Source organism: Micrasema longulum, unplaced genomic scaffold (genome assembly GCF_059751315.1).
Source record: "Micrasema longulum isolate JH-2025_06_02 unplaced genomic scaffold, ASM5975131v1 h1tg000112l, whole genome shotgun sequence".
Classification (NCBI taxonomy): Eukaryota; Metazoa; Arthropoda; class Insecta; order Trichoptera; family Brachycentridae; genus Micrasema; species Micrasema longulum.
The window spans coordinates 102006-162953 of NW_028277318.1; the positions used below are offsets into that span (position 1 = coordinate 102006).

At 30.7% G+C, this 60948-nt stretch overlaps 4 protein-coding genes across 10 annotated transcripts; 3 read left to right on the forward strand and 1 right to left on the reverse strand.

Moving 5' to 3' along the window:
- Nucleotides 1-1784: 1784 nt before the first annotated feature.
- Faa (fumarylacetoacetate hydrolase) lies at nt 1785-4813 on the forward strand. 2 transcript variants are annotated; one of them, XM_088238540.1, is made up of 9 exons: nt 1785-1962; nt 2591-2698; nt 2839-2963; nt 3061-3201; nt 3372-3469; nt 3644-3799; nt 3921-4127; nt 4194-4339; nt 4419-4813. In XM_088238540.1, exons 1-9 carry the CDS (start codon nt 1879-1881, stop codon nt 4617-4619), a joined length of 1266 nt encoding a protein of 421 aa, XP_088094666.1. In that variant the 5' UTR covers nt 1785-1878; the 3' UTR covers nt 4620-4813. The 2 variants fall into 2 exon arrangements, with proteins under 2 accessions (XP_088094666.1, XP_088094672.1); XM_088238546.1 differs by lacking the exon at nt 1785-1962 and adding an exon at nt 2110-2388.
- A 462-nt stretch (nt 4814-5275) lies between these two features.
- Nucleotides 5276-11573, forward strand: LOC148284534 (uncharacterized). The gene is made up of 5 exons (XM_088238528.1): nt 5276-6152; nt 7596-7771; nt 9892-9998; nt 10149-10285; nt 10370-11573. The coding sequence occupies exons 1-5, from the start codon at nt 5608-5610 to the stop codon at nt 10983-10985; spliced, it is 1581 nt and encodes a 526-aa protein (XP_088094654.1). The 5' UTR covers nt 5276-5607; the 3' UTR covers nt 10986-11573.
- An 11310-nt stretch (nt 11574-22883) lies between these two features.
- Nucleotides 22884-45801, reverse strand: LOC148284535 (uncharacterized). Of its 4 annotated transcripts, XM_088238559.1 has the most exons (9): nt 45290-45801; nt 43993-44911; nt 38426-38491; nt 35980-36108; nt 33839-33980; nt 31054-31137; nt 28405-28537; nt 25656-26028; nt 22884-24718 (listed from the first exon to the last, which is right to left on the reverse strand). In XM_088238559.1, the coding sequence occupies exons 2-9, from the start codon at nt 44909-44911 to the stop codon at nt 24057-24059; spliced, it is 2508 nt and encodes an 835-aa protein (XP_088094685.1). In that variant the 5' UTR covers nt 45290-45801; the 3' UTR covers nt 22884-24056. The 4 variants fall into 4 exon arrangements, with proteins under 4 accessions (XP_088094685.1, XP_088094690.1, XP_088094697.1 ...); XM_088238564.1 differs by lacking the exon at nt 38426-38491; XM_088238571.1 differs by lacking the exon at nt 31054-31137.
- A 1373-nt stretch (nt 45802-47174) lies between these two features.
- LOC148284536 (PAT complex subunit CCDC47) lies at nt 47175-58464 on the forward strand. 3 transcript variants are annotated; one of them, XM_088238640.1, is made up of 10 exons: nt 47175-47305; nt 48129-48361; nt 51023-51130; nt 51776-51950; nt 52260-52375; nt 53358-53516; nt 54420-54610; nt 55905-56073; nt 57182-57316; nt 57771-58464. In XM_088238640.1, exons 2-10 carry the CDS (start codon nt 48155-48157, stop codon nt 57873-57875), a joined length of 1365 nt encoding a protein of 454 aa, XP_088094766.1. In that variant the 5' UTR covers nt 47175-47305; nt 48129-48154; the 3' UTR covers nt 57876-58464. The 3 variants fall into 3 exon arrangements, with proteins under 3 accessions (XP_088094766.1, XP_088094759.1, XP_088094774.1); XM_088238633.1 differs by having other exon boundaries at nt 48143-48361; XM_088238648.1 differs by having other exon boundaries at nt 47175-47217; nt 48143-48361.
- Nucleotides 58465-60948: the final 2484 nt, after the last annotated feature.

Here is a 60948-nt window from a genome sequence, read left to right on the forward strand (position 1 = left end):
ACGTACTTATTATTATTTTTCAAAGATATTACAAATACGAGTAGGTTTGTTTTCGGACACTTTACATGACTGCAAAAACCAGGTTTAGATCCATTGGGTGGTTGTCGAGATTTTTTAGAAGTTTGGGACGTTCAAGGTCATTCGGTATGTACTTTTTTCACTTTTTTTTATAAAAAGGGTTATTATGTTTTGAAACTTAACAGGATCGGTGGACATAGGGTCCTTAGTAAAACCTTAAGTTTGTGATCTTGAACGACTACCGCTCATGCCACGATTTTGAAAAAATAATGCTTCAAATCAGTTTTTTGTGTATATTTACGTCCCTGAAGGTTTTATAGAAAAAAAATATACGAAAGTCTGAGAAAATAAAATTTACTTGAGTGCATCTAAAAAAAAAGTACCGTCGGTGGTTTTTAAAAAGAGTTTTTTTCTCGCAGTCACGTATTCTAATAAAATAATCGAAATTTGCAAATATATAGGCGGTAGGTATTACAAATACTTTAAACAGTGTACATTATAATATAAAAATAATTTAATATTACATAATGCTACTTCAGGTTAGCCTGCTTAACGAGGCATCAAGTTCTCGACGTCTTAGACCTCCACTGCTAATTTAGTTGGTAGTTCATGTCACAACTACGAGGTGCAAACCTAACTTGTGAGGATGCACAGGAGCTGGCATCCGACCGAGATGCCTGGAAGATCTTTGTGAACACCATATGCTCCAACTAGGTAGTGGACATGGAACGATGATGATGATGATGACTTTTGGTAGGTCAACTATCAAATAATTAGTAAAAAGTTAGTGCTAATAGCGCTTTTCCGCTATTTTGATAAAATGTATTTGATGTTCAAACGTGTATCTTGGAAAGTATAGATCCTACGAAAAAAAAAAATATCACGATTTTTAAGTAAATTTTATTTTCTCAGACTTTCGTATATTTATTTCTATAAAACCTTCAGGGACGTAATTATACACAAAAAACTGATTTTAAGCATTATTTTTTCAAAATCGTGGCATGAGCGGTAGTCGTTCAAGGTCACAAACTTACCTATGTCTACCGATCCTGTTAAGTTTCAAAACATAATAACCTTTTTTATAAAAAAAGTGAAAAAAGTACATACTGAATGACCATGAACGTCCCATACTTTTAATAAATCTCGACAACCACCAGATGGATCTAAACCTGGTTTTTGCAGTCATGTAAAGTGTTTTAAAACAAAGCCACTTGTATTTGTAATATCTTTGAAAAATACAAATAAGTACGTCAAATTCGTTTCTTAGCGAAAATTACCGTAATTATGGTATTTTATCGCGACTTTTGGTAAAATTGCGTAATTTCACATCCATAGTTGTGATAGAGGTTGAAAGAGCTTGTCAATTACCATCAAGTTTTGCCTTTTATATTATTTTTATAATATTTATTGCAGTATTACTATTATAATCTTGTTATTCTGGAAATATATTTAAAAATCAATGGGTACCTACTCGAAATTTACTTAACTTATGTACACTTTATTACGTAAAAAGGTTTACAATCTCTTTAATGCTTCATCTTCGGGTATGTCCGCCAGCAAATGTTCTGGACAACCTTGAATTATAAGAATTCAACTAAAATGAATAACTAATTAATTTATTCAAATTTACCTCAAAACATTTATTTGTCGCCATAATATTAAACCAGATTCCTTTGAAATCCTATATTTTACACCATAGTAAATAGGTACAACGTACAACCAATATGATTGCCGGCTCTTGGAAACGAGCTAAATGAAAATAATTTACTATAAAGTTATCGAGTCTTTGGCGGAGTTGTGTCGCTGGTTATAACCGTTCAATTTTAATTATTGATAAAAAACATTACAAATTAAGCAACAATGAACAGTTTTATTGAATATTCCCCTAACAGTGATTTTTCAATTCACAATCTTCCATACGGAGTATTTACGTCTCCAAAAAATGTGAGTACCGTGATTAATCATCATTCTCGAATTCAATCTCATATTACAATTCAATGTACCTACATTATAATTCTATGGTAAAACCCTTAAGATATTTGGGTCTTAGGTGGGCAGGTAATTCATAAATTACATTGTGCCTTTTACTACACCTACCTATGTATTTTGTGTCGTGACACGCGCGTTACTTATGTATATTATATTTAATTTATACTTAGTAAAACAATTTTATTTATACCTTGTTAGTAAATATACTAAATATTCAGTTTTTACTCCTCATCACAACCGCCGTATGACGTGTATAACTGTATATCCGAGATCGAGAACGCCTTTTTTGTCCTTGTCCTTGATCGCTTTCCATAATGCTGCAAGATTTCTTATTTCTCTCCATTATATTGGATTTATAAAATTATGCAAAGTTTAAAATGGGTAAAAGTCTAAATTTGAAACATCTGATTTGAATATATCCAACACCGCCAATTGATACATCAGATACATGTGTATTATACATAATATGTAGCTTTATTATTTTATTTATATACCTAATTTAATAACTTTATCTAATCCGCAAAGCATATATGATTTGTTTATGTATCGACTGTAAATTAAAATAGATTTATATTTTCTTTAGGTGGAACCACATATTGGCGTGGCGATCGGTGAATTCATTTTAGATTTGAAAGTGATCTCTCATTACTTTACTGGTTCACTATTGGTCAAAAATCAACATGTTTTTAAGGTGATACAATATTTTTTTACTTAGTATTCACAACCAACTCAATTCATTTAAATTAATGACGAACCGAAAACGTGTTCAGCATTAAAATATTTTTAATATTCTACTAGATTTTTGTACTAAGTTACCTATCTTATTTTAAGGAAAGTACATTGAATTCCTTCATGGCATTGGGAAAAGCTTCGTGGATAGAAGCTCGTGAAACAATTCAAAGTCTTCTGAGCAAAGAAAATCCTCTTTTGCAAAATGATGTTGTTTTGCGACAAAAGTAAGATATTAAGAAGTTTGAAGTTTTTCGAAATAAATTTTGCATTAGGGGGGCATAATTTGATGTACCTAATGTGTTTTTCAAATTTTATTTTAAGAGCTTTTATTCAACAATACGAAGCATCAATGCACGTGCCTGCATCTATCGGAGATTATACAGACTTTTTTTCTTCAAAATATCATGCGACTAACACGGGCACTATGTTTCGGGGTGCTGAGAATCCGTTGTTACCAAACTGGTTGGTAACATTTTGAATTTTGACACAATTTTTAAAAATCTGTTTTTATAGATATATATTTATATAAATAAAATTAAACTTGACGAAAAACTGTTTTAGTGGAAATGTTATTTTGAATATTGTGTTAAATGAATTACCTGCTGTTTTTTCATTGGCTTTCTTGGTTTTAGGAAACATATTCCAGTTGGTTATCATGGACGATCAAGTTCCATTGTAATATCTGGTACACCTATTCGAAGACCATATGGACAAACTTTGCCAGTTGATGGTAGGTTTACTAAAATATTTTTTATTTTTTTTACAGTTCAAAACCCTTTTTACGTCATTCAAATATAAATTTGTAAATAGTATCATGGATTTTCATTATTATTATTGGAAAGACGAAAAATACTATGTACATATTATCTTTTAATTAAAGTAGGTAATAAAATATTTATTTCAGGAGCTGATCCTGTGTTTGGTCCATGTCGTTTGATGGATTTTGAACTTGAAATGGCATTTTTCGTTGGAGGTCCACCAACATCTCTTGGTAGTAGAATAAATGTGAAGGACGCTGACAACCATATCTTTGGAATGGTTCTTATGAATGATTGGAGTGGTATGTTTATTTATTTGAATTAATTTGATGAAAACACACTATTTTTATTTTTCAATTTTCAAATACGTACATATACTTACCTAATTTTACTTACAATGTTATTTCCTGTCGTTTTATTTAGCTCGCGATATTCAAAAATGGGAGTATCAACCTCTCGGACCATTTACTTCAAAGAATCTTGGCACTACAATATCACCGTGGATTGTAACTATGGAAGCCCTCAAAGCTTTTATTGTCCCCAATGTGAAACAAGATCCAATTCCATTTCCTTATCTTCGTCATGATGATGCTTTCAATTTCGACATAAATTTAGAAGTCGAGTTACAAGGTATACATGGTTCATCTCGTTACATTGTTTTATTCAATGCATAATACTAAAATAATATTTTTTTAGCCAAAGATGGTCCTGGTACAATACTAACGCGTGGAAATTTCAGTACTTTGTATTGGACTGTAAAACAACAGTTGGCTCATCACACAGTTACAGGATGTAATGTGAAACCGGGGGACTTGATGGCATCGGGAACTATCAGCGGAGAAGTTAGTTTTTTTTTTTGTATTGTTTTATAACAGTTTTTTACATTACTTACATAACTGTTTTTTTATTGTTTCTTTTTAGTCTTCGGATTCCTTTGGATCAATGCTCGAATTATCGTGGAGAGGAACTAAGCCCGTAGTTCTTAAAAATGGAGAAACACGAAGATTCTTACAAGATGGAGATACTGTTATTTTAAAAGGATTTTGTGAGGATGAAAACGGAAAGAGAATTGGATTTGGAAATTGCGCAGGAAAACTACTTCCCGCTGTTGAATTTGTTTGATTTTTGAACTATTGAGATAAACGTTTTATATACTTAATATAAATCTATTGGCTTATAATAAAAACTTTACCATTTGTTATCGTGATTGATTAAAAAAAATAAAAAATATTCGATTTGTTCGATTTTGTTTCGGACCAAGAGGACCCAATTTCAATGACTGAAAATAAATGCGTATTAAAAAAAAACAAAAGAAATTATTAAGTTCATAATATTTATAATTAGGTGTATTGCATCGCTAGAATGTGCGTCCTCTTGATTATTGGTTTCCTTTTAAAAATTCGGTAAGTAGACCCAGTGCGATTATGAATGCTCTTGCAGAGGTAGAGAAAGCATTGATAGCTATAATTAGTACTTAAATTACGTTCTAATATCGCGTTCTCTACTTTTTTGAGAGCATTCAGAAAACTAGCACTGTTTTAGTATTTGCTTATTTCGAGGGGTTTGGGCTTGATGGGTAAGAAATTGAATTTTGCTCGTCCTTCATATGTTGTGGATTAATTAATGTACCAAAAAAGAATTTTACATAGTAACACTACTAATATCGTTTGACCAAACCGACGAAACTGGAATTACAAGTAAAAATAAAAATCTTTAAATTTAGTACCTACCGCTGTACCAAAGTATCCTACTAGTTAGTTTTTTCTTTGGCAATCTTTGACGTGTCGTTTGTCTTTGACTTTTATCATTTTTCATAGAAAAAATACGTCAAATTTTTGTTCGTGAATTTAATGGGTGTTTCGGTCGCACGTGTTTTTATTTATAATTATTATAAATGCAAAGTAATATAAACATGTTTTAGAATCGAGTATCTTACAAGATTGTGTTTAAGTGTTTTTTTTTACCATTTACCATTATATATGACATTTAACGCAGTTCCCACGTTCATCTTTGAGCCGGGATGTCGTCGAATGAAAATAAATATTCAGTGTAAAATCTCACTCGCAGTTTTTTTAGATCTAAAGATTTATAAGTGTTTGGTTTAACAATCATGGAAACCTCACGAAATAACTCCTCAAAGCCAAATTCTTCGCTTCAACTGCTACAATCGTACGATAGTTCAGATTCATGTGATGACGCAGACGATGCCAATCATAACAATGTCGAACAAATCAACCCAATTCGCCAAAAGGACACTAAGTTAAGTTTAGGAGATGTCATCAAGTCTCAAAGCATCGAATCTGATGCATTATCAACCGCGGAGAGCAATCAATCGTTTTCAATCGATTCTGAAATGGACAACGTAATTGCTAACGACAACGCTCTCGTCGACGATCTAGTACAAAAAAACAATTATAAAAATATTAGCGAACACGGACCCGTGGATGGTGATTCAGTTTCCGAAGAGCAGATGGCGGATTCCGCGTGCAGTGCGGTTCCAGAAGTGAAGAATGACGCGATCGACTGTGATAAAGAAGCTGCCAGGTGGAGTAGTAATGATCACGGATTAAACAGTACTGATGACAGTTCTCAAGAGTCGGAGAGTGACTCCAGCGAGTGGGAGAGCCTGAAGGGTGCTGATGTCACTAGCGATAGGTATTTACTTTACTCATCATTACTTTCAATGTTTTTTTGTGTTATGTTTTTTTCCCTAAGTGAGGTCATATGTACATAACGATGTGGGGTCATATGTTCAAAAATGTGTGTTCATATGCACACCAATCGTGATTTCTTTAAATTTCTTAGATTTTTCACAGCTGTTCTAATGCAAAATGAGTTTTTCTGTGTTTTGCTGTGGGTTGTTTGCACTCTTTTCTGACGTTACGAATTGCATTACAGAGTCCATCATTATCCATACCTCAATGGTGGGTGCTGTAATGCGATCCGAGATGTCTCAGTAAAACTCAATTCATTACTTTTGTAAGTGACTTCTTGCACTAATCCAACAATATAAAATAGCTAACCTAGTACCTACTATGCTACATATGTTTATGAATATAAACATAGTTTTTATTTTCTATTGTTATTGTTGTAAAAGTTATAAACATCGTTCTATAATGTATTTCTTAGAATAAAATTTTTAGTATTTATTTTACAACCTGCAAGTTGGCATATTACAATATATTCAAGTATTTTTAATTCTTGATAAGAGCTTGTGATTGATATATAGATTTATAAAAAATATTGACTTCTATCTTAAATAAATAGCATTAAATTTATGTTCAGTTTCTGTTTTTTTATCATTTTACTCATTAATAAGATGAACTTATCAAGAGAGAGTATTTGTGCAAATTACTTTTCATTATTGTAAGTAATAATTGTTGTTTTGATGAATTAATATAAAGATAACAGGAAGAATTCAATAAAATATTATCTTTACATTTTAGTGTTTCAGACAGTAAGTGTGTATTTGAAATGTGGGATCAGAACTATTAATATTGTTTGAAAGAAAAAACAATAATGAGGAAGTTCTGTGGTTTTTTTTATTTATTTTTTATTTGTTAATAGACTATGAAACTAACCCAATTTTTTTATGTTTCGTATTATCATGACTATGATTTTTTAAAGCTTTGTAATTTTGAAATGACTTCTCCCATGTCATCACGAGTTGGTGTCGGTGAGTTGTGCTGACAGTGTGTAAGAAGACATTTTTTTCGTACAATTTTCCATAGCACTGAACTTCCTCATTAGTAAATTTGAACGCAATAAAAAAAAAACTCCGTTGTTCATTCTCAAGTTGATATTTTATTTTAAATTTACTCAATAATACTACATTTTGTGTAATTGATATTATGACTTTTTTAACTCTGTGTTTTTAGATATAAAATAAGTCATGGTTTCTGCAGCTTCCGAGTTTTGATTCTTGTGAGGTCACATTAATTTATTTTAGTTTCTTAAGCCTGGGTGTACTATAATAATGGGGCCCCTTGGCTTGTATTGCATTTTTTTTTTTTAATGCCACATGCTAACTTTTATACAGTGATGTAAAATATTTGCCTATTGATTTGTGTTTTAATTTTGACTCCTAAATGATTTCAGTGATGAAGCTAATTCTAATACTAAGATGGTCTCATCTGCCAAGAAGTTGGTGGCCCCCAAGGTGAAAGGAGAACTAGATTTAGAAGATTTACCTCTCATACAAGACCTTACCATATCGGTACCTGATAAGGAATGTATTTTAATAGGAACTATTTATGATATTGTGGACCGTCTAGGTATGTATCACGATAATCAATCTATAATGTATCGTCTTTCTACATATTTATATAATTAGTTATTTATTTTTTTAACCATTTTTTATACAATTTAAGAAATATAGCTAGTTTTTCTCTAAGAGAATGGATAAACAAAATCAAACTCAAAACATGCTTAGTCATGTTTCGAAATGTAAGTCTCATTGTGTACTTTTAAACAATACTTTAACTTATTCAAACACAGTTTTTCAAGATCAGTAAAAATACAATCACGATACAGTAAAACCGCGATATAGGGAAAAATGACGTACCGTAAAACGGGGTTAAATTGCACCATCAAGGGTAACATTGCATCAAAAAAAAAAAGTTTTTAGAGACACCTGTTGTCATTGCTACTAACAATAACTCATTGTTTCTCCAAATATTCAATGGATGTCACTTTTCACTCTTACCTAAGGTTATTTTCCATTCAATATGGTACTTTAGTACTGAGCGATTAGCGGTTTGGGTTGGCTGTGCAGTTTTTATGAATAATTTCTATAGGTAATTCTTATCACATCTTCAACAGTGTATATCATTCTAAGGTGAGTAAAGTGGTTTCGTATGTTGAATTTTGTCATGTATTTGATAATACCAGTATTTCTTACTAAATTTACCAAAAAATATTAATATTAATATTTCCATGTCCATGTGGAATCTATTAAGATACTGAAGGAAAAAAAAAGTGATGCAATGTCACCCCGCCCTAGGGCTTACTTTGCATCATTTTTCAAAAAATTATAGCTTGTATATGAAACTACAAAATATACTTATAACCACAAAAAAGTAAAGGAAATATATTATATAACCATGACATTTATTGTCAAAAACACTACTCATCTCCTCGATGAAAAAAATCATTATAGCTGAAAAGTTATTAAAAAGTGATGCAATTTAACCCCGTTTTACGGTATATAAAAAAAAAAATCTAAATTTATTCTCTAAAACCAATATTTCATACAAAAATGCATTTATATAACGAAATTCCGTTAATATGTATAACAAAATCATTTTTGTTCCGTACGAAAAAATGCCAATACATTTACGCAAATTTATAACGAAATATAATATAATGTTAAAATATGAAAATATTATTTCGCACTTTCAAAGCCACGCCCCCGCTACATCTGCCATATGCAAATGGTTTTATGGCCTTTTCGGCGGCGGTCTATCGGCACCCAGAACAGTCAAAGCTTCTTGATGACTAATGGTGGGAATAATCCAATTAAAATAATTGAAATATTCGATAAAACAGTCGAAAGGGTCGAGACATTTCGAAATGTTTACAATTAATTGAGTTCACTCGGACTTAACAAAATATAATCAAGATATCTCGAGTGAATTCATTCCAAATGGTTTGCCGATACAATCGAGATATGAATTTGGACTTGACATTTTGAGAGAATTCATTCATTAATATGAAAAGTTTACTCGGACTAAGTCAATATTTTTACTTTGAATGATTGGAAGGCGCTTTTTGGGAAATACATTTGATGAGTTCTGTCTGACATGACATTTCGAAAGCAATGGTAATTGATTTTAGTGATCTTTCGGAAGTGTAAAATATTGTTCCTGTTCAATAAAATTCAAGTATGTAATGTTAAATACATTGCATAAAAAATAATGATATTGAAGAAAACGGGCTCAGAATGTTTGTATTCCTCCGTAATATAATTACGTATTACATAAAAGTATTAAATGTAAGATATAGTTATTCATTTGCAGCGACGGAAATAAATAGTTTGTAGAAAAATCGGGGATAGAATCACCAATACACAAACGTTTTCCAGTATGTGCGTGTGTATGTATGTAAGCGCGTGTGTGAAGGAAACCCTCCGAACCTCTCCGAATACTGCTGAGTGCGTCAGTCCGTCTGTTTTGTTTTTTGAAGCCGCGCAACATTTTTTTGCGACGGCGCGGAACATATACATACCTAGTATGTTTTTTTTTCATTATATGTGGGAATTCGTTATTACGAATTTTTTTTTTTGGTCCCTTGGATTTCCTTATTTGTATCTTATTTCTAGCGTGTTTGGAAAATCAATGCACTGTTAAGTTAATAAAATCATAGTTAACAAAACATAACTTAATTTCTATTTTAGTAATTGTTGAGGCATTCCCGAATAAACCTGCCCTGGATTTAGACACTGTGTTATTTCTGGACGAAGGAGCTAGAACACTTGGACAAGTTTATGATGTTTTTGGACAGGTGTGAAATTATGAATTATTTTGCTATTTTTAAACCTTGAAATTCTAATAAGATTTATCATAAATAATTATTGATGATTTTTTGTAAAAAAGACAATGTAAATATGTACTTACGACTGATAATTATATTTATTGTTTTTGAAATTTTTAGGTTTTCCAACCATTTTACTGCGTCCGCTTTAATTCTAAGGAACATATAAGTGAAAAAGGAATTGTGTTTGGGATGTGCGTTTATTGTGCGCCCAAAACTGAACACACAAATCTTGTCTTTGTTTCGGAATTGATGAGGTAAAAATGACCACCATCCAAAGTACTTAAGTCATAAATAAGTTGCTGAGTTGAGTCATTCTTTTTATTACTGTTAATTTCTAGGAATAAAGGATCGGATGCATCCTGGAAGGACGATGTGGAACCTCCTCCGCAGTTTTTAGAATTCTCCGATGATGAAGAAGAGAGAAAAGCAAAGCACGCTCTCAAAGAACAGAAGAAGAAGGCTGCAGCGGCCAATGCTGGTGTCGCTGAAGTGGGTGAATCTTCCGAGAGCTGTGCCAATAAACGCCACAAACCTACGCCTTTCGAAGAGAAGATGAATAAGAAGAATCTCCAAAAGACTGCGGAGTTTAATAGAAGGAATCAGCCAATACAAAATGTTAGTGTTGGTTTTGGCCGTGGTCGCGGTCGCGTTCCTCCAAACAACCCTTTCGGGCTGCGGTACGATCCTACCTCCCAGCCCGCTCCATCGGACATCCAGTGGGCACAGAACAATAGTTACTATGTCGGTGGAAATCCGTTTGACTTTGCTCAACCTCGATTTAGGATTGGTGGGCAGCTGGAGGCTCCGAGATTACCTCAGAGGGTTCCTCGTTCTCCGTTTCTAGTCAATAGGGCCCGATTCACATCCTTCCCTCCTCCCGGGCTGTGGTTTGTTAATAGGGCTCCCGGCTCCCCATGGCCCCCTCCACCCCCCCCTGGATTTCCCGGGTCGTAGATCCTTAAGCCATTACTTTAGTATTAATTAGTTTTTCGCAAACATATTTATGCATTCCCATTTGTTGGTTTTGTTTGAAACGTGAATTTAAAATGATCTTAATAAATTGGTAGGTGGTCTCCCTTTAAACATTTATTTATATTTTTATTTAGCTTTCTTAATTATTTATGTTTTCCAAATATTTTGGACCGTCTGTACATATTTCCTTTCTTTTAATATCTACAGGAATCCGTGTAGGCATTTGAAAGCTTTAAATGAATTAATCAACTGGATAACATCTAAACAAGATTGTAATGTGTCTCACTTTGAATATTTTCTATTCTTTATGTTCTCTTTGCTATGAATGTTCATTAACAGAAAGTATACATTATTGTTCATTTTATATATCAATGTATGGCTACTACAAGTTGTCTCCACGGTTTCTTTGTCCTCTCTTGCTTAATCTTTCATTCTTCCAGAGGACCTGTAACCTGAGATCTGCCAAAGGAGGTAGTCATTAAATTATATATAGCATGTATAATATTGGACGACATGTTTGCTGTATAAACCAAAACTTTACCTTATAGGTAGAGAAATGAAAAAACAAAATATTGTTACATTTAAAACCAGTCTATGAATACTTTTACAGTTAGAATTTAGTAGGGACCGCCATCTTTGTTTTTATTTTATCCTATTTTTCTTTGTACTCACATATGTATGTAATGGTGTTATGTATGTTAAATTTGAGAAAATTGATAAAAACTTATTTTTATAACCGCCATTATAGTAATCCTTCATTGTAGATGTTGTCATTATACGTCCTTATGTATATAAGACAAAGTCTTAGTATTTTTCATGCCAGTTAATAGATAGTTTACTCTTATTGCAAAACCGTTCCTCAAGTCCAGGATTTACTAACACTTTATCCGTAGTTAGTGAGGGATTCTACTGAACTATTTTTTAATTCCCCGTACGTATTTTAAAACTTTAAATTTATCCTTTTAATATTCTTACGCTACATATTGTGTCGACATCTATAGAGTTAAAATATTTCTGTTCCTGTATATATTTAAATAGCCTTTCAATCCAAAAATTTGTATAAAAATACATATTTATGATGAGATAAAACATAACTGCACATATTATTTTGACTACATTCATTTTAGTCAACTTACATAAATAATTATTCTTGAATTCAATGGGAAATATGTTTCCGATTAAGTTCAAAAACAATTTTATAACTGTATCATAGAAACTAAATATTTTATAAGTAATTTCTTTCAATATTTTACATATTTAATATTTAGTTTTATGGTTTATTTTCTTTATTGTTGTCTTTCAAATGTTTTATTATAAAACATCCCATGTTTGTGCAAAATTCAATATTAATCTGATTGTTTTATTTATACCAAGACTTATAGGGCCTTACTTAATAACCTGGTATAAAGTTACGCCTAGCCATAGTGGCAGAATAAGGATGGGAATACCATCCTTATCATAGTGGTAAAATAAGGTTGGTATTCCCATGCTAATTTTACCACTATCCCTAGGCGTAATTTTATATCAGGTTTATAAGTAAGGCCCCAAAATGATTAATTAATCACCCAGGTCAATAATGGAATCGGCACCTTTTTTTAAAAATATTTATTTTTATGATTTGTTTTACTAATGTAAGGATATACAATACACCTTATTGTAGGTATCATGCTTATAGTAAAGTTAAGACCCGTCTGCATTATCTATTTAAATACTACATAGTAATGTATTTACATGTACCTAACATTGTTAGTATTTATGGAATTAATCTTTACTAATAGAATGCTATTTAACCTTGTGACACTTTAAATTAAGCAATAGCTAGAATTTATTCATGTAATTCTTTGTATTTTTTTATGCATGCACAAGAAATCTCTAGTAAATGAGTAGTTTTTTAAATATGAAACTATTATATGTTAATATTGTATACCTATAAGTAGCTTTTAAAGTGTACACTTTGTTTTATTAAGATGTTTGTGTTTAATTTACTTGGTGATTAACCGCACAAACACATAAAGATTATGAACAAGATATATAATTTGTTTATGTAAGATGAATGCAAAAATATCTAAAATATTAATTTCCATTTAAAATCAGTGATTTTGAATAAGAAACTTATGATAGTTGCATTAGTCTCTTACATTGATAATGTTTGCTGTTTTCCACTTTACCTACAGAGGTATATAATATTTCGTTGGGTTTCTGGAATAAGTTGGTACTTATAAATTTTCAAAAAGGAGATGTCTTTATAACTGGCATCATATAATCTTAATTTAAAAAGTTTATAAAAATATTTCTTTTTTTTTTAAATACAAAATAAAATATTTTATAATATTCAACTTGCTGTTTTTTTTTTTTTTAACTCTTAAAAGGCTGTTTTACAAAATTGCTTTACACGAGGTAATGTAACGTCATGTTACCTCAAGCAAAAGACAATATTCTGAAGTTCAGACATTTGAAAAAAAAAACATAGAGGCACACTGTTAAATAATTCCTTTTCTATAATTTATAAAAATTGTAATATTATTTAGGCCCATTATTGCAAAATAAATTTAAAATCATAAATACTAATGTAAACTTCCGCTAAATGCCAATAACTGACTGATTGAAGAGAATTAATGAATTTCTTCTCTTGTGTTGTCTCTTTCACATAAACACCGGCCACATAACAGCACCTCTAAACGGTACAGGATATAATGGATGGATGTCAATTTTTATATGTTTTAAAGTAATAATGGCATCGGACAGGAGTTCACATGATCCACATTTCTGTTGAACAAAATTGGACATTAAGGCAGTACTTTCCAAGATACCTGGAGGCTTATTCTGTCACAATTTAGTTTCATAAGTTCGTTCGTTTGTCATATATCCATCTCACCCTAACGCAATCAAAATCATATTTCGCTCTTGTTCCCCCTTACGAATGAATTGACAAAACGAATTAGTTACAGACTAAGGCCACTGAACAAAAAAAAACATACCGGAGATAAAGGATGGATATCACTGGAAGTGAAGCGATAATTTAATATGAATGAAAACCATCATGGGGCTTACGGCTTATTGGCTGGTTTAAGTGGTCACTTTATGCACTGTAACATTCACCATTCTGCCTAAGTTAAAACATCCACATTTCCTCAACTCTTCCATCTGTTGACTTTTAAGAGCTGAAACCTTTATCATGTGGGTGAGATTCATTCGGCTGAACCAATTCAAATTTAGATCCGTATTACTCCCTAGGGAGGAAATCCAGCTTGTCTGCAAACATCTGAACATACTCAAAACATTGTTGAATTAACTAACCGGTAAAAGAAGAAGTATAAAAACTGGAAAATTGTTTTCAGGCATTGCCTAGTGAATTAGTTCAGCTGGATGAATCTCACCCGCACAATAAAGGTTTCAGCTCTTTTTCCGATATTATGTCCGAGAGGTTTGAAAATTTTAAAATGTCAAATCAAAACTTCAATTTTTGACATTCATCCTTTTATATCCTGTACTCTTCATATGTATTATATATTTTGCTTGTGTTGAGTTGTTCCTATGGTTGGTTTTTCATATGTACCATATAAAATATAGAAAGATATTGATTTGGAATTTCACCAGCAGCTGTTTTAACTGTATATAGTGTGTTATCGGATACATATTAGCTTTAATTGTGCCATTTTTAGTTTTCTTGAAATATTATTTTTAAACATTTCGGTATCATTGATATTGGTGACCAAATGCCATTTCAATTACATGATAAATTATTTCGACATTCGTTTAGAAGCATAATTATTATGCTTTACAAAATCAGTTCCTATTATTTCTGAGCATAATGTGAATTTTATAACTTGAGAATTGGGAAATATTACTCTTTTTAAAATTATGACTTAATAAGAGCATATGAAATACCTACAAACAAAAATAAAAAATCTTGTGCTTATTAGTAGTATAAAAAATATTTTTAAATTTATAATTTTGAACTCCCGGAAAAATGCTTCATTGCATCGGCCACGTACCTTTATGTCACAATTCGCATGAAATTTTGACGCTTTGTCATTCCAGTACATACTTTGTATGAAGAGACGTCGTATATTATTTCATCGGCGTTCATTTACATACATTAGTGATTTTACATTTATTTTTGTGTATTATGTTACTAGTTTCCAGATGCACAGCGAATATATAATTCACAATGTCAAAATTCTTCGTAAAACCACGCGACAATAATAGCCCACATAAATAGTGAGAAAAATGCCAAACATTGTTGACGAACATAAATCAAACGAAATTAATTTTATTTTTTAAATTATGGATGAAAACATTCCACAATATCCAAATTGATTTTGAAAACAATTAATTTTTCTAAATACATTTCACATATTTTTATCCGTATTTGTGATATTTCCCTATTGTTTCTTATAACAAAAATTACACAGTCCCTATAGTTGTAAACCTTATTTAGAGTAATAAATATATATAGATGATGTGAGAACTTTGATATAGTACAGTGTGAAGTATTTTTTCAGAATTTGTTATTTTGCCATTGTTGTGACAAAATTGAACTATTTTTCTGTTAATTTCTCATTCATCCCAAATTTATTATTCGATTACATTAAAAAAATAATGTTTTTTTAGTATGTTCAAAAAGTTGTAATTTTTAAAACATTGTGTCAATAAAGTATATGAACATGTAACAACTAATTGAATCAAACTTCAGAACTGTGGAAATTGTGAATTTTGTAATCTTCAAAATTTAGGTTTGTTATCTGTAATCTTCAAAATTTAAGTTTGCATTATTTGAACTTACAAATGATTATACGTGTATATTTTACGCTACAGGCACTCGTTATAGCAAACACTAATACATATTTTGGTGAACTGATTTCTGTAGTTTGTTAAAAAAAGTACCCATTTTTAATGTCATTATTTTTGTTCTCTGACATCTTTCTATTATTTTTATTTAAAACAGCTTGATATAATTGCATTTCAAATTTCCATTGGGTTGAAAAATTTAACACTGTCTTATTTTATAAGTGATCTATATAAGTATTCAATGCCATATTTTGTTAAAATCAAAAACAGTCTACACAGGTTTGGCAAGTGAAATGATCCAAATCACTCATAATGTATTACAAACGTACTTAGTTACAATGAGTAATTTACATAATATTCTAATGTGATTGAATTTTCTTAATAAATATTGCTTGCATTATTTGTAGTATTCCTAATGAATAATAACAGCCACATACACATGTGTAAAATTTAAAGTGTGTAATGGAAAATTTAGTCCAATGTACTACTAACTCAATTTAAAATTAAGTACCTATTATTCTATTTTTTTATTACTTGAAAGCTATAAACTGGAGTTTAAATATCCAAAGTTTATTTACCTTACCAATATTTACATGTAACTTGCCAATATAATATATGTAGGTGTTGTTTATTTGAACTTCAGATACTATAGTAAAATATTATACATATTGACAGTCCCAATACCTATTCAGACAACTCCAAAATTCTATGATTTCTTGAAAAAAATATTTTAGAGGACTTCATTGTTAGAAACAGGTTTGTTATAAGTGTAATATTTGAGATATTTACTAGTACTGTTATGTTTACTATGTATATTGTCGGTTCAAAGGTAAAACTCATTAAGGTTTGTTGCATTGAAAAAAAGTTAAATAATTGTTACATTTTTATAAAAATTAAATGCATGAAAAAAATAATTCAAGCAACCAATATGTAATATTTTTCGGAAAACGCATCTATTATTCAACCTTTTTTTATGCAGCTTTCCCGGTAGCATTTGTTAAAAAATATGAGTTGATATTCCTTTTAAATCTAAATCAAGAAATTATCACTTGGTATTTTTATTAAAAAATAATGGATGTATTTCATAAATAAATTATAAAAACTTTGAATTTAACCATCATTTTCAAACTTAAAATCAAATTGAAACTTAACTGTGAGTGAGTGAGTGAGTTTTACCTATGAACTGATGATATATAAATATATACTCATTAAAACCAAAATGTAATACTTGAAGGTGCCCAGGTGTTTTGTCTACATGGACAGTTTTCTTTCAAATGTAAGTTACTGAACTTAAAATTCTGAACTTTATTAGTATTACATTTTTTTTAGTTTACTTTTGTTATAATTTTAAAAATTTATTTTACCAAAGATGTGTATTCTTCTTATCTTTTGCAAATGCATTAACATCCATTGAGAAGTCGTTAAACATAAAATATAATTATGTAATATTTGAAAAAAAATCCTTTGGCTACAATACACTTCTCTTTAATGGGTATGGAGTAAGTTATTTTATTATTGGTATGTTTGACAATATCTGGAGTATTCTATCTAATAGAAATTACCTTTAACTGTCTTCAAAATATTTTTGCAAATAAATGTTTTTTGGTTGGAAATTGCCTTTTTTCATTTGAATAAAAAAGTAAATATATCTACCAAATCAAATTTATCACCCTGGGTGGAAACCAATATTTGTACAAACCTTTTCCTTTCTTTCATGAAAATGGTTTTATCTATGTAGGAAATCGAATTAGGAAGCGTTTCAATACACCAAGACTCATAACATTGATTCAATATAATTATTATATTTTTGTTTCATGCTTGTAAAAGTTATACAAATTCCAATGATTAAAGTTAGGTTTAAAAATCAAACTTAAAAAGTTCTAGTTATGTACAAGATCGGGTGAAACTGGCTTACATCGACTGTTAAGATAGTGAGAGAATACACTTTTTTGTAAGCAAAAGGTTTAGTTTAACCATGTTCTTATAGATTCATCATCATTCCATGTCCGCTCCCTTCCTTCCGCTCCATGGTATCCACAAAGAGCCTACATGCATCTCTGTCGGCCGCTAACTCTTTTGCGTCCTCCCAAGTCAGGTTCTTGTCCCGAAGTTCTGACATAAACTGTCAGCAGTGGACGTTCAGGACGTCGAGAACCTGATGCCTTGTAAAGTAGGCAAGCGTGGATTAGATTAGAGTGACCCAATATTTTATTAGTCTTGTGAAAAGTAATTAAATATTGCAAATCAACAGAAAAACCAAAGCGCAGGTGGCTAACTGGCAGGAGCGAACCGTGTATAGAAGCGATTATGCACAGCTTACCATTATATTTGACTAACCATAATAATGTTTTATTGTAACATTATTTACAGAAAAACAAATAAATAATTACTATTTATTTTAAATAATTTCCACCGTTTGTATTTTTATCCTAAATATAAATTTTAATAAAGCGCGCCCGGCGCCTGTGGTGAGCCAAGAAACTAGCCGATTATTCCAGCTTATTTTTTCATACAAATAAGTATACTATATTTTTAATGTATTAACCCCAGTGCGGGTTTTTTCTCCTAGATTAAACTTGCAGATTACACAAATTATTTGAAGGTTTTTGATTTGGAAAACAGTATTTCAAACATTTTTTCTTAAGGACTATTTTTCTTTGAGATGGTACTTTTGACATAAAACCATAATTACTTTCATGCGTCATATTGCAGGACATATAGCACTCCACGCGGCCGTTTTTAGCACTAGTAATTACTAGAACAATGCGGCCAGTTGACATTTCAATTGAATACCTAATATCGACTGAATTCATAGTGGTATTTTTTAATGAATTATATATTAAAGTAATGGATAATATATCACGAAGTTACATAGTTTGAGTTGATTTCATGGATGAGAGTTGTTGTATCACACAGAACCACAGAAAAATATCAATTTATGGTATATATTACTTCCATTATATTATGTACCTCCTATGTAGGTACAAATATATGATATTTTGTTATAGCTTACTTGTAAATAAAATCACCATTCGCCACTGCTAACTGGGATATTGAAGGTGAAATGAAATACAGATTCATTCGAAGATTTTAACGAGTTTTCTCCACTCTCAGCTCACGTAACACAAAGGATGCGATCAACTGATCAATCTTTAAGTGCTATATCAGAGACGACCAGAATCCAATAGTTTGACATTATTTTTTAAAAAGATTTTGATTAGAAGAAATGACCTTTATTTATGTATTTATTATTAATTCAAATTATTATTAACTAACTATTGTCTACATACAGATAAAGTTGAAATTAAAAACATAAGGGACAAAACAATACACAACAGAGCTTTGATTTATTTAGCGCTCTTTTAAATCATCATAGATACTGAAAAAGTTCAGGGTCGCGATTGCAAACGCCATCTTCATCGGTATAAAGTAATATTGATATTTATGTACAAAAATGTGAAAAAAAAAATGGATACATATTCTATTTTTCATGCAGAAAACTTAATTTTACTTTGTTGATGGAATTGCAAATAATTGTTAACTTCCTATTGTAAATACAGGCCCAGATCTTATCCCGAGTTTACTATACGACAAAGATGTGGACATTGGTGTATTCAGAGCATAGTTTGTTCTATGCTGATCGAGGAACAGTTTCTCAACCTACAGCTCGGGACATTGAAGATTATTAGTCCCAGTAGTGATGGTGCATCTAATATGCTGAATATACAAAGAGAGCCAATGTATTTATTTTTTATTCTTAATGATTTTTCCCAAGAATTTATACCGTGAATTATATAGTCAAAGTAAATATTTATTTTTTATTGCGAATGATTTCCCTAAGAATTAATAGCATAAATAATGGGGGCTTGCGATACCTCCGGTAACTTAACAAGGAATTGCGTTGAGATTTTATGGTACCAGAAGGTTTCTGGTACGTTTATCAAAATACTCATTAAAATTGACAGGTGGTGATGAATGACAACTACTTACAAACATACTATTTTGTCAACGGAGAAGATGGCTTTCAATAGACCGAGTGCTCCAGACATAATTTAAAAAATATTCATTCTAATTATATAGCGCTAGGACATAGACCTCAAAATTAAATTTATGAAGCGCAATTCAAATTTTAAGGAACCGACCGCACGAAACGTTTGAGTTTAGGTGAGGACCGACCTCGACTCACCTTAAATTTTGAGGAACTTGCATACGGGTCTTTCTGCCAACACACAGAAATACTTATCGCCCATTTAAAAATTCCTTTACTAAAAACAGCTTTTATTACTTCTATACCTGTTATAATATTAAAAACCAATAAACAAAATACTACATAAATAAAAGTTTTTATACCTACCTGCCTTACCGGTCTGCAAAATTGTTCTATTTTCACCGGTCAGCAGGTTCAAAAAGATTGAGAAACACTGTTATAGACTATGGAGGCCTATCCATATGTTACATGATTGATGGTAATAGTAGGTGTATCGAATAGTAATGTACAAAAAAAATATTGAGGTATAAGCGGGAGCTACAAAGGTTACTTTCTATAATAATTGCAATTGTATGAGAAAAACAAACGATGGTAGGATTTAGAATTTTATTTCTCGATATAACTTTAGTAACATATTTTCTTCAATGATTGCATTAAAAATAGATCACTAAATAAAAAGTGTATGACCTTAACTACGGAATACATTAAAATTCAGTACTATCCCACTCGCTCTTCACTTATATAAATAAATGCAAAATACTTTCTATGTTTTACCAATCTACGTAAAACAAATATTAAAAAATAAATTTGAATACTGAACACCACAGTACAATTATTATGGTTATGGATTAAACGTAGCATCATGTAATAATAATTATTATTATGTTTGAGTTTCTGTCTGATCTCCTTAACTCAGAATTCAACATTAGTACTTCCCAATTATAGTGAATGCGAAGAAAAATAATATTTAGGATGGGTACAATTATTCTAAAACTCGGCATCTGAGAATCATAAACATACAGAAATATGATTAATATTTTACCTTAAATATATATTTCACATAAGTATTCAAAAATATAATTCTTTATTGCCTTTATGCATCTTGAAATAAATTATCCAGTAAATGATGTTCCAAAAAAATCTTACGACATTGCTTCGCAATTAAATATTGTACATACATTTATTATTCAAATGTTGATCATCACATAGTTTAGAAAATGTGGGCAGTCTATTTAGAATATTATTTATGGAAATCAAAGCTATGGTAATTACAGCCTAAGGTATCCATAGTCACATTGATTGAATTTATGTACATGTGGCTTGTTGGCTTAATCATTGACCATAGACGAGTTAACCGTTAAAGTATAGAGCGAAGTAAAAATGATTCCATGGTTGTGAGATCAAACATGGATATACTTAGCTGCCGTAGGATATTTCAAAACAAGTAAAGCGTTCATCTTACTAAATATTAAGTACGTCAGTAATCATATATGTATACTATAAGATGACCACGTTCGGCGATGATTACCTTAACTTGTAATAAATATTATTCCATGTAATCTTAAATAAACTATCTTCTTTTTGAAAATAACACAAATTGCGAGTTGTAAAATATATGGAAGTGGAAGAAATGAAGGTTGTGACAGCTTCTAATACATTTAAATACTTTTTTATAGATTTGTGAATTATATTGCGATAGTAAGGTGTGTTACGGAAATAATTTTTCTAAAGGAAATATCACACGAGCTATTCTAGCAGTAAATCCAGTATTAGTAAAATTATAATCATCAGTGAGAAAATAATTATAGTATACAATTATAAATACTGTCCAACAATGGCTGGGCATATTATTGCAGAGTTGCAATGAGTACATACAATCATTATAAATTGCGCATACCATTTGCATAGATATTTTTTAAATTGTATAAATAATAAGAAAACATCACATTGTTCAGGCGCTAGGTAATGGAAATAGATTTTGAACAGTTTAGAGTATTTAATTTAATTTTTATTAAAAATCATCAATAAAAGTAAATTCTAACTAGGTAGTCGTATTTAAATGGGACAATACAGATTGTATTTGGCTTTTGTAATTTTATGTACACAATAGTGTATTATAAAATTGATAGCTGTTGAAACACATTAACTTTTGCTTCAGTAAATTATAATATGTATTGTTTTGAATAAGGTTATTATTAAAATATTACATGTTATATTTGTAAATTCTTAAAAATAACATGGGTCGTACAAACTTAAACTTAATAATAAAATAGAAACAATGTATGTATGTATAAGCGTTACGAAAACACAAAAATTCAGTCTACTGAACTAAAACATTAAAATGGATATAAATATTGTGAAAATGAGGAACAAACTTATTTAACTAAAAAAACAATTTGAGATTCTTTATTCGTCAAATATTAGTTTATCTCGTAAAGAATCAACTGTTAAGTTATGTAATTATGTATTAGGTAGATATATCAGTAAATTTGCTATTTTTATAAAACAGATTATATTCATAATATAATGGCAGTTAACACAATATTTTGTTTACATAAATACATAATGCAATAAAACTAAATTTAAATAATTGTAGAAAACCAATAACATGCTAATGTATCATCTGGTAAAATGGTTTAGTATTACATAATAGCAAGTTCCTTGTAAGATTTTGAACAAATTTGTATACATACATATAACTTAAGATGCACTGTCTTAAAACATTTTCTTTTGGTGGCAATTAGTACAAAAACGTATACAAATGTTTTTTTTTTAATAAGATGAAATTTTTTTTAAATAATACAAAACTAAAAATACTTAGTTTATTATACCTAAATACCTATAAAAATACTGATATATAAGTATGTATGCTGAAGAGTATACAGAATTATTCTACCAAAATTTATCAACAGAAACTGATTTTCAAAGAACACTATTTAAATTAAATATTTAAAAAAAATAGGAAATAAAAATAATTGCACGCTATGAATGACTACTTTCAATATATTGATTGATTAAAATTGTAAGAATATTGGTATAATTATATGTATAATATGTCCACAATATAAATCGTGCAGAACTAGCTGCTGATTACTAAGGCATTTTTCTTCCTTTTTGCCGAACCATAAACACCATTTTCGAGGAACATTAATATTAATTTATACACAATTATGCAACTAAGTGCATGAATCACTATATTTTTATTAGCGTGATAATATTTCATGATTAATTTAAATGGGAAGAGTTACAGTTCCCATAGTCACAAGGAGCCGACAATACAAATTTTTAAGGAATAAATATACAGTAGAACTTTAGTCATTCGGATTGCCAAATATCCGGATCAATATCGAGAAATAAAAAATAGGGGAGATTTTGTAATAACAAATAAAAAAGGGCACTGGTGGCCGGCCTGCATGTTTAAGTAAGTTTTTAATATAATTCCAATTCGCTGTAGCATTTAAAAATCAATCAAAGTGACCTTTAGAGTCAATTTTGCATTTTATATTAAAACTCAAAACATTGCGTTAATTTAATCCAACTATCAATCATTAATTTGGATAACATCTGGCAATCATTAATTTGGATAAATGAAGTTTTACTGTATGTACATATTTACATACATATTTATGTCCTTCATCGGATACATTACATCATAGTGAATAAAATCGTCGTGACTGTAGAACAACGAGGATGTGTGAAAAATGCGACATTGCCTTTTTTTAAATATTTGATCTTGAGGTTTTATAAAGGCTTTATATTCCAAGTTTGAAAAAAAAAATATGTAACCAATCCATCAAATGTACTTATCAAGTTGTGACAAAGTGTCTAGTAAAATTTAAACCGCTCTCATGTAAAGTTGAAGAGAATCACTCACAACGTTGTTCTAAGACCATGATAAAATAGTTACGTCAATCATTAAAAAACAATAAAACATGCTCATCAACGGACACATTTTGTGTTAAAAATTGTAACCGATAAAACGTAATCATATTTTATTTTAAATGTTAACATTGTTATAGAACAAAAAAGTATACGATAATATAGGAATTAAGCCTATGTATGATGGCGTACAATCTAATTTAGATAAATTCCCTACTACATTTAATGTTAGCCAATGCCATTGCGAAATGGGAAGTTAGGAGATTATTTAGATTAGATAGCCTCTTCTTTTAATAAAGAAAACACCTATGCTAATAGTGTATAATGTACTTACTTATAATAAAAGACCTTGGAAGGCTACAGATATGCTCACCGCCCTACAGCGGACTTACCGTTTATTTATTCTGCGGCACGGGTTGGACCGTGCACTCTCCCACTGCACCTACCGCAGCCGTGTTGCCTTCTGAATCCTCGCCGATCTTCACAATCTGACAGTCTCCCAACATTAACACTTTCTGCTTGGGATTCCCCTCTTCATTTTCTGTTGTTTCGCTAATAGGTGAGGCCTTTTTCGTTTCTTCACAATTATTCATATCAGATGGACGATCGCTTTTAGAATGAGACTCGGGATTTGCAGCCTTGGTATTATCATTAGTATTCGGTGTAGGGTCTGGATTGGAAGGAGGGTTGGTAATTTTGACGACATTGATATTTTCAATGGAGTTGGTGGAAGTTTTCTCGGTGGGAGACTCAATATTGGTAGAAGATGGCAAGTTTTGTGCGAGAGGAGTCGGCATCTTGTCTTGCGCCGGAAGTTGGCTCCTAATATTGTCCATGTTGTGTGTACCCGGTGGCAGTAGAGGAATTCCTTGACTGGATAAGGCATTACTTAAAGCATTTGCGGCTAGAAGAGGATTTATTTGCATCATATTCTGGTATGCCTGTTGAGTGGATTGATTGAAATGCGTAGAAATAATGTCCGTTAAATAACTGAAGTCGCCGTAAGGTAGATTGGAAGAAGTGTAGTTTTCAATCGGTCTTGTGTGGTCTAACGGATCTGAAAAATAACAAATAATCAGTATTACTTTAGTAGTAGTGTAATAAAAAAATGCATATTTTACTATGGTCTACAATATAAATCACAAATATAAACTTCACAAATGATAAAACTCGGATTTATAGTAGATGATGTGAGGTGATGACTGTTTTTTTATGAATTTGGGGAGAATAGAAACGATATTTGGGGAGAATAGAAACGATATTTGGGGAGAATAGAAACGATATTTGGGTAGAATAGAAACGATATTTGGGGAGAATAGAAATTATATTTGGGGAGAATAGAAACGATATTTGGGGAGAATAGAAACGATATTTGGGGAGAATAGAAACGATATTTAGGGAGAATAGAAACGATATTTGGGGAGAATAGAAACGATAATGTAAGGTGAACAGAAATGACACGTAGGAAGAAAAAAACCTTAATTTTCAAAGAGATTTCTTAAAAATATATTATACTTGTCTTTTTTTTGTTTGAAATATAATTACCTTCTAATAAGCATTTGTACGAGTTTTATTTTTATGATTACAAAAAAATCTTTGAATGTTTCCATTCACTCTATATGGCGTTGTTATTGACCCTTTTCAAGAGGTGAAAAGCAAGAATCATATTTTAAAGTAAAACGTTACGAAAAATTCATGTGAGAGCGACATGCTGAAAAAAACATAAGCCCAAGTCGGTCCTAAGATTTTAATGATAAAATTTAAAATTTGTTAAAAATAAAAAATTTGAATGCAAAATTTATTTCTATTCACCCCGTATAACGGTACTTCTGATATTTAACTACATATTACTAATGATTTAACAACTGGGCCTTAATGAGTTTTTGCAGAACATTGAACATATATATTTAATATTTATTATGGACTGCAATGTATTATGTATAATATGTATTATTTATTGCAAATTGTTTTAAAATATTCTTTAGAAAATTTACCCATTTTGATTATTTTGGGTGGGCGTCCTCTTCTCTTTTTGATGATTGGGATATCCACAGCAGGCAGGGGTTTCTTCCTGGGCCGACCTCGCCCCCTCTTCATGGGGTATCCTCCATCTGAGTAATTGTGCCTGTCAGAGCCGTGGGCCAGGTCCATCATGGAGCGGCTCACCTCGGCCTCTGACACGGGAGTGGTGTCGTGAGAGCGCGGAGCCAGCATCACCTCGCCGCTGGGTGTGAACATGAGTTGGTGGCGCTCGCTGTGCCCGATAGACACCACTCCGGGAATCATACTCTGTGGAGTATCTTTCTTTGGTAGTTTCGTGTTATCCATTGAGACAGTAGACGTGTTGCCGGGCAAAACATATTCATCCTAAAAAAAACATAATTGTATTTTTAAAATGAGGTTGAAAAAGTAATTCCACTTGATTACACATTTATTTTCCATCGTTATAAACACATTAAATTTATATAGCTTAGGGCCGTACTCATAAACTTGGTATAAAGTTACGCCTAGGCATAGCAGTATAATTCAGATGGCAATACCATTATTGTTCACGCCAGCTGGTGCAGGGTTCTCGCTTCGACGGTCTCGCCAATCTCGGGTGACATGCGAATGAAGAAAAGACACACAGTTCCTTCAAAATACTATTTATTTTCTAATTCCACGATGTCACATAAATCATAATTGAAAATAGTCTGAAAAAGTTGAGCCGGTACATAGTCATTAAATACACAAATCAGCTCAAATAAAACCACAGGGCAATCACACCCTTACACTCGCAACTCGTAACACTCGAGGATGCGTACAAGCCTCGCCTGTCACTTAGGACCTTCCGTCATCGTCTCTAGAGGATCACTATTGAATGTCAAAGAAATAATCATTATTGTAACTGTTCTAAAAGATAACCGCAGTTTCTTTAAATGATTACATAGGTACACATTTACCTAATACACGTAACACTCGAGGATGCGTACACTCCTCGCCTGCTACGATCTGACTTTCCGTCAGCAATTCTACAAGCGCACTTGCAGACTTCCAGATGAAGACTAAAGCTTGTTCCTCTCTCACAAGCTTTCCAAAACCTATTTCGATTACATTCTACAAAAAATACTGATATTTTAGTGCCAAACAAAATATATCTAAGGCCTTTTCAAACAATTACGAGATTTCTCTTCCTCAATAAATTAAATTATATGTGACATCCTAGGACAAGAAACAATAAACTAAACTAGGATCTTAACACAGGACAAATGTCCGGTTCTTTGAAATATTACATAAAAAATACAAGGGTACAAAGTATACACAGAAAAATAAATATCTCAACTTCAGTAGACGACATTTAAAAGGGCACAAAACAATAATTCACGAAATACGACACTTTTGAAATAAATGAACACGTTGCAAAGTCGAACAATAACATCTGAAATTGCTAGTCGGTATACAAAATTAACCAATAAAGCGTTCTTTGTAAAGTATTATTTTAACCCGCCAAATCTTCGGAACGAAGTTAGTAATTTAAATGCGTTCTGTAAAGAATTATTTAATAAACGAAATATTGCTCAATTTAGTTTTGGCCCCAACAACCATCCTTATTTTAGTAGTAGAATAAGAACAGTATTCCCTTCATTATTTTACCACTATGCTTAGGCGTAACTTTATACCAGGTTTATAAGTAAGGCCCATACATATTTACTTCAATATGCAATTATATCAACAACATGTTCAAATGTATTTATGTGTTTATTTAACATTTGTACATTCTGAAAATATTGTTGATTTAACTAACTGGCATAAAAAGAAGCATGAAAATTGAAAAGTATTTTTACATGAGTAGGTGAATTAATTCAGCCAGATGAATCTCAGCCACATTAATGAAGAATTCAGCTCTCTTAATTCACAAAAGTTAACAGATGGAAGAGTATTGAGTAGATTAAATGTGGATAATTAACCTTAGGTAAAACTGTGAATACACAGTGTGTAAATTTGCCACTTTAACCAGCCAATGACAAATCATAAGCCCTGTAACACATAGACTTCCATATTTTCTTCTCAAAAATGTTTTCGCTCTCTGTTGTAATAAATCAAAATGTAATTCTATGTTTATTGTAGGAGAAAAGTAGTTATCTTGTTATATTATTTACTTATTCATGGACTCATTGAGTTCATTTAATAACAGTAAAATACTTTTTTTTAAATATAAAAATAAAAGTACAATTAAAACAAAACACTAAAAAAATTAAACATGGACAAAAAATGGTGACCATTCGGTCTGGTCTATATTAGTGATTGTTGAAATCTAGACAGACTTGCACCAAAAAAGTCTGGATCCTAACTCGAGTTTACAACATGACATAAAATATTACATTTTAATTTAGTGTAGGGTATTGTTCCTATGGACCAAACCATTTGAACTTTTTAAAGACGGTGAATGGTAATTAAACCCTTATGTAAAATTACTAAACGAAACAGTAACTTTTGATTTTCTTGTTATATTAATCCTTTAAAATATTTTATTATTCAATTTATTTTTAAATTGTTTTAAACTTCTACTGAATGTGTTACTTATTTTTTTATTTTAAATTTTTGTTTCTAAATCTTGGGTAAAAAGAAATGTATGTTTTTTCAAAATATTTTAACCAAATATGGTGGTATGTAAATTACAATAACACATACAATTATAAAACTAGCACTCAAATAATAATTGCCTTAAAACACATAAATAAACAATAGAAAATATGATTTTACCTTCTCACATATCCGCATGTGAAGTTTGAGTTTATCTCCGCGTGCAAAGCAACGTCCACAAGCTTCACATCTATACGGTCGCTCTCCTGTGTGCGTTCTGCGATGTCTTGCCAAGTGTGACGAGCGGTTAAAGCTAAACAGAAAGACCTCATTATTAATCTTACATAATCAATATTTTATTATTTCTAACTTGAATATGCTTAGCTAGAAGTGTGCAGTGATTTTTGTGCTAAGCATCATATTGCATTTTTTTTTTAAAATTGAGAAATACTTTTTTTTCTCAACAATTAAATGAAAAATAAAATAAGAATTACTTTATAAATACATAAAACGTAGTATGCAAGTATGGATATTAAAAATAAAAAGATCCGAAGAGAGAGATCTGAGAATAAATCAATATAATATAATAGGAAAAGAAGTTTTGTTTTTACTTGAGTGAATCATGTTTGATTGACTAAGTTTGTCAGCAAGTAATATGAAGCAAGTATATTTTTAAATTTTGGGAATAGTGTATCTACTATTTTATATACATACGTATTTAGATTATTTTATTATTATAATAAATATTGAAAATCCAGAAATAAAACACTACCTCAAGGTCTTTTTCCAGTGTTGTAAGTCTGCTTCTATTTTTTGTATTGTTAAAAACATTATTGTTGGGTGCTTAACATCAATTTCAAATTATTTTTATTACACATAATGAGGCATTATACATTATTAAAAATATGTTTATTATAATGAATGTGTCAACTGTAACACAAAATAGTTACATGCAACTGTTTAACTAAACATGTGTTTTTAGAAACTTCAGAAAGTCCAAAACCAAATAAACACACATTTACATACAGTGGCAAAAATTATAATTCCTCTAAAATGTTATAATTTATAGTGATCGATTGAAGTTTTGATTTCAGTTTTGGCCAAAAATTGGTCGAAACTTCAGCTCAGTCGAAACCTGCGGTCGGGATGTGTCAGATTACATTATTAGCATCTGCAAGCGTCGAAAAGGCGTTTTCGATTCTCCCCATTACCGATTTTTTATATTTTTTTAAGAGCAGACTTCTGAAAAGTTTTATTTTTTACAGAAGTATCCCAAATATACATTACTATTCATATATAAAAAATTAGCACAATAAGATATTGGATTGTTGTCCATTCAAATAATTACTTATTGTATTGCCATTTTCTAACATAAAAAATAAAAACTAGACAGATTTTGTGATTTGTTAGTAATTCTAAGATCTTTCATATTTATATTTTTGTACTTCCTTTACAGTAAGTTCCTATAGCGTACATTGAAGAACGGTCGCATTAATTTTGATTTTTTATTAAAATTATGTAGGAATCACGCCAACATAATACGTACATATAAGATCTTTTTATTAATGGAAAAAAAAACACAAATAAACTTTAATTGGCTTTTCTGTTAGGTTGCTACAGCCGCTTAGTAACTATTTCCTTTTCACCGTCGATGTGTATAACCTAACAACAAACTGCTAAAAATAAACAAATTTACTCATAAATTTTATGCTATTTATTTTATTTAACACTTATTTTAATGAACTTGTAAGGTTTTAACAATAAAAATGCCAAATTTTGGGCGTTTTGCAGTGACTATTAACTTATTTAAATAAGTTTCGGTATCCGTTTCAGCCAAAACTAGAACAGAGGCCGAAATACGGTTTCAGTTTCAGCTAAAAATCTTATTTCGGTCGGTCACTAATAATTTATAAATGAATATGTATGTAGGTGTTTATTATTTGGACAAAACAGCATGCCAAAAACTATTTCTATAAAATACAAAAATTATGAAAACACTTACAAAACTGGTAAATTGTAATTGGATTTTTCGCTGATTTAAATATGACAAATATTGTTCAATATATTATATTGATCTTATATTTATTTTAATAATATAAAAAAATTACCTTAATGACTTTAAAAATTAGATTATATGTGGCATAATATATTAAATTATCTAAATTGTTAATTTATTTCATGACAGTACATTCTTAGGGATATACTAATTTTATTGTGAGGCCAAGTGTTTTTTTTTTACATATTGATTTAATTGTGTACATTGGTACATTAGTACATGTGTAGAAATAAAATTAGGACAGACATAAAACATCAACTTAGAATGTGACAAATATGACAAGACACCAAAACTGTACAAAGCCTTGTTTCTAGCTCCAACATCTGTTAGGTATAATAAAATTAGAAAAGCAATATGCTGCGATTGATAATAATATAGGATAATGTAATATGAAAATGAAGATTTTAAACAAACTCATTCCATATATAATCAAGGGCATATTACAAGGTAAAATTATTTCAAAGGAACAATTATCAAAGAACTGACTGACTGTGTAAGACAAGATGGCTATTTGGGTAGTTTAGATATCGTTTGACAACCAGTTATCTGAGTTGGGACAGCGCTATCGGCATTCAGGTGTAAAGTAACGGAGAATGCAATAGCTGTAGGAATGTTTCAGGGCTGGAGATAAAAGAAACAACGCTTTAGAGATGTGAATATTGAGGAGATGTAATGATAAAAGCACACCCATACTTGCGTTACGTTTGGTAGTTACGGGATATTGTTTAAGGCGGAGACAGAGAGAGTGATGGAAGTAGTAGTTTGGTATGCACCTGTAGGGGCAAGTATTGCACTTGTACGGCCGCTCCCCGCTGTGCGTCCTGCGATGGCGGACCAAGTGATCGTTCCGACTATAGCTGCGGACCAACACAACACCGAAACAAACCCATTATCCTCCTAGTCCACACCACTCCACATAACCGCCACGCGACAGCCTTACTTACTAACAGAGGCAGAGGGAAGGAATGCCCCAGAAGCAACCAATGTTGCTTGTACAATTTGTGACTTGGGAAACGAAAATTCTCTTTTACTCGATTAACATGGGAAGTTTTTTAAATAATTCTGCACACCTCTAGTTATTATTTAATTTGTAATTTGCTATAATGGAGTAGGGAACAGAGAGGACATTGTTAAATATAGAACAGTAGTATTAATACACTAAGTTTTTTTGTTTTTATAAGAGTACTTGAATAATGTTAACACTATAAATAATAAACAACTTTGGTCTATTAAGTTATGATTTTTTTACTGTTTAAATTTTATACTGGCAAAAGCACAAAATGTAAATGTGAATGCGATGTGAATTAAGAAATGATACAACTATAGAAATTGTAATATTATGCTGAATAGACTAATTTTTCCTTTTTTTTTAATACACATAATTTAATATTGTACGTCTCATACTAAAAAGTGTGAACATTATACAATATATAGATTTTGGAATAAAAAAAATAATATTAAGAACACTTAAATAATAAAATAAAAAATATATACAATAGATTTTTCATAAACACTCTCAATATTATATCATAAACCGACTCTTTTACCAGCGAGTAAGCGTGGAGGAATGAGACAGTATTGAGAATGATTGAGGAATAAATGTCATGCACATTATTACAAACACAATGAAAACTTTTATGAATAATGAAACAGCATTTTGTGAAATGTTTATCTATGGTTATATAATATATATATAATAATATCTAATAAATTAAAAGATGGAATCCTAACACATTATTGAGACATAATTCTTGATAAACCGGTTATCAAAAATGATTTATTTTTTCTATAAAAATACCTTTTCCCATTGATCAACTTTACACTTGCAATATATTTTTTAATGTGCCAAACATGGTTTTGAATAAATTTTAATAGATAAGTTTTTAGAACCATGTAGTTTGGTCAGAGAATGGGGCTTCAGCGTGCAATTGAATTACTTACGTGATCAGAAGGCAATGTAAGTAATTAATTACTTTATTTAAAATAAATAAAATATTTCGTATGCATAGAATAATAATAAAAAAGGGAAATATGAATGACCTCTTGTTTGTATAGTTAAATGAAATATTCTAAAAATAAAACAAGTGGAAAAAACTATTGTATTTTATAGAAAAAAAAATCAAGATCCATTTTGTCCGAAGGAACTGAAGTTTTATCAGTTTATTGACGTCATTTCTTTAATAATAAGATTATACAACTAAGATGATGCATCTAGGCATTAAAACTTCCTCCGCCAAAATAAAAAATTGACACAAAATGACTTGATAAGCCTCTACAATAATTTGGCTAGGCACTTTTATTATTTCTATAGAATTAGTTAAGCCTGCTATAATATATTACTGCTCAGCATTTCAAAATTTCTTATTAACCCAATAAAAAACTAAAACATATTACATATTTAGTTTGCGGGTAAATTGAAGATGTAAAGTGGAAAAGACTAAAGCATCAGTTTAATTATAAACTCCTATTTAGAACTGTATGTAACACTGAATGTTTTTTTAAATTTTTAATTTGATGTGAGAATCACATAAAACAAAGTATATAGGTATTTACATTTAATTATAGTACTATTAATATTAAACATATATCATACTATCAAATTTTATAAGTTTTTTTTCTAATAGCAAAGCACAAGCACTTTCAAGCGTTCATTTAATACTATATAAAAAGTAACAGCCGGTGATAGTCCAGCTAATATAATATAAATAAAATATGAAACTGAAGATGCATATTGTTATTTTTCATGTAAAGAAACAAAATATTCTGAATATGTTAATCATTAGCAATTAGATTATCTCGTGGGAAATAAATATACATACATAATTATGTACTTTTTAAAATACATAAAGTTAATATTCGAACTTAGCTAATGACAGAAGTTCTTTTATGAAACTAAATTATTTTTACTATATCATATTCACACATATATATTTTTTTTATGTAAAAACAAATAATTCTGAAAGGTTGTACAGTTCTGGTGGTTCGTTTGAAAGTATGTACTAAGTTGTTATTCCATGCTTTAAAAAAAATCTATGTGGGATATAATGTCATATATGGTAACCAAAAATAAATAATAAATAAAGAAAAAAATATTATAAATAAGTTAAATAAATAACCACAAAACTACATAATTTAGCATAAATATATTTTGTTACACAAATTAAAATATCTGTGGCTTGGATCTAAAAGGGCCAACGTCGTAAATTACAATATTACAGGAGTCATTTTTCAGCCATTTTATAGTGTTATAATTAACTGTTTGACGTGTTTGATAATAAAAATGAATATAAAACATTACCAAATAATAGGTATGTGTATATAAAACTGTTAAATATTTATATTCTTTAATTGTCGTCGATCCTGTATAAAATGCTGGCAAGATTTTTTTTATATGACATTGCCCCTTTTAGATCCAAGCCACAGATATATAGCAATACTTATTTTAAATGATCAGCAAAATTAGATTCGGCTGGATTTAAGGAAAACTGTTATGTTAAATAAAATATATCTATGCGCGTAAGCTTTTGAGGAGTCATCAAATAAAAGTATGAAATTTACCTCAATTCACAAAGATCGCATTTGAAAACTCTGTCAATTCTAGAGTTAGCGTCCTGTTTAGAGTCGCAACTGTCATAGTCATCTTCTTGAGGAACATTATCATAAGCAGTTTCAACGGGAAGATTATTGTCATCGGATGTATCTGAAATAAATATCATAAAAACAATAAAATTCTGTACCAAGTATGTATATTATAACTTTTAACCAACTAAAACTTTTGATATGTTTTTTTTTTATGCGCTACAACAGACCAGGAGGCCCAATTACAGTGGTAAATTATAGTACAGAACACTCAGGCAAGAGAAAAATCAACCTGGAACTCTCCGTGCGTAAGGCAAGCGTCCTTGCCATTACACCACGGAGGCCACTGTAGTAGTACCATAAATTAAATGCATCATTAAATTGAATAAATTTTAACAATAATGTAAGCAATCCAGGATTTTGATTAACCCAAATGGATACTTGGACCGCAATGAATATTCAAATACAATTATTTACAATAACTATTAGATATTCAGTACAAACATATCCATTCAATACATACAGTAAAGTCCCTGTTTTACGTTTATCAGAGGAGCAGTGAAAAAGTATTGAACTGAGGAAAACGCTAAAGTTAGGAAATGAAAACTCCAATTTGGATCCAAATTCTAAAATTAAGATAGATATAGCCTTAAAAAACGCATCTAGTGATATTAAAAACATTTTTTTTTAAAGTTAAGAACTTTGATTGGCTCTACTAACAAAAGTCAAATTTCGATTTGTGGCCCTTTTGAATTTAAGCAGCGATATATTATCAATGAGAGTTTATCACAGTAAGTAAACATGACAATCTATACAATATTTTAATTTATTTAAAAACTACTAAAATATTATTTAAGATTTTTTGTTATTTACATATGAAGTTTTTTTTTTAATTAAAATTATTTATTGACAATTCTTGATGGAATTCCATAGTAATGATGTAATAACTCATATTTACATATAAGTTATTAATTTAAAAATACTTTGTACACTTCCACTTGTTTTATATAAATTATCCTTACACTGTATAATATTCACCAGTCTGGAGATGCCCATTAGAGGGTGAAAGCGCTAATTGGTCAAATAAATAAGTAGAAGTGTACTAAGTATTTTTAAATTAATAACTTATATCTTATATGTAAATCTAAGTTATTACATCATTACATTTGAAGTATTTAAATATTAATTTAATAATAATAATAGAAACAATACAATAATTTCGTCATCATTGTTTCGTTATCTTGCTAACCATAATAATATTGCTAAGAAATAATCTATTTGTTTAGTTTTTTGCTGTTAACTTTTTGAGCCGTTGTATCAAGTACACTTACCAAACTTACTACTTCTTTTTGTAGTAAACTTTTTAAAATCATTTTTAGTTGCAAGAATTCTATTCGTTCATGCGCTTTGTAGCTGCAAGACGTTTGGTTTGGGTTTGAAGCTTCTATAAATATGATGTAAATGAAATTTATTATAAAATTATTTCTAACTTAAATTTCATCTGCAGAGTAGAGTCTAGATTTCCAACAGCACACGCGCTCTGTGGCTGCAGGACATGTTGTAATCTAGATACTATCTGTAAATGATTATTTTTTAATTCAAAACACTTCTTAGTCTTTTTTTGTAAAATATAAATAGGTGCTGGATTTATAACTGTACATGCGCTCTATAGCGGCAACACGTGTTGGGATCTTCATTGTACAGTGCCCTCGAGGTGATTTTTACAAAAATGTGGTATAAAAATAATATAAAATAAATAAACGAGTGAAACAATTTTTAGTTTTTAAAGAAATAGTAAATGATTTTGGTAAGATTATCCATAAAAATCCTTGGTTAAGTTTTACTCATTTAACCAACGAGCGCTTTCACCTTAGTAGGCATCTTCAGGACTGGACACCAAACTTACTCAAGGAGCTGTTATTGATAATCTTATCAAAATCATTAACTGTGGAGTTTTATCAAGAAATATCTACAAAAAGCATAAATGTTATTTAAATAGTCGGTTTCTAAAATTGGTATTTTATTTTGTGATTTTAAACAAAGCAAAATATACATTGTTTAATATAGAAAATCGCTAGGTTAGTGCATAAAATATCAATAGTAAAACGATAATCATTTACCTAAAGCCGAAGAATCGTCATTGTCATCAATAGCAGGTGCAACATCATCATGAGATTCACGTAAGTTATCCAAATTTACACACTTCAGTATTCCAGTTCCATATGAAGGTACCTCAGTAGCTGGTGTTGCTATGATAAACAAATAAAAACAGCTAAATTAAAAAAATATATAAAAAAAACCTTGATAATGAAGTTTGTGTAGCTTCAAAACAGGTCGGTAATAAAATATAGAGTAAGTGGTTAAAAACAAAGTCGTTTTATTTTTATTTTCTCCTATGCACTCAAATGAATCCATAAAAGCGGCATGCATGTCTGCCATATCACTCAAGTTCCACTACTATGGCGGCATGAAAATAAAGTTGTATTTCTCAATATTTTTAATTTGCACTGTTTTGTGGTTTCCAATATTATTTAAAGAGGATCATTGATGTAAAAAATGAATAACAATAAGTTACGAAATTTTATCAAAAAACGAGAAATAAGTCACGAAATCAGTGTAGTTTTCATTTTTTATGTTAGACAATACTAATTACTTGAATGGACAACAACTCAATATACCAAATTGTGCTAGTTTTCCACCTGAGTACAGCCTAACATAGTTGGACACATCCCGAAACCGCGGCCGAAAATCGTTTTATTGGCCGAAACCGAAACTTCGGTCGGTTTCTACAAATAAACGCTATAAGATTAACCTTACATTAGTAAACATAACGAATAATGCTTATATTATAACGAACAAATTCAGTCAGTCCCATTTTCCTCGGAATAACGAAGTTTGACGGAATAACATATTTTAATGTGAAAGATTTTTTTTCTTGAAAAATGTCATGAGTTGGTGGTATGCACATAGCAAAAACCTTTCGAGTGCAAAGGGTTATTTATAAGAATAACCACAAAGTTAGTGCTTCAAATATACATTTTATATTAAAATAAAATAGCTATAGGAACATTTAAAAGATACATTATGAGAGATGAATTTAAAAAAAAAAACATTTCTAAAACCAATCAGAGATAGTATTTTAAGTATGTATGTTTGTTGACATTAGGGAGTATTTTTTTTTATTTATTTGTCTTTTTGCACATTGGTAGGCTTACTGTCAAATGGAAATTTTTTTCAACCAACCAATTGCATAAAAGGTGTTATTTATTTTTTAGTTTCAATACAAATGTGCAAAAAAAAAGAAATAAAACAGATACTAAAAATATTTGGACAAACTCAAATATTGTAATAATATATAAGTAAAAAGATACTAAAATATAAAAAAATTCAAAGATACTATCGCTAATTGAAACACAAAATTATTTATTAATATGTTTGATAAATAGTTTAAAAAATATCAAACCTTATATGTTTATATTATAAGTAGTTTAAAAAATATCAAACCTTATATATTTATATTATAAATTTGTAAAAGGCAATTATGCCGTGTATGTTAATAAAATAATAAAAAAAATAAAAAAAATAATAAAATAAAGTTGGGACATGAAAATTGTAACTGAGCAATGATGGAATTGTGTATTAATAAATTAAATTAAAGTCATCAATAGGAAAATGTATTGATTTTATTGCTTTTGAAAGAATACAGTGAATTGGAATCACATTAAAAAGTTACTAACACGTCCAGCAAAATTAATGAGGAAAGTTAGTGTCTTTTTTTATTTTCATATTATCAGCGCTATGATTTTTTAAAGTTTTGTATTTCTGAATTAACTCGGCGTGTGGCATCAGCTGTTCTCTGCCAGTTCTTCCGATTGGTTCGTTTACGGTAAGCAAACCGGATATCCTTCACAGTTCTCATATCATTGGTTGGTTCATATGAACAAGTGACGTCATTCAAAGTAGTGCGTTTTTATTAAAATATTTATTTTTTTTCATACATTTTTAAGAAACTTTACTGTAAAATTTAATGCTCTAATTTTTACCGTGTGCAAAAAATCATTTTTTGTATCCAATTTCCCGTAGGGCTGAAGTTTCTCATTGCACAATTAAATAGAAATTAAAATCTTCTCCATTATTTATTGTTTCCTGACAACGATCTGGATATTTTGCAATCCAGATGACTGGATTTCGGATAAACAGAGTCCTACTGTAGCTAATATTAAAATAGTTATTTTTAAAATGGTTTTTTTCAAAATTCCATTTTTATTAATGACTTAATTTGCCCAAAAATAATAAGGGATAAAGATGGTAAGCATCATCATTTTCTTATTAGCACCCGATTAATGGTGCATAGGGCACAGCATTTGATTATAAATCGCAGCGTATCTCGATCACTTAGTCTTACACTTCAGACGCCAATCCAGGGACTATGAAATATCGCAGCGTAAAAACACATTTAGAATAAATATTTCATAACCATGTCGGGCATTAAAACAGAGTCCTCTTGCATGGTAGAGAAACGTGCTGAACAGTAGACCACGGGGAGGAAATGAAAGATTAGCTTACCATTATTTGAGTCATTAGCAATGGTCACAGAAGAACTCGTGCTGACCCGGGTAGTTTGTAGTTTTCCTAAGTAAGAAAACATGGCAAGTAAACAACCATTCTTATATTAAAATGTACATGACTCGTATAGTTACAAAACCCGCTATTGACAAAATTCAATAAAACAGATCTACCATTATTAATGTTTTAAGTAATCTACAAAATAAAACGAATGAGTGACAAATCCTGCTTCATGGTGCTGAAATAACATTCATGAGTTGTAAAAAAACCCACTCATAAGTTTATTTTGATATGTACATTGTAAACAATTTCATAGTATTTTGTGATTTGCTTAAAATAAGAAAAAGCCTTCAGACCGGATTTTGTGACTACAATTCTATCGAAAAGGCTGGATTTCACTTTCAAGGGAGTTGTTTAGATTGAAACTTATTGCAAAAGAGAAGAGAAACATCTCTGAGAAGGAAATATGGAAGTCTAGGCATTTACAGGGCTTATGACCAGTCATCATGTGAAATAATTCAGCCAGATGAATCTCACAAATTGAAATGCCATCTACTATGCGCTTGTAACGTGTCTATTTAATGAGGAAGTTCTGAACTATGGGAAATTCAATATTAAAAATGTTTTCTTACGTGTGGTTAAAATTACAGCTTTAAATTGTACAGCAAAGTTTCTTGAAAATGTATTAAAAAAAATAATAAAAATGAACTACTTTAAATGACATCACTAGTTATTCCGAATCAATTAATGATAGTGTCGTGACAGATTTCCGGTTTACTGGAAGTCAATTCACCAATCAGCAGAACTTACCGAAAAGAACTTGTGACGTCACACGTGGAGTAATTTAAAACATTAAAAGATTACAGCGCTGATAATATGGTACTTACATAATTTATTTTTTTTAATTGGCTTAGTATAATAGTCTATTAACAAATAATAAAAAATGGAAAAACTGCAGAACTTCCTCATTGGTCTGGGTGTATTTTTCATATTCTTTCTTTCCTTTCCGCTGGCAAGTTTCTAGAATAGAGGTTCAGATTTTCTTGGATAGATCGTCGGAAACGCCCGCATCTGTCTGTTTTTTGGCTAACTTTATTAGTCTATTAACAAATAAAAAAAATAAAAACCACTGAACTTCCCCTGTATTATTTATTTATTTATTAACAGCCGTACCCAATTTACACAGTTAAAAAAAAAAAGAATAACCCAAAACTTTTATTTTTGTCAGCAGGTAGGAAAGAAGGGATAAAGAAGGAGTTTATGAATAATACACAACACCCAGACTGATTGAGAAAAAAAAAATTGTTGGATTTTTTCTTGCAACTTGCAGGAATCGAACTTGCGACACCAGTTTCACAGTTAGTCGTCTAACCAACTGCGCCACGGCATATAATATATGTATAACATATTAAATTTATAAATCTTACATACATATTAATGATGTACACATAGGAGGCACATTATGTATGTTGTATACATTAGTATAAATAAACTGAATTTTAAATATTTAATAGGGCGTGGTCCCATGGCTAATGTTTTGGACTCACGCTCAAAGGTCCGTGGTTCGAATCCCACTCTACCCCAACTTGATTTTTAGATAGATAAATTATAAACAGATTAATTCTTGGTTTATTGGTTATTGTTGAATGTCAGTTGTAATTAAATAAATGATATTGCTAAATGTTATAATTTGTAACACAGAATTGTCATTTTTTAGAAAATAATTATTAAAGCTTAGTTTTTTGCTATACTTGTGATAAAATCCATTTTCTATTCCTAACAAGTATTCATTATTTATAATATGTACATATTTTCAAAAATAATACGCTACTATGATTGTGTGGTTCAATAATGATTTATAAATCAAATAATTATATTATTCAATTTATTTAAGTCAGATTCGAATACATAATCAGCCATTTTGTTTCTTAATAAAAAGAAAAGATTTTATAAAACATCCATACTAATATTATAAATGGGAAAGTGTGTTTATTTGTGTGTCCTTCCCGTCTCAACGGAGCGACCGATTGACATAATTTTTCGCATAAGGATAGCCGGAGGAGTGGTGAGAATTGAAATAGGATTCTTATTTTTCATTCTGATTTTTTTTAAAAAATTAGATGAAAGAAATATATAATGTATCAACAATGAGCAACATTATTTGAAAATGAGTAAGCGGTAAAGTGGGCTGTCAAAAAGAACCCATTTGAAACGAATTATTCAATTTTCCATTGACTCTCTTTATCTATGGTTAGTTTGGTTCGGTTTGCTTTTCGTTTCGGTTTTGTAGTAGGATTTTGGATTTGTAAACAGAATAACAATACCGTCACAATAGGCTAACGGATCATCATATTTCTTTCATAGCGATAGTTGAAAGATCAAACTACTTTCAATCCCGATAAAATTTATAATTCTTTCGGGAAAATTTATTAACAATACAACTGACTAATTACCTAAATAATTTCTTCCCAATACCACGTGAGCGAAGCTGCGAGTAAAATCTAGTAACTTATAAACATATATCGCTAAATTATCTTATTTAGAACAATTAACGCATAAATAACAAACATTGTGATGAATTTTACCAAGTGGAATTTTTAATTATTATTTAAATTTGAACAGCAGTTTCCCAGTTCTAACACAATTTACACTGTCATCTTGTGTATATTTATATTATTCGTGAAATTGAGATTTTATTGATTGAAATAATTCACATAATAAAATTCCACCAACAATAAAATAAAACCTATTGATTAAAATTAACTTTTAACTTTGGTCACTGACATATTAATACATAGACGCGCTCTATAGAGTAAAATATTTTTAAAAGTAGTGACACGAAAACGTACCAGTCATTAAGTTTGTTTATTTTTACTAGGGGTGCATTCAACGACCATGCATATGCTACCAAATATTGGAGGAATCTCATTTTTAGTGAGTAAAAAAGTTTGTATTTTAACGTTAACAATCAACATTAGTTTTTGGTGAATGCCAATCAGATTATTTCCTAAAATTCCTTATAATTTCGACTTTTTTTTTTTTTCACCGGATTTCGGGAATGCAAAAATAATATTAACTCACATTTAATATATTTTAAAAACGTATTCCATTCCTATCAGTGCTGCCTTGTTAGTAAGAAGAGCTTCGAAATTGCACCGCTAGGCATAGTTTGGCGTTTACAAAAAAGAATATTTATATTTTGATATTAATTGTATTAAGTTTTGTTAATAACTCTTGAACAAATATTTACCAATGAAAAGTTACACAATCCTTTTAGCAGTGTTTATCCGAAAGGTTTTTACATTACATGCGTTGGGCATGACTAAGCGTTTGGGCATGAGTTAAGTGTCATCATTTTTGAGGGCTCAGGGCATGTCTATGTGTATTAATATGTCAATGATAGAAGTTGAAAAAACGAACTCTTTTAAAATGAAAAGTACTTTTTTTATGAGGATGATGCACAATAAAAACTAAATAAAAATATTTAAAAAAACAGCTGAATGCTTTTTGAATTTAAAATGTTCTATTAAATTCAAATATAAGTAGGTAGGCACTTAATACATTTCAGTCAACATTAATTTGAAGAAAACAAAATTGTCCATTGAATAGCTCTAATTAAAAAAAAAGCACAATAGCAAGTCATGTATCCAATTTAATTGAAATTCTTACTGCATAATGTATGTAACAATTGCTTTATTTTTTGTTGGAATAACCTTGAAGCCTCCATTTTATCATTTGTTTTTAATAAATGAGAATTAATTCATGTGGGTACTTAATTAATATTAGTACTTACATTATTATTATGATTACATAGTAAAGCACTTCAGTGACATTATAAAAAAAATAAATTTAGTTAATTGTTTTTAGAATAGAACGCATAAAAATAAAATTAGTTCTATTTTTATGAGAATAAATGCTAGTTTGTGGGCAGTCCTTCCATATTTAAAAAAACCATTCACCTTATGACAAAATGATTTTCTAAAATAATTTGAATATGTACAAATATTTGTAGACAACTAGATATAACTCCCAAAAGATTTCATAGTTTGACAACAGAACAAAGATTATTTAGGTTTTACATAAAGAAACGTGAAATAATAATTATTGAAATTTTTATGATGGAAATTCAAGACAAAAAAACCCTATAATTTTGAAAAGCATTTAATAGATAATAAAATAGTCAAATGGATTCATAGTTAAGTTATTTTAGATTGTCTAATATTTTTAAAATATTAAATTAAAACTCTGAGATGCACATATTTTCAAAATTATCTTCAATTTGTAGGAATATTCATTTGACTTAAATGTATAAAAATGCAATGATTGCAAAAAACAAATAGTCACGATTGTGGAACGACGCATGTGACTTTCTTCAAAAAATTGTTTGACACTTTATGTCACAATTTTATAAGTATGAATGCACATTTTAATGTAGTTATGCAGAAGCAGCCGCCAGTCACAGAAAAGTGAAACTGAGATAATAGCACTTTTGTGAAAAGAGTGAAAAATCAAATCTACGTTAGAATATTTTTTACTTTGACAAATGATAAATAATACAACCATCCATTTTTTTATGATACGAAGAATAATAATTTAACTATGTATTAGACCAATTTTAATGATTTTTAAAGTCTGGCTGACCACACAACCTAAGATGTGCATTTTGGGGAAAACAGCCAGCCCTAGTAAACCGCTGATGTATGTATGTTGTGTCTTTCTGTATTGAAATTATTATTTTATATTCATATAGGTGGTACTTAATTATAAAGAATAACTTAATTTGTTTGTTATAATCATTTAAAAAATAATTTAATTACGTGTTAAGGAAATTTTGGTCATTTTTCTAAAGTCTGGCTATATATAAGTCTGGACATATTCTAAAATACGCATTTTGCAAAAAGCAGCAAGATTTAATATGGACTATACCTCATTCAAAATTTAAATGTGTGAGGTGACATTTTGTATTAAAATATGTTTTTTTATTACGGGTATTTTTATTAATCAATTTATTTTTTATAAAATTTAAATTTATTTATAAATTTTAAATACTAATGTATTTATTCAATTTATTTATAAATTTTAAATACTAATGTATTTATTCAATTAAATTTATTTAAGAGAACTAGATTTCTGGAGGCATTAATCATCCCATCAGCATCTATACCGTAAGATTTTTCTAGTGCTGTGGGTTCTTTCTGCAAATTGAGAAATGCCATTTTTGTGATGAACACTGCTTTCAGAAGGTAATTATTGCAGTTTTTTGGTATGAAAGCGGCCTGGCTGTTTTTAGCAGAATATAGAATTGGCCTTACGGCATCCGATAACACTAATATCTCATTTTTTCAAAATTGTGGACTGGCTGCTTTCGGCATAAATACTTGGATTTGCTATATACGTATTTAGGTATATTATATTTATATATATATTTTAATTTTTTTAAACCTGGAATATAGCCTTTTTACAACCTTTTTAAGGTTAAGTATAAAAGAAAGTCAATGTCGCATTTTTGGCACATCCGTCGTTCTACGATCTCGATGAAATGTTTAAAAAAATAAATAATTTCTTACCTGTTTTATTTTTGGGCACCATCGGTGTGTAGTCATTTTGCATTCCAACAGACACTCTTTTCTTGCCTTTAAATCTGGTGTCTCGGCCGTGTAAAGGGGCCTCTTCTTCTTCTTCCTCTTCCTGTTCTACTTTCAAGGTGACCAATTCGATATCATCTTCAGTCTGAATGCAGGTAGAGATTTTAGGATTCTTTTTTTCTGCCAATTCTTTAGCAGCAGCGGCGAGAATGTTTTTGACGGCATTTGTAGTGGTAGCAGGCATCGGTTCATCATTCTTCCTTTTTCGTTTGTTCGCTGAACCCTCTGAGGATTGCCCTTGATTATTGTTATACGAAGTATTTCTGCACATTGCTTGTTGGTACATGTGTATTTGTCTTAATCGTTCCAAATTAGTTTGGTAGGGGTTCACAGTTCGTGGAGTGGAATCATATGGAGAGCTGCATGTAGGATTGGCGGCGTCAAAAGCTGAAAAATCCTGCGTTACTCCCGAAGTAGTGGGAAATGCTGGATACTCGTTCAAATTTACATTCAACAAGCTGGAAGCATCTTTCCTCACTTCGTAAGCCAACCCCCGAATTTCAAGTTCGGACGCTGTGTGCATCAAGGACTGTAAGTCAAGTTCCTGCACATCCACCGATCCTTTGTACATAAACTCAACGAGTAAGTTGATTTCGGCATAAGGGATGCCTTTGAGAATGATGACCGGATGCTTGCAGGGGTTCTCCTTAAATATCTGCTCAAAGTAAGGGCTGCAAGCTGACAGGACCAGCTTGTGGGCTCTGATGGATCCATCACGACACGACAGAGTGACGTCCGCGAGAGCTGATGACGAATATATCGTCGTAAACAACTGGCTTAAATTTTGCAAGTGATTATTCCACTTAAGGTGAAAAGTCTTCTCACTAGTAGTGGGCTGCATCTGTTAAAATATAAATACTTATTTTAGAACATAACCTAAATGGAATATTCTACACCGTGCGAGAAATGTCAACAATAGACCGGAAGAGTTAATGAGATATATTTCGACAAATATATCAATGATAAATATAAAATGACATTGATGATATAATAATCTTAATCACTCAGAAAACCGATACGGAGAGGGAGCCGCCGCAATTTTAATTGTTACTTTTATTTTTAGAACGTATGTCTGTAAAAACGCGTACCTATACGAATATAATATTACCTACGCTTTGAGACTTAAGACGGCATTTCGGATTGTTAATTATTTTGTATAATAATTAGAATAAGATAGAACAAACATTCGTAAAAATACGGCGAAAAAATGAAAACTTACCGTAGTAATTTATGTAATATAATATTTGTACCACAGAAATAGAATTTTTACCGTCATTAAGGATTTAAAACAATAATAAAATTACACGAAAGAACCAGACGCAAAATAACTCGAGTGGGTACGCCGCTTCCCCGCCACACCCCTCAGCATACAATCAATATAACAGTGGGCCATGGTGGGGGCCGGTTCGCGAACTTTAATGCATTTCTAACTAATAATAATGAATCTATATTATTTTCTCTACTTATTACGAGCCACTAAATTTTTAAGATTTTTTTAAAGCTCTGTAAAAACTTTTAACTTTATTAAAATTCATTCCGTGAAATTATTATGTCAGGTATTTTCGATTCCTAAGATGTAGGTAGTAGGTGTTGCATACATATTTATATATATATATACATACACCACACGTACATAGTTACGTATAATATAAACATCGTAATTTGTATAATACTTTCATTGTATGGAGCGGTGTAGAGTACGTATACATTGTAGGTACACACACCGGCATCGGCTTGTGCTACACATGGATGAATATCATATAACATTATATTATACGAGTTACAAGTTGTACGTGTGTAGAGGAATAATTATAGCCAAGCCAAGAGAACCGTGTTCTCTCTTCCTAGTATTTGTAACGATTTATATGTGTGTACTTTTATTATATTTTACCTATGTAGAATTTACTTTTCGATACAGATACAACATTGCAAAAGAACGGCTTTTTACGGGATTAATTCAATTTTATGTAGGTACATGTTCATATAGATAAACGTTATTGTTTTTACAAGAAAAATGTTACCTATTGTATAATTTGGTGTCAAAACGTTTTTTTTTTCTAATTGGGAAAATATTAGGAGGCATAAAGTAATAATTGCATTTGGGTGTATTAAATGATAATGTAATATCTAGCTAGTCCAGTCATATTTATATTATTTTGAATTCGTAAATTTATGTTTGGCTTTATGAATTATTATATTATATTCTTGGCGACTGGTCGTAATAGTGACCGTATATTGGTATGGACAATGGACATTACCATCTAAGGATAATAATTTGTGCATCTAAATATAGGTGGTGTTGGAATAGGTAATAATATTTATTGACAGTGAGTTGTCATTATTTTAAAATCCAATAATATTCCAGTTTGATTTAGAATCCTTAAAAAAAAACAAAAAATATTTTTTATAAACAAAACCAATACTATGCAATAAATTTGAAATTATATAATGTAAACTATATTTTATGCGTTAAGTAATATAAATATGAAGCATTATTCAAAGAATCATAAGTTATAAACTGTTTTTGATTCCGCTTGGTTTAATAAAAAATATTATATCTAGGCCCCCTATAATAAAAATAATTGGTTTTTATCTCGAGATGATGCTGTAAAAAGATTTTAAAGTTTTCAAAAATATATTCTGCTGTGATTATAAACATACGTTAAATAATTTATTATTGCTTCTGATTGAAAATTATTATAACTAAAACCCATTGACTAAAACACCCAGTTAATTTGATGACCAGTTTCATGGATTGAAAATCGATTTTCTCTTGATTTTCAAATGGGAATTAAGGATTCTCAAATCGCATGTATGCAATTAAAAAAAAAACATGTATGTTGTTTCATGCTAACACTGCTAACAAAAACACATTTTAATGAAGGGGAAAAAAATTCAAATCGGAATAGCAAACAGTATAAAGGTAATAATTGGTTGCCAAAATACTATTTTATTATTATAATGGTATTTCAGAAACCGGTTTTTCTTTTTACGATTTTTTGGATTTCTGAAATAAAATTTTGAGGTAGGTTCGATTGTTCTGTTTTCGAAATTTGATATTTAAAGACATGGCAATGGTTGTAGTGAACTGGCAACAATTTGATAAATTGGGTGAGATTTGGCATATGACGGCCGTGTAAATTTGTGGTAAAGATTTGAGATCATTTGGGGTTTTTGAATGTTTAAAGTTGATTTTTAAATATACGGCCTAATTTAGATAAGATTTATTGTTATGGTACGTCAATATAAATACTTTTGTCGTTCTTTATTACATTTGTTGGCTATATACTAATTCAAAATTTAGTATTATAATTTTAACTGGGCTATCTTAAAATAACCTCTAAATAATGACATACCTTGGTTGGTAATTTATTCGACTAGTTCTGAAGAATATTAGTTTCTAATGCATAGCAACACTTAAAATTAAAGTTTGGATTTTATTTATGTACAGTTTATACATTCTTAAGAAACAGAATACAGAATACGTACTAATTTTGATGTTTCTCATTCGCTATTGCCTTATTGCCTAATTCAATTATCGTAAAGAGAAATCGACTTTGGATACGAAATATTGATAATACCTACCTGTAATGTAAAATATATATATATATATATATATATTATATATTGGTATTTGCGTTCTTATGATTTGGCTGAATATTTCAATTTTGGGGGGCATTTTCAACTTGTAAATAACTGTGCCAGAGAATGAGAATAAGTTGAGATAGATCTAAATTTGAACCTCGGACCTCTGAGTCTGTCATGGGAGCATAACCCGGTTCAGTAGATTCATGTCTGTAAACAGTAATAGATATATAGTATTTTGAAAATATACTAATCTAATGATAATGAAAATTTACTTAAAACTGTGCACTAACTCAAATCTCGTTTTTTTTGTCTAAATAATGAAATGGACAATAGATATTTAGCAATAAAAAATACAAAATTATCACCATCGAACTAATTATGAGTAAGGGTGTAATTTTAAGGGCGCTGTGCATAAAAAAAATAAGCAACATCTATTTACAGGCTTATTCTAGATTATAAAGTATATGTAGTTATTTTATTATAGCAATAAGTGGCTATGAAACTGCTACCGATCTTACTGCTCCTGGGAGGGTGCTATTTTCTGGTGGCAGCTGGTGGAGGACTAGATGATGGAGCTCTTCTGGAAGACAATGAGTTTGCAGAATTTGAGCAGTTTGACACTGATGAAGATCTGGCTGAACGTGTTCCAAGTTTCCCCCAATTTATCAATGTAGATGACATGGATGATGATATACTTGTCGAGGTAAAATATAATAATTAAGAAATATTTTAATAAAAATTCTCTTTAGGAGGGAATATGGAAGTCTAGACATTCACAGGGTTTATGGACTATTGTTGGTTGGGTTATGTAACCACTTCACACACTGTGTAATGTGTTTATACAGGGTGTTCTTTAAACCCTGTCACATCTGAAACCACGATGATCAGTATGGGCAAGAAGACATATAAGCATATTTAAAAAATATTTAAAACAAGGAAAATTTTTAAAAATAAAATATTAAAAAAAACAAATGGTTGCTTACTTCTGCAAGGGAGAAGTGAGGGGAGCGCGGCACAGTATCATACTCCCCTCTCCCTCCTCCTCGTTTCACCCCTGCAGAAGTAAGCAACCAATTGCTTTTCTGATATTTTATTTGTTTAAATTTTATTCGTTCTAAAAAATATTTTTATGTGCCAATATGTCTTCTTGCTCATACTGATCATCGTAGTTTCGGATGTGACAGGGTTTAATGAACACCCTGTATGTATGTATCATTGTATTGTCACATGTAGTGCTTTCACACTTATAGATCACGTAGGCGAGTCGAGTTATTTATTAGTACCCAAAACATTTATTTATTTTTACAAAAAATTACGTAATTATTTTTAAAAATATGCCTTCAGCATTTAGAAAGAAAACTCTGTGAAAATATGAGTACAACGAGAAAAAAAAGTACAGCTATTTGTTGACTTACGACCTATGCGACTTACGACTGTTCGACTTTACGACCACAATCCGCGATCAGTTGAATGTAGTTATGCAGAAAGCAGCTGGCCATAGAAAAGTAAATCTGAGATAATAGCACTTTTGTGTAAAGGGTTAATAATCGAATCTACACAACAGTTTGAATGTCTTTCGACTTTAAAAAATGATAAACAATAAATACATGTGTTTTTTTTTTATACAACAAACAAGAATGCAATTATGTATTTGACCAGTTTTATTTATTACTATTTTAAAGTACCGTAAGATTTTTCTAGTTTTTTGTGTTCTCAATTTGCAGAAAAGTCTGCAAATTGAGAAATGCCGTTTTTGAGATAGACACCATTTTTAAAAGGTGATTTTTACAGTTTTTTGTCCGTAAGCAGTTTGTCAGTCCGATAACATCAATATTGCATTTTTACAAAATTGTGGACTGGCTGCTTTCTGCATAACTATGTTCAGTTGTCCGTCTGTGTTGAATACAAAAATCGAGATTTCTAAGTAAGGTAATGATTATTCAACCACAGACCAACCTAAAAAAATATAAAAAGGAAACCCGATGAATGACAGTGACACGCTATTTCATTTTCGTGGTATAATATCATCCCGCAGCGTAAGCAATTGTATATGTTAGGAAATTATTGCGTGATCCCACTTACGACCTATTTTCCGGAACGAACGCAGTCGTAAGTCGACGAATAGCTGTATCTATATTTTTATCAGGAGACATTGAGAGCCGCACTTAACCTCTTCACATTTTCCCACATCTCTTATATTCTAAGCTTAATCTAGTAACATAACTCACGCACGGAAGGTTCCGGGTTGAGTTGAGGTTGGGTTCCCGGTGAGAACACAAAAATTAAATGTGATTTTTCTCAAGCTTGGGTGCTGAAATTCATCACTGTAATTAGGCCTCTTGGCCTGTTGTAGTGCAAAAAAAAAACATTTTATAATACTGTTTTCTCGCTGGGATGTCCCATGTCCAGGAAACATGTTTTCTCAACCTTTTCATCTGTTAATTTTTCCATAGTAAAAGAACGAGCTGAAATCTTTATTAGTGTACATATGAGAGATTTATCAAAATTATTTCAACTGCTTGGCAATGCCTTAAAATACTCATTTTGCATACTTCTATTCGGATCAGTTTTTTTGAGTCTGTCAAAATCTTTGTTCGTAAATACTGGATTTAACCGTCTAACATACTCAAAATATTATTTACGATATTTTAATTTGTAAAGAATGTGGGATGGCACTTATAAAGCAGAATTAATTTAATTATTTTGATTTGCTTAGTTGTATCTATAAAATGTTTAATAGAGGCATCTAATTAAATGTTGAAAAATAAATAAACCAAGTCTCTAAATTCTGGGCCATATTACGGATGTTTACCGAGAGACCACGCTTGCCTACTTAACAAGGCATCAGACTATATAGTCCTGGACGTCCACTGATTACAGTTCTTCTCATGTTCATGTTTAAACTACGGGTTGTGTAGACAGGCTGGATTTCTTCCCTAGGGAGTTATTTAGATCTAAATTTGTTGCAACAGAGAGGGAAACCATTTTTGAGAAGGGAATATGGATGTTATAGTGGTTTAAACATGGGCAGAAGGTGAATGTTACATAGTGTGTAAAGTGGCCACTTTCATTTCAATTCACCTAGAATTGGTTCAACCGGATGAATCTCACCCACATGATAAAGGTTTCAGCTCTTTTCACAAAAGTCAACAGATAAAAGAGTTGAGGAAATGTGGATGTTTAAACATGGGCAGAATGGTAAATGTTATCACAGTGTGTAAAGTGGCCACTAAAATCAGCCAACGACAGGTCATAAGCCCTGTAAATGTCTAGACTTCCATATGCAATAGAGCTTAAAGGCGTCTCTAGTGAATTGTTGCTCTGAGATTAGACATATGTAATTGATGACACATTTTTATTTTAGGATGAAGACAATGAGTTTGAACACTTTCAAGATCCAGAAGAGTTTGAAGGTTTTGCAGATGATGTGCCAAATCCTGCACAAGAACAGCCGAAAATCACCATAACAAAGGTAGAAATTGTTACATAAAATATTACCAATAAGCAATAAATATTACTTGACGTACATGTAATTATAATATTTACTCATTTATTTTATTATTTACCTCTGGCATGGATCTTGTATAATTAAACGAATAGTAAAATGGTTTTCACAATTATTGCAATTGTTTTGTTTTGAAATATTAATAATTCAAACTCTATAAGTTCTCATTTTTCATTATCACAGAATATTCCGATTGAAATAATGTATCCAAGAAGTAAAATCAAATAATAATAGGTTTCAATAAAAAATAAAAAAACACTCTCAGTTTCCTCGCTACAGAACAGCATTTATTTTTGGAGTGGAGTTTATTTATTGAAATACATAATAATTTAAAACAGGAAAATCATATACATACTCGCATTTCCACCAGGAATTGTCCCGTGAATATAGTTTGGATATATGATATCAACATCGAACCCAAGTAACAGATAAATGAAATACATTTGTTTTTCATAAGGTATATACATAATTTAACATTTAATATTAGCTTTAATAATTTTTCCAAACATTTTAGGTGATTCATTCAAAATACTTGATCAAACTTCGTTTTTAAAAAATGCCAAAATTCCTCTTTGGTAGTACATCTATCAAACAAATTATGTAATATTCCAGGTTCCAATTATGGTCAGAGCTCGTTGGGAGGCGTATTGGGCAGAAGGATTACTTGCCGCAGGGCTGATTCTATACGCCATAAACTTCCTCGCTGGTCGCTCCAGGAATCTTTCCATTGCATCAGCGTTCAGTAGTCTTCATCGTCCCATGCTTCAAGATAATTTCACACTCGTTGGTAAGATTTTTTTATTGGTGTTAATTTATAATGTGAGTAGCACCCTACCATGAAAACACCAAAAATATATATTTAGTGCAGGTGTAATGTCATTGTAAAAAAAATCTTTTTTGATACACACAATATTAAAATTCAAAATATGAATGATTTTGTGTTAAGAATAATAAGACCCTGTTGTGTTAGCTTATGTAACCCGTTTTGATGTGAATGTAATAATTACTTCACTTCAACTTTTTTCAATGCGCTGAGTAGTTTATTTTGTTTTGCTGTTTATGTAAATTTATCTTACATTTATTTTATTACTATTAGGTGAGGAAGGCAGTGAATTGGGAGGATGGAGGAAGGAAGCAGAACACTGTTACACAATGTGGTGCAGTGGGCGAACTTGTTGTGAAGGAATGTTACTTACACTCAAATTGATCAAGGTACGGTATTTTATATTACATATAAATTCAAAGTTAATCCTAATAATTTTTGCCATAAAAAAACAATGACTTATAAATTGGTCGAGACATTATTCTCCTACTAGCTGCCCCAAAATGGTTTTTTTATTTATTGAAAAAATTGTTTACAAAATAAGTATAGAATTACAAACGTTTTGTAAAGATAAATAATTAATAACATTTCTACCTCTCTAATAAAGTAAGTAGCATTAAAATATTACTAAATCTCACATAATAATGCAAATCAACAGCCGACTGTCATTTTTTGCATTTAGGAGATTAAATGTTTAAATTGTTATTTTTTTAAGCCAATAACAGGCTTATGTAAGCCCTATTAGATTGGCATTTATGAAATATAATATATTGATTAAACTTTACCTAAATAACATAAACAATCCTAACCTAAACAATATTTACAGTCTTAGAATCTTAATAACTATTAACTTAACTGTCATGGCAAGATCTAGGCAGACATGGCAAGTTAACTCGGGAGTGATAACACTGCTTGCTTTTTGAATGCTTGCCTTGACTCATCGACACTACTGTTTAGTAAGATTTCATTAACTGTTCTTAGGATCCTCGGCAGAGGTGAGAAGAATCCGACATTAGTTTTAAAAATTCTTATAGCAAAGACAGCATTGCTACGCAAGTTACGGTGAGGTATATTGAGGTTTATCTGAGCGAGGATATTATTTATAAATTGGTTGCCATCGAAACACGTTTAGTTGTTTGAGAAAAAATGCTGGGGACACATTTTGTGTGTTGATCAATGACATATTACAAACGAGCATACGGAAAAGAGATACAAATATGTATGTAGTTCATCTTTTTTAATTTTTTCAACAATTTGAAGTTTGAGATTAAGGGCTTTATTTAAATGAAGCAAAACTTGAAAAAATTATAGTTTTGACATAATATGTATGGATGACGATGTAAAATGATTTCTCTCAATTGTGTATTTCAGAGACAAGACTTGGTACATTTAGGGATCGGTCTAGTACGACCCACATTAGACAATTTGTTGATTAGAGTTGACTTAGGAAAAGATGATATGGACGCCTTTGTACTTTGTGTGGCACAGAAGAAAACCGCCGCCAAACTAGCCAAGGAAATGGCGGATTTGGTGAGAATCAAAATTATTTTTCAAATAATACTTTTAAGTGCTAGTCATACAACCAGTCAGCCAGCGGTTTTAAGATAAAATATAAAGTAAAAAAATACAAATGTCTGGTTTATAAAATTGCAAGTATGTCACATGATTAAAAAAAAACTTTTTATACTTAAAAGGTTGTCTGCGAGAATTTGCACTTATGGCCGGACACTTTAAACAGTTTTTATGAGATTTTTTGCTATTGAAACTGGTTAAATTTAAAAAATACGAAAATATTAAGTTTTCTTTGTCATATGAGTCTCCTTATTTTTAATAAACGTCTATAGAAAACATTATTAAAATGAAGTATCTACAGGGCTTGCGACCTATCATTGGCTGCTTTAACCCTTTATAGGACACCTAAAACAAAGTAGTACCTAAATGTACCACCAGAATTGAGGTATTTATTTTCTAATATTTATTATTATATTTTTTTTTAGTAATTAATATTATACAAATAGTGTAATCATGTTTTAATGTAAAGGATCTTTAGCGACAAGCCATATAAATTGGCTTGGTGAGTCCTGTAATTATTATATATATATATATATATATGTATATGTATATGTATATTTATATATATATATATATATATATATATAAATATGTACATACATATTATGTATATGTAAATAATAAATAAAATAAATTGAATTAAATCTTAAAAAAGAACACATATTAGGTTTGCAAGGCATAAATCAACACAAAATATGTGTCCTATAAAGGGTTAAGTGTTAAACTATTCAATAACAGGTCCAGTAAATGCGTAGACTTCCATATTTACTTCTCAAAAATGTTCTTCATTCCTGTTGTAATTTCTATCAAATATGTTCACAGTTTTCCACTAAATAAAATAAATATGTAACTGCTTTTTAGAGTGTTTTCTGTGGTGAGAAATATTCCGGGGACCGTTGTGGACTTCCTGAGTCGTTCTCGGTTCTATCGGAGCTTGTGGAGTCTAGTCAGGCACTGCTGGACCTCAGGGTCTGCGCTGCCATAGAGAAGTACGGCCATCTCATAGAGTATATACACATCAGTGACCAGTTTTCGGGCCCTAAGCAGACAGAGTAAGCTACTCATTTTGTTCACTGGCATTTACTTGAAAGTAGTACATAAGTTTAAAAAATAGAAGGTGGTAATAAAATAATCAAGGTAGTTTAAGAATGTCCAAATGTTTATATACGTGGACTGGATTCCATCCCTAGGTAGTTATCAAGCTTGTTAATCACTCAATATATTGTTGATAAATCGGTCCAAGAAATATAAAAATTGAAAAATATTTTCAGGCGTTGCCTAGTAGGTGAAATAGTTCAGTCAGATGAATCTCATCCTCATCAATAAAGGCTTTAGTTCTTTTATTTTTAAACGCATACCCGCATATCCAAACCTGACAGTGTATAGGGCACTGCATTGGAGAACTAAATTCATGATATCTCTATTATTTGTGACATTAAAGTAAGGCGATCAGTCTTACGCTTCTGGTGCCATACCAGAGGCAATGAAATATTGCAGTGTAAAAACTATAGATCAAATGGATACTGGATAGTAAAGAAACTGAGAAAATTTAGTGAAATCAACTCCACTTCAATGATCATATCCGGCGGATACTTAATATTTATGAAACTGCAAAATCAACACTACAAAACTGATTTATTGATATCAACCGTATTTGGGAAAAAGGAAATAACCGTCCTTATTTGAAAAATTGTATTTTTTACATAAAAACGTTAATCAATGTTCAGTATACACTCTAGAAAAAGAATTTAACCTGGAAATAAAAAAGGTTTATCAAGAATGATTTTGAAGAAAAAATTACAATTGGCCGGATATCCGGCTATCCGACTTAGGGGCTCACCGAATATCCGGTGTCTGGCCAAACCACTAACCGTTTCATCACTACTAAAAACACCTTAAAAAATTCACGTCGACCCTGCTGGGATTTGAACCTGGGACTTCAAGCATGGTAGGCGAACATACCAACCGGTACACTACAAGGCGGACTCATCTCCGCTCGATTTACTTTTTCAGAATTTTTACCTTGAAGTAGCTATCGAGTCAAAAACATTCATCCAGGGTTCGGGTTCTACTTCAGACACAGACTGAATTCTTCATCCGCTTGGTTAAAATATGTCAAATGTCGACAAATAGAAGTGTTGACCAAATAAGGTTATTCAAATAAAGACAATGTAATAGTGTGTAAAGTGATCACTTAAACCAGCCAATAACAAGTTATTAGCCTTGTAAATACTTTAACTTCCATATTTTCAAAAGTGGACTCCATCTCTGTTTGTAAATATTTATTATAAAAATTGTGGAGGCGTATTGTAGATTGTAGGTATTCATTTTCCTAATGAATTTTAGGGAGACGAGTTCTACTAAACTGCCCGAGTGCCAACGTGTTCTCTTGATAAGCCTCATATTGCCGGTGTCTGTGGCCGGGGTAGACGGAGCGTGTGAAGCCATGAAGCCCTTGCTTGCTCTACTCTTCTACATGATGGAGAAACTGAAGAGATTCCGACTGAATAAAGAGGTGATGTAATGATTTATCAAACTGCACAAATACATTGTACATCTATTATATTCTGTAATCCAGTGTTTTCCAACCTGGGGGTCAAGTCATGCTTGGGGGATCGCGGGCACAAGTAAGGGACGAAAAACTGGCATCCTGAAGAGGGGTACCACCAGATTTGTTAAAACCTGATGCTACTCTCTCTCCAGGACCTTAATTTTATTTAACTTTTGCATTGCTCGTTTCTGCGACTCCTCCAAGCGAAGAAAATATTGGTCCTGAGGGGGGGATCGCCAGCAATTTTTCTACTTGTAACGGGGTCGCATATTCAAAACGGTTGAAAAACACTGGTGTAATCCATCCACCACATCAATAGCTCTTCCCTATGCCTACTCATCTTTACACTAAAAAATATGCTGTTGACCTCGAATGAAAAGAGATTTACGCCTGAATGATTTTGCCATAAGATGAATGCTTTATGAATATCTATCATACGATTATATCAACTTGTAAAATTATTTATCAAATATAATGGTAATGTTATTTTTGAATAATTTGTTTAGTTTTGTATGGACATTTTTGAATTAATTTGCATTAGGTGTAGACTTTCATGCTTAATTGAAAATGTTTTTTTATTTTATACAAAACGCTTCTGTAAAACTAAATTGTTTTAAAACTTGTTATAAAGTTTGCGAAGCGGCCCGAACACCATTAATTAAATTTAAAAATCTTCTTTGTGACGATAATATAAACCTAAGCGAGACTACGAATGGCCGAATGTTATATATTATGGTCGGTCTTATTGAGGAGACCTAACATGACTCGTGAACAAGGAAAAAGTTAAAATTTGTGGAATCCTAACCACTGTACTGGGTGAATAACAATATGGGTGTTTTCGACCCGATAGCTACTCTCGGGTAAAAATCCTGAAAAACAAAAGATAACATTTTTTATGTCCGATTTCCTGTTGGGCTAAACTTCCTTATTGGAGTTCCAATGCAGTGTTTTATGAACCACCGTGTATGGGTAAAGAAATGATGTGTTTTCTTGTAATTGTTTGCGTTGTCATTCTACTAAATAACGGCAAATTTACTAAATAAGTAATTTAGGATTTTTTATTGTTTCTTAGGCAGCAGTCAAGTCAGAGAAAAATCGTCAGAAGGTAGAGGAAGCTTTCCTACGCAGTACCCACGCCGCCCGCCAACAGCTCGCTGCGCAGAAGAGGGAAGACAAGAGGAAGTCGGAGAAAGATCGTATTATGGCTGTAAGTAATCAATAATTAATGATGCAATAGTCAATAATATAATATCTACTGTGTTTAGGATAGAGACTTCAAACCACAATTTTATCAAAATTTATTTTATTAGTTTTAATGTGTTTTAATTTTTATATATGAGAATCGGATAAATGTAGATCAGGGGCATGCAATGAGGTTTTTGATTAGGGAAGCAATTAATATGTAGGTAATTGGTACATAATAATAAACACTGCCTTTTAGAAATCAACCCCATCCCTCGTAGATATATGAATACCAAATAATGAAAATAATTTGATTACTTCTGTGGCTATCTAAGGACAACATTATTTGATTTTATATATTTAGTAACTTTTCCATCTTTGAAAAGTAATTACATAGGTACGTGTATGAAATATTGCACACAAGCAAAACTTAAGGTTATATTTGTGATAATTCAAATATTTAAACTTTTATTTTTCAGGAGGAAGACCCTGAGAAGCAGCGTCGCTGGGAAAAGAAAGAGCAAAAGAGGCAGTTAAAGAAAAAGACTCCCAAGATGAAGCAACTTAAAGTTAAAGCTTTGTAAAAAAGAGACACCTTTTTACTAGATCAGTCAGTTGATCCTATACAAAGAACAGATTATATTACTAATTTATTATCAGTAAATAAAAAATACATTTTTGACAAAATCTAAATGTTATTTATTGATGTCAGTGCATTATTCAAATTGTTTTAACATATCATGTAAATTTTTTTTTTTTTTTAATTAGTTGATCCATATTTTGAGACTAATAATTAATTTTCAATACTTACAAGAGAAAAATCTTGTAGTTAAAAGTGTACGTACAAAAAATATGATGTTTTGTTCATTTCAAAATGTTTAAATAATAATCTGTCTATGGGAAATAACAAATAAGTTGTATATTTTTCACAGTAAAAAGAGTTTTAAAAATTCAGGTAGATTTTATTAAAATTAAATGTTTTAAATGGAGCCAGAGATCATGACACTTAAACAAAAATAATAAATTCGAGTATCTGCTGTAATTGACATTTTTGAATAACAAAGATTAACAGCAATTTGAATAATGCAGAAATATTGATGTAATGATGTCCTGTTTTTAAATTTGGTTTTGTCATTATGTATTAGTTTGTTGAGACTTTGAAAAATAAATAAATATCTTACAAAAAATCATTTCATACGACTTTCAGGCAGCTTTAAAATAAATTATAATGGGGAAATTCCAAATAATTATTTGTTAATCAGAAAACCAAATCAAAATGAGGCCAATGAACTGTGTTGCAAATGCTATATATTCTTCTTCTAACGTTGGAAAATTAGAAATACATATTACAAATCTAAACTGCCTGTATTTTTGTTATGATTAAAGATATTTAAAAAAAAAATAGTTTTTATTATTGAAATGAAATTTGTATACCAAATTTTTTTAACTTTTTTGTGACCTTGGGGTGTAATGGTTAAAACATACCTCACGGATTTGAAGACTATCCGGATTCGGTTCAAAATAATTGAGTGCAATTTTTCTCAAGCCTTGGTGTTCTGTGCTGTGTAATTCACTACTGTAATTGGGCCTCTTGCCCTGTGCATTTATTTATTTAACAAACAAAACAAACAAACAAATCATCACGCCGTTTCCCCGTAGGGGTAGGCAGAGAGGATAGAATGCCATATCACTCTATCTTTGCATACAGACTTCGCTTCCTCTACATTCATACGTCTTCTCATGCACGCACGCCGATTATTTCTACTTTTGACATGTCCATCTTCAAGTATTTGATGGACTTGATCGTGCCATGTTTTCTCGGTCTTCCTCGTTTTCTGCATCCATCAACATTCGCATCGTAGATCCTTTTAGTTGTTCTTTCGCTGTCCATTCGCTGTACATGTCCAAACCAGCAAAGCACCCCTTTCTTGATTGATCTTAATAATGCTTATCTCAGCCTTATACAGTTTACGGATTTCGACATTTGTGCACCTATCATACATCGTTTTACCACACATTCGTCTGAGGGATCGCACTTCGACAGCATTTAACCTACTTTCATCATCATTTTTCCAATTCCATACTTTGCTCCCATGCATTAGAGTTGGCACTAGAACTCCGTTGTGAACTGCTAGTTTAGCCTCCTGTGATAAACACTTGTTTGCCAAAGTAGATTTCAGTTCACCCTGTTCCCGGCACTCACCCCCTTTCAATATCTTTCTCGGTCTTTCCATCCCCTGTAAACATATACAGACTTCCCAGATGCACAAATTCTTCTACCTGACTCAGAATATCTCCGTTCACACTGATCTCACATTAAGTTATATTTTCATCCCTTTCAAAAACCATCACCAAAGAATTAAGAGACTATTCTTAATTCTATGACCATCACTTTCGATTTATCAACATTCATAAGCAAATCACTTTTCTTGCATGCATCGTAGACTTTTATACATTAAAACCTCGTTTTAACGATACTCGATTTTACGTTTTCCCGCTTTTTACACCGAAATATTTAGGTCGCATTTTTTTCGATACATTCTCATTCAAATATTCCCCTCAATCAACGTTTTTTACGTTTTTTATAACCCCGGTTTTACGTCGAAATAAAAAAAAAACTCATTTGATCTGTCAAAATACAACGAGCCACGCGCCGCCACGTGAATAGAGAATAAAATCAGGGTAAATATAAAAATGTGTAAATTATTGTCTCAAACTAAATTCAAAGTAGGTGCATTGTAATTAATCATTTTGTTTAAGTGTCTAATTTTGACATTTTACTAAATAGTGACATGCAGTTGACGCATGTTTAGGAAAAATAAAGTCTTTACATCAATAAATTACGATACAGAAAGTTTAAAAATTCGACAATAGAAGTATTATTTGAAGTTATAAACATAATGTGAAAAGAAGAAAGTTTAAACAGTTATTATAAAGGTGTGAAACAATTTTGCCGCGATGTAGATGACAGTTGAAATTTTGTGGTGCCATACTAAAAAAAAATATCATATAAATAAAATTTCCCAATATTTAGGGATAAAATCGTTGTATGCATTTTATGCTAATTCAAAATTTTATTTTCGTGTTTTTAAGGTTGCACTACAAAACAATATTTGAACATGTTTTTTAAATTTAATAAAAAATAACACAAAAATATTGCTTGAAAAATTACAAAATATTTTTAACTAAATCATTAGTCAATAAGGAACTTCGGCCCTACGGATAATTAGATACAAAAGAGCATTAACTGTAATACTGATTTTTTTTTTAAATGTAGGATTTTTTTATTTTTTTAAATATAAAAACGCACTACTTTGAATGACGTCACTGGTTCATATGAACCATCCAATGATATGAGAGCTTTAAAGGATATCCGGTTTGGTCACCATATACGAACCAATCGGAAGAACTGTCATAGAACAACCTCTGACGTCACACGCGGAGTTATTTAAAAAAATCATAGCGCTGATAATGCCATATATAAAAAAAATATATATATAAAAAAATTGGCCTAGTTTTATATTCTATTAATAAATAAAAAAATAAATAAAGACACCGGACATCCTCATTCTGACAGTTGTTCTTACATTTTTTCTGCACTATCTTTAGTATAGTGGGTACAATAATAATATTTTTATGTAATTTAATTTTTTCCGT

Bases quoted from the DNA above. Each gene is read 5' to 3' on its own strand.
- Faa (XM_088238540.1), top strand. From the start codon at position 1,879: ATGAACAGTTTTATTGAATATTCCCCTAACAGTGATTTTTCAATTCAC. The intron at 3,470-3,643 runs GTAGGTTTACTA...TATTTATTTCAG, and splicing joins ACAAACTTTGCCAGTTGATG to GAGCTGATCCTGTGTTTGGT. The intron at 3,800-3,920 runs GTATGTTTATTT...CGTTTTATTTAG, and splicing joins TCTTATGAATGATTGGAGTG to CTCGCGATATTCAAAAATGG.
- LOC148284534 (XM_088238528.1), top strand. From the start codon at position 5,608: ATGGAAACCTCACGAAATAACTCCTCAAAGCCAAATTCTTCGCTTCAA. The intron at 9,999-10,148 runs GTGTGAAATTAT...TGAAATTTTTAG, and splicing joins TTTATGATGTTTTTGGACAG to GTTTTCCAACCATTTTACTG. The intron at 10,286-10,369 runs GTAAAAATGACC...GTTAATTTCTAG, and splicing joins TTTGTTTCGGAATTGATGAG to GAATAAAGGATCGGATGCAT.
- LOC148284535 (XM_088238559.1), bottom strand. From the start codon at position 44,911: ATGCAGCCCACTACTAGTGAGAAGACTTTTCACCTTAAGTGGAATAAT. The intron at 33,981-35,979 runs GTAAATGATTAT...TATTTATTTCAG, and splicing joins TGACGATTCTTCGGCTTTAG to ATACATCCGATGACAATAAT. The intron at 31,138-33,838 runs GTAAATTTCATA...GTTGGTCCGCAG, and splicing joins TGCGATCTTTGTGAATTGAG to CTATAGTCGGAACGATCACT.
- LOC148284536 (XM_088238640.1), top strand. From the start codon at position 48,155: ATGAAACTGCTACCGATCTTACTGCTCCTGGGAGGGTGCTATTTTCTG. The intron at 48,362-51,022 runs GTAAAATATAAT...TTTTTATTTTAG, and splicing joins ATGATGATATACTTGTCGAG to GATGAAGACAATGAGTTTGA. The intron at 56,074-57,181 runs GTGATGTAATGA...ATTGTTTCTTAG, and splicing joins GATTCCGACTGAATAAAGAG to GCAGCAGTCAAGTCAGAGAA.